At 46.5% G+C, this 65,774-nt stretch overlaps 9 protein-coding genes across 13 annotated transcripts in view; 4 read left to right on the forward strand and 5 right to left on the reverse strand.

The window, feature by feature from the left end:
• Positions 1 to 9,214, forward strand: part of LOC134007426 (SH3 and cysteine-rich domain-containing protein 2-like) — a 16,686-nt gene extending 7,472 nt beyond the window's left edge. The window contains exons 2-11 of the mRNA XM_062446882.1: positions 314 to 671; positions 2,227 to 2,321; positions 3,186 to 3,270; positions 4,261 to 4,376; positions 4,730 to 4,799; positions 4,933 to 5,030; positions 5,129 to 5,217; positions 6,304 to 6,355; positions 6,907 to 7,044; positions 7,220 to 9,214. Of these exons, the coding sequence (XP_062302866.1) occupies positions 314 to 671; positions 2,227 to 2,321; positions 3,186 to 3,270; positions 4,261 to 4,376; positions 4,730 to 4,799; positions 4,933 to 5,030; positions 5,129 to 5,217; positions 6,304 to 6,355; positions 6,907 to 7,044; positions 7,220 to 7,318 (1,200 nt within the window). The 3' untranslated portion in view covers positions 7,319 to 9,214. The remainder of the gene's footprint in view (positions 1 to 313; positions 672 to 2,226; positions 2,322 to 3,185; positions 3,271 to 4,260; positions 4,377 to 4,729; positions 4,800 to 4,932; positions 5,031 to 5,128; positions 5,218 to 6,303; positions 6,356 to 6,906; positions 7,045 to 7,219) is intronic.
• An 11,810-nt stretch (positions 9,215 to 21,024) lies between these two features.
• 42sp43 (P43 5S RNA-binding protein) lies at positions 21,025 to 25,010 on the reverse strand. Of its 2 annotated transcripts, none has more exons than XM_062446400.1 (9): positions 24,774 to 25,010; positions 24,553 to 24,653; positions 24,374 to 24,470; positions 24,166 to 24,254; positions 23,723 to 23,796; positions 23,479 to 23,559; positions 22,553 to 22,782; positions 21,832 to 21,885; positions 21,025 to 21,497 (listed from the first exon to the last, which is right to left on the reverse strand). In XM_062446400.1, exons 1-9 carry the CDS (start codon positions 24,903 to 24,905, stop codon positions 21,237 to 21,239), a joined length of 1,119 nt encoding a protein of 372 aa, XP_062302384.1. In that variant the 5' UTR covers positions 24,906 to 25,010; the 3' UTR covers positions 21,025 to 21,236. The 2 variants fall into 2 exon arrangements, with proteins under 2 accessions (XP_062302384.1, XP_062302375.1); XM_062446391.1 differs by having other exon boundaries at positions 21,025 to 21,500; positions 24,774 to 25,008.
• Positions 25,011 to 26,528: 1,518 nt separating this feature from the next.
• LOC134006918 (disintegrin and metalloproteinase domain-containing protein 11-like) lies at positions 26,529 to 42,442 on the forward strand. 4 transcript variants are annotated; one of them, XM_062446041.1, is made up of 26 exons: positions 26,529 to 26,990; positions 27,426 to 27,622; positions 29,555 to 29,631; positions 30,317 to 30,383; positions 32,110 to 32,192; positions 32,333 to 32,396; positions 32,530 to 32,590; positions 32,849 to 33,033; positions 33,113 to 33,184; positions 33,360 to 33,526; positions 33,661 to 33,745; positions 33,843 to 33,933; positions 34,195 to 34,246; positions 34,902 to 35,001; positions 35,315 to 35,386; positions 35,506 to 35,598; positions 35,779 to 35,859; positions 35,953 to 36,003; positions 36,119 to 36,182; positions 36,337 to 36,442; positions 36,535 to 36,654; positions 36,797 to 36,965; positions 37,070 to 37,181; positions 38,231 to 38,321; positions 39,989 to 40,006; positions 40,328 to 40,468. In XM_062446041.1, the coding sequence occupies exons 1-26, from the start codon at positions 26,933 to 26,935 to the stop codon at positions 40,341 to 40,343; spliced, it is 2,352 nt and encodes a 783-aa protein (XP_062302025.1). In that variant the 5' UTR covers positions 26,529 to 26,932; the 3' UTR covers positions 40,344 to 40,468. The 4 variants fall into 4 exon arrangements, 3 of the variants coding, with proteins under 3 accessions (XP_062302025.1, XP_062302036.1, XP_062302020.1); XR_009927984.1 differs by lacking the exon at positions 40,328 to 40,468 and having other exon boundaries at positions 37,070 to 37,734; XM_062446036.1 differs by lacking the exon at positions 38,231 to 38,321 and having other exon boundaries at positions 26,533 to 26,990; positions 40,328 to 42,442.
• Positions 42,443 to 42,778: 336 nt separating this feature from the next.
• Positions 42,779 to 47,627, reverse strand: p3h4 (prolyl 3-hydroxylase family member 4 (inactive)). The gene is made up of 7 exons (XM_062446362.1): positions 47,016 to 47,627; positions 45,658 to 45,807; positions 45,329 to 45,500; positions 45,089 to 45,217; positions 44,553 to 44,698; positions 44,109 to 44,192; positions 42,779 to 43,495 (listed from the first exon to the last, which is right to left on the reverse strand). The coding sequence occupies exons 1-7, from the start codon at positions 47,481 to 47,483 to the stop codon at positions 43,346 to 43,348; spliced, it is 1,299 nt and encodes a 432-aa protein (XP_062302346.1). The 5' UTR covers positions 47,484 to 47,627; the 3' UTR covers positions 42,779 to 43,345.
• Positions 47,628 to 48,336: 709 nt separating this feature from the next.
• On the forward strand, positions 48,337 to 52,501 carry fkbp10a (FKBP prolyl isomerase 10a). The gene is made up of 10 exons (XM_062446244.1): positions 48,337 to 48,655; positions 49,228 to 49,373; positions 49,537 to 49,726; positions 49,829 to 49,974; positions 50,135 to 50,324; positions 50,466 to 50,611; positions 50,957 to 51,146; positions 51,620 to 51,762; positions 51,873 to 52,036; positions 52,182 to 52,501. Exons 1-10 carry the CDS (start codon positions 48,468 to 48,470, stop codon positions 52,368 to 52,370), a joined length of 1,692 nt encoding a protein of 563 aa, XP_062302228.1. The 5' UTR covers positions 48,337 to 48,467; the 3' UTR covers positions 52,371 to 52,501.
• A 1,124-nt stretch (positions 52,502 to 53,625) lies between these two features.
• On the reverse strand, positions 53,626 to 56,569 carry LOC134007221 (cytosolic 5'-nucleotidase 3-like). The gene is made up of 9 exons (XM_062446492.1): positions 56,411 to 56,569; positions 55,961 to 56,059; positions 55,767 to 55,836; positions 55,642 to 55,688; positions 55,406 to 55,491; positions 55,209 to 55,298; positions 54,675 to 54,837; positions 54,327 to 54,527; positions 53,626 to 54,216 (listed from the first exon to the last, which is right to left on the reverse strand). The coding sequence occupies exons 1-9, from the start codon at positions 56,411 to 56,413 to the stop codon at positions 54,106 to 54,108; spliced, it is 870 nt and encodes a 289-aa protein (XP_062302476.1). The 5' UTR covers positions 56,414 to 56,569; the 3' UTR covers positions 53,626 to 54,105.
• An 873-nt stretch (positions 56,570 to 57,442) lies between these two features.
• On the forward strand, positions 57,443 to 59,821 carry LOC134007064 (kelch-like protein 10). The gene is made up of 5 exons (XM_062446231.1): positions 57,443 to 57,659; positions 57,886 to 58,375; positions 58,465 to 59,082; positions 59,184 to 59,333; positions 59,435 to 59,821. Exons 1-5 carry the CDS (start codon positions 57,463 to 57,465, stop codon positions 59,801 to 59,803), a joined length of 1,824 nt encoding a protein of 607 aa, XP_062302215.1. The 5' UTR covers positions 57,443 to 57,462; the 3' UTR covers positions 59,804 to 59,821.
• A 1,962-nt stretch (positions 59,822 to 61,783) lies between these two features.
• LOC134006998 (kelch-like protein 11) lies at positions 61,784 to 64,218 on the reverse strand. The gene is made up of 2 exons (XM_062446114.1): positions 63,611 to 64,218; positions 61,784 to 63,454 (listed from the first exon to the last, which is right to left on the reverse strand). The coding sequence occupies exons 1-2, from the start codon at positions 64,138 to 64,140 to the stop codon at positions 61,870 to 61,872; spliced, it is 2,115 nt and encodes a 704-aa protein (XP_062302098.1). The 5' UTR covers positions 64,141 to 64,218; the 3' UTR covers positions 61,784 to 61,869.
• Positions 64,219 to 65,114: 896 nt separating this feature from the next.
• aclya (ATP citrate lyase a) overlaps positions 65,115 to 65,774 on the reverse strand; it is a 16,824-nt gene continuing 16,164 nt past the window's right edge. Inside the window, 1 exon segment of the mRNA XM_062478578.1 lies at positions 65,115 to 65,153. Coding sequence (XP_062334562.1) covers positions 65,115 to 65,153 — 39 coding nt within the window.

Raw genomic sequence — 65,774 nt, forward strand, 5'->3', positions numbered from 1 at the left:
GCTCTGTGCTGTCAGGGAGGGGCTTACCATGTTTTACAGCTCGTCCTCTCGTGTCGCCCGCCGTGCTTTCACAAGTCTTGTCTCTCCTCCTGTGAGAGAGCCCTTTCTTTTTCTTAAGTGTTGTTTTCTCCTAAGGTCTTATTACTTGAGATAAGCCTTGGTCAACAGCTTATCCGAGACCGCATCTCTTTCGGGTTGAAGATGCTGGTGTCGATCAATTTCTGTTTCCTCCCATGTGTTTTTTTTCTCCATCTGAATTCTGTTTCCCTCTTCTCCTTTCCTCTCACCCCTCCACCCCTCTCTGTTTCTGCAGCTCCAGCGTCTGAAGCGCTCCCTCTCCTTTAAGACGTTGATGCGCAGTAAGAGCGTGGAGAACTTCTTCCAGCGCTCGTACAGCGACGCCCGTCTCCCCCCGGACTTCCTCAACGACCCCGCGCCCCCCTCTCCACCCCTGTCACATGGTTCCCCACTCACCAACGACCGCTCGCCTTCCATCTCTCCATCCCTCAGCCCCAACCCCTCCCTCTGCTCCCGCTCCCCCTCTCTATGCCCCTCCCCCTCGCTGCCCGCCAAGCCCACTCTCTCACCACGCCCCCAGGTGAACCATTGCTTCCAGGACCACGTGTTTCGCAGGCCAACCAACTGCCAACACTGCAAGCACATGATTGTCGGTAAGATGACATCTGTACCTCGGTCACACTCCACCCTCTGGAGTATCTGCGGCTATTATCAGAAATCCTTTTGTACAGCTTTCTCGGTGAAAGCAATGTAATACTGTTATTACTGAAGGACGAGCAGAGGAAAATAAGAGGAAGTCATTCCGTTGAAAAGGAACAGCCTTGGCCGAGGTCTGCTCTCTGACGTAGAGCGTGTGATTGAATTGGCCAGCTGAGGACCAGTCTGGCCTTTTTATTTCCTTCACTTGATGCGCTGTGTGCACGAGGGTTACTTATAGTGTCGTACTACTTCCCTCTTTGCTTACTTCCTGTCACTGTGATTGATTGCATCGTCTATTCAGCTCCAGGTTTTTTTTGCTCCCCAGCTTGCTTGCGTTTGCATACATCATCGTTTTCCTTCTGCATAGCATCAGCCGATTTCAGCTGTACTCCCAGTTGCCCCCCACTGCCTTCCACCTTCCTCCCCCATCGGGCTCTCCAGAGTCTCATTGTTAAGCTTTGAGTGGAACAGCTCCTTTTAAAACAACACAATTAGTTGAACCATACTGTATGTTCCAACTGGCTTGTGAGCTGTGACAAAAAGAGTTTGCACTTGGAGTATGGGATACCAAAAAGCGTGAATGATTTACTCGGCTAAAGGCTTAACAGAAAGTACTAAACATGCAAATCAAGAGCATCTGGAGTGAATGAGGGGGTTATATGAGTGTCGGATGTTGTAAGGTGTGAAAACAAATATCAAATATCACCTAAAGCAACAACAAAAAAAGGAGACCCAGGGAGGTAAAACAGGTGCTCTCGTTACCCTGAACCTCCGCCCCGCCCACCACAAACCTGCAAAGGTAAACACACTAAATCTGGCAGGTGGAGCGATGGCTGGCTCATTACTTCACATATATTTTTGTCTCTATTGTCATGCACGGGCTTTGCCACAGGCAGGTAAGCACAATACGACTATAAATCTAAAGACTACATGTCTAAATCTCCCAATTGGGATAGATTAAAACAAACTCAAAACAATGACGCCAACCACCGTGAAAGAGGATCTGTTCCAGAGAAATCTGTGAAAAACAAATTAGATAGAAAAAAAGGGGGAAAACACCCCCCCTCCCCCAAAGTTTTAGGGTATTTCATTGAGACAAAGCCTGACGATAAATTGGACATGATGCCAAATCGATTAGATCTGGAAAAGTGTCCAGCTGGTTTCCAGAATTTGCAAAGGTTTTGGGAGGGACGGTCGATTATTCTGCAGTTAGTTGTAACTCTGGCAGACCTGCCAGCTCAGAGTAAGTGGGGCAGAGCTGATCAACGCTCCCTGGGTACAGACACTAGCTTGACGTCAGAGAGGAACCTGCTTTGATTAGAAGCCAACTTGTTTATTAGCTCCTCCTGCCTCCATCTCCCAGGTGTGTAGTTCTGTTTTAACTTGCTCTCTTTCTCTCTCTGACTCTGGACTTCTCCCACTGTCTGTTTGTCTCTCTCTCTTTCTCCTTCTCTCTATCACATCAGTTTTTTAACTGCTGTTTATGTTTCTCTGATTTTCCTCCTCCAGGAAACTCAAAACAAGGCCTTCGCTGTAAAACCTGCAAGATAGGAGCTCATCTGTGGTGTACCTCAGAGTTGTCCCAGCAACCATGCTATGGCAAGGTGTGTCTCTTTTTCGTGTGTGTGTGTGTGTGTGTGTGTGTGTGTGTGTGTGTGTGTGATGGCTGAGTAAGTGCTTATCAAGGTGTTGTCCATGTGTGCAGTAAAGTTGAAGTGCTTTCAGAACCTAGCCACACACAGGACATTGAGTACATGCAGAGATAGTGCTGATGTTGGAGATTGAGTTTCATTAATCAGTGGCTCGAACTCTCTCAGGCAAAGACAGTAAACTGGGTATTTGTCTCCAAGCAGATCCGATCTCTTTGTTTATCCTTTCCAAGAGGGCAAAGGACCATGGCAGACAAAGGCACTCAAGATAACTCCAAATATAAAATAGATGGTTTTGAAATTTTCAAGGTTGGCTGAGAACGTCACACGTTTGAGGGAGGACATTTTTTAAAGAACTAGCAGCATCCACCTTTCATCTACAGTATGGCCCACCCTCCACCCCCTTTCTCCAATATTATGGCTGTACAAAGGACTCATCTCCAAGTCAGTGCAAGAAGAGAAAATCAATAGCGCTGTTGAAAGCATCACTGTGGCTTAATTCACTGTGAAATTCTGTGTGTGTGTCATTGTATGTGAGTTTGTGTGCATCTTAATATGCTCTGTGAAACTGGCTGTCAGAAATTGGAAAATACAGATTATCTAAGCAGATAAACAGTCATGCTTTCAAATATCCCTTTTTTAGTTAACTCATTATTGACTTCCTTGGGTTTCTAAAAAACCTCCCTTCCCTTCCTCTCTCTCCCATCCATTTCTTTTAAAGCAACTCCATGAGGGGCTAGATAAAAGCAGACAGCCAAGCCTATAAACAGGAAATATTGGAAACAGTAAATCGTGACGTCTCTTTTTTTCCTCCGGCAGTCGGGAGCTTTCAAGCGTAACTTCAGTTCGCCAATGCTTATCAACGACCAACTTACAGTTGTCAAGGAGGTCCAGCCTACCCAAGGTAACTGTGTGTGTGTATGTGTGTGTGTGTGTGTGTGTGTGTGTGTGTGTGTGTGTGCAACCTGCCCAAAGAGGGTATACGTGTGCTTACTGACCTTCACCCTGCAGATCCTTAAAAATACAGGTCAATACTTGTCCATCCCACAATCCTCCCTTCCACCACTCATCAGTAGAATCTCAGTTAGGCTGCACCTCTCCTCTGGAGCCCTGCCCTGCCCACATGAGGCCCGCCTCGGTCTGGGTCTCTGCCAGGGGACCAGGCACCATCACCTGTCAGCCACATACTGCACCCTGTCACACAGAAAGACCCATCTGCCCTCGGTTCAGCCCTCGGAGAGAAGGAAAATAGCCTGATTCAAATCCTGATGGAAACTGACAGTGGCTGTACGTGAGAGGAAGCAGCTCCAAGCTCATCAGCTTCTGAATCACCCAGCTATCATACCACACAGACACACAGCTATCATACCACACAGACACCCAGCTATCATACCACACAGACACACAGCTATCATACCACACAGACACACAGCTATCATACCACACAGACACACAGCTATCATACCACACAGACACACAGCTATCATACCACACAGACACACAGCTATCATACCACACAGACACACAGCGGTGGGCTAAAATGAGCCGTCCGCATTTAACTTTGCCTTTTGAATCCTCGAGACCGAATTACTTTCTCTGTGCATCCCATCTGACTTTTTTTTAACCATCACAATTACCCAAGAACTGCTGCATTGCAAATGTCTCCAATAATCTCACAACCTGTGCGAATTGAGTTATTTTTATGAAAAACCCTCTTGCAGGGTTACAGAGGCTCTGCCTACCTTCATGTGTGATTTCTACAGCAGCCTCCTTTAAGATATAAAGTGGGTCACCCTGACATGGCACTGTGTCATTAGAGCTACTTTGTAGTGTACGGTCTCAATTCACTGCCTCTAAGGTGTGTAAGGTGTGTCTGTGTGTGTGTGTGTTTTAGAAGCTGGAAGAGCTTGTTTAGACCCTGTGTATGCCACCCTGCGCTTTGGGACCTCCCTGGCACAGATGAGCCGTTCCAGTTTTGGGAGTGTGTCAGAGTCACCCACCAAAAGCCTGGTAAGATACCCTCTGGTACAGTGGGCACGAGGATGTCAAGGCCTGTTAGACGCAGCACAACACCTAGTCTAATGCACAAGCTTCCTTCACCTGCAGATGACCCCCCCCCCCCATGCCTTGGGGTTTGTTTTTGTTTTATAGGTGTGACTAGTACAGGAGACAGTGTTAGATACAATATATGCTGTTAATATAGCCTGGCACTTTATGAGTGGGAAAAACGGAACCGCACACTTGCTGTGCTGAATAATTGAAAGACCCGGGTTTTTAAGTTTAATACCCAAAGTGCATCTTCTCCTTCTCTGTCATCGTGTTGTGGTGCCATGGTTTGTTTTGTGTTGTGTCTCTTGGACCAGGGGGAGGGAGGGGAGGAGAGGGAGCAGAGACAGAACAGCATGGAGGAGGAGCTATCTCAGGAGGCAGGAGGTAGGAACCATGTCTGTCTGTCTTGGTCTAGGTCTGTGTCTGGATCTGTGTCCGTGTTCATGTCTGTCTGTGTCTGTGTTCATGTCTGTGTTCATGTCTGGGTCTGTGTTGACAGTGGGACCTGATTTCTCAGTTCTATCAGATATTCATCCTCCAGAGGAGGAGAAGGCAGAGCTGGAGGATGGGAGCGGTGTGTCTGTCCATCCTCCTGCCGACGAGAACACTGTCAAGGTACTGTGAAGGCCTTCATCCTTCCTTCTGTCTCCTCCTGTGTTCCGCTCATATAAACAGCCTCTATATTTAGTATGCATTCGTCTGACTCTCTCTAGGTGCCTAAGCGAATCGAGGTTCATTCTATCCACACTTATGTAGCACTCTACAAGTTTCTGCCGCAGGAGCATAATGACCTGGAACTACAGTGAGTGAACCAAGGAGACGACATACTTTCTGTGTGTGTGTGTGTCTGGTGGTGTGTGTTTTTTGTGAGTAGCCTTTTCTTTTTTTTTGTGCATTTGCACGTGTGAAGGATAGAGAGGATGCGAAGGTGGGTGTGCGGCTGTAGGTGTGTGTGTGTGTTTTATTACGCCTGTCATGTCGGGGATGAAGATGTCCGCACCATCTGCAGAGGACGGGGAGGAGAAGACGCCCGTAAGGATGTCTAATTATATACAGAGCGGCCATTACTGTTCCACACAGCTTACGCAACAAATGTGTTCACAGTGGGGGGGGGGGGGGACCGAATAATACAACGAATTTGGGGGATGAAAGGATGAAGAGAAGGGGAAACTCGACAGAGGAGCGAACAGCTTGAGACGGGCGTGGGCACAGAGGGAGGGACAGGAGCCGGGCTGGTGGGGGAGGGAGAGACAAAAGGGATTCTGAACACAGAGTGAGAAGGGGCCAAGATGGGGTGGAGGAGAGGACAGGAAGGAAGACAGGAAGTAGGCAGAGAAGACGGGGATGGTCAAATGAGGACGCCGCCCGTTTCAGGCAGGAGTGGGCGGGGCTGTTCAGGTGTATCACCACAGGGTTCGTTCTCAGCCATCTGCTGTCACCCCTGGGTATTGGCCTGTAGGAGAACGCGTGTATAGTAAGGTGTGTGTGTGGCAGTTCAGTGTTCTGTGGTCATATATCTTGAAGTGTGTGAGAGGAATGGTACTATCATGTAGGGCAGCAGACTCCCCGGAGATTATCATAGTCCACATTCAGAAACTCTTAGACCACATACAGAACTAGTGCAGTGGGGACACAAGCTCAACTCTGTATATAGGACAGATGTGTGTGTGTGTGTGTGTGTGTGTGTGTGTGAGAGAGAGACTGAAAGCAAAGAGTCTTCACGAGCAAGCATCCTCTCTAGGAGAGCCATAACAAATAACACACATACACTTCTGAATATTGGTTGTCTTTGGTGTTTCTGTGGTTTGTTAATGCTGGCTGCTATTTCTGTTATATTTCTATCCTTTCCTCTTTCTGCCCTCCCTCCCTTCCTTCTAATCTCTTCTAGACCTGGTGATCGAGTGCTGGTCACAGATGACTCTAATGAGGAGTGGTGGAAGGTGTGTAATGAATCACTTGTGTATGTGTTTCTGTGGGTGTGTGTGGGTGTGAATGCAGCCTTGTACCTGGGCTTTTGTGTCTCCATAGTGTACGTGTGTAGCCAACACAAACACGGTTGTGAACTGCATAAATGCGTGATGTTTTACCACCTGCCCACCATCTTCCCATAATACACATCTAGGCAGTCAGAGATAAAAGTAGGTAATCGTTTTCTCGGAAAATCACTTAAAGACTTAACGCATAATAAATTGAACTAGCGTTGCGACCTGAAAGAGCTTTTCATTGAGTCTGTAATGAAATGGAAATAATCAGGATGTGCCTCGTCACTCTCAGGAAAGAAAATCGTAGAATCTTTCTATCCAATATCCAACTGCAGCATGGAAATTGTCCATGTAAATCCAGCTGGCCTGGGCCCCAACTTATTTATGTTAATATAACAGACAGTTTTAAACAAACACTTTTCCTCAATGCGATGCCCAACCCCCAACAGGCACGTAATCTGAACTGTCACCATGGTTACAGGATGATGTCTGTGTTGATCTGTGTGCAGGGGAAAAGTGGAGACAGAGTGGGCTTCTTCCCAGCCAACTTTGTCCAAAGGGTGCGGCCAGGAGAGAGGGTGTGGCGCGTCACCCAGGGTGCCCATGGCAACAGGGAGATAGGTCACTTGGCTGTGAAGGAGGATCAGGTGAGCGCCGACCCTTGATCTCGCCTTCCCTTTTCTCCTTGCTTCTCAAGAGGTCATTCCACAATGCCAATCCTATTTTTCCTTCTCCCTCCCTCGCTCTCTCTCTGTCTCTCTCTCTCTCCCTGCCCCCCTCTGCGTCTCCCCCTCTCCCCCCCCCCTGCCTGTCTCCGAGCAGATCTGTGTGGGGAAGAGTGAGGACAGCGAGGGCTTCCTGCGGCTGAGCAGCGGCAAGAAGCGAGGTCTGGTCCCGGCCGAGTCTATCGAGGAGATCTGAGCCTCTGCGTCCTGACCCGCCCTGCGTGTCCAGGAACACACTCACACACCCTGAGAGATGTCAGGGACCCCCGCACTCCTCCACTGGAAATGGACAATGGGAGCTCTCATCACCCTGTGTTTTCCTGCTGTACTTGTGTTTCAGAGTAGATTTAGCTTCTCCTGTGTTCTTCTCCTATAGGTTAGATGATTAGTGTCGGCAGGTATGGAGTCCCACTAATGCTCTCATGATGGACTGTTGGTTTTAAAAGCACGGGCTTAATTACACCGGAGCCAAGGGCTCCATGTCCAGCAGAAGTGACTGATGTGAGGAGTGGTGCAGGGGGTGACACACACTGTAATGTAGGGGTAGGTTGTTGCTAACAGGTTGACTCCCATTGGTCTGTACTTGGCTCCGCCCACACTGGCTCTACTCTGCCATGCTCTCTCTCCTTCGCTCTGGTCTCAGTCCCTCGGGTGAGACTTGGTTTCATCCTAATTTAGACTGGCAGACAACTCTGGCGGCAGCGTGAGGACTGGGAGCTCCAGGACACTGCGGTCAGACTGGAAGGAAGGACACACACTCTCCCCTGACCTCAACACTGACGGATAGACCTTCAGCCCTCAAGCTCTGCACAGTCACCTGAATGAACACTTATACACCCGCTGTGCAGACAGGAATATATGATTCAATGTAGATAATGTACGTTTCAAACTGGCAAATATAAAAGAAATGATCTGTTTTGCTATTTTCACTTTATAGAACCTACAAGGGAATATGACAGTGGTGATGAGTTTATGTATACACGTTTTGGCTGTGTCAGTGGAAAGTCAACAGCAAAAATTGTAGTATAATAACAGGGCTATACTGATAGACTTGAATGATTTGTCAAGATGGCCTGGTAGATTTAGCAGAGAACCACTCAGTGCTGTGGCAGTGCTGGAGTGGGGAGGTGTTGGAATGGTTTTGGCTGGTCTCTGTTGCACCTCAGGAAAACGAACATGTGACAGCCATGTGGAAGACGACGTGGACCGATCCAGTGACAAGTCAGTCCCCTTCGTGGCTTGAGGAGAAGCGAGGGAGAGAGAAGGAAAGACAGGAGAGATGCAGTGTATCTGAAGGGGGGGGTAACTCTAATGTTGGACCATCGTATGTGTGCGTGTGGAACCAAGATGTTTGGCTCATTGGTATTTAATTCACCATGAGATTATGCCACTTTGTCATCACCTCTCTTTTCTGGTGGTCTGTTTGGGTGAAAGAAGCTAGTTTAATTTTGTCGGCATGTGTAAGTGATTATGACTGAATATGGGTTATGAGTCGGTTAGAAATGTTTCAAACTGAACTCACTAACACAGGGATAATAGAGGCCCTTCTAACTATTAAGAAATAACTTAAAATCAAGTTGTTGCCAAACAAAAATATAAAAATGAAGTATATGGTAATTAAACTACAGTGAAGGTCTTGTTTGTTTATATCTAATGTGCATGGTTAATGAGGTAGTGGTTAAGTATCTTCTATCAGTAATAAAAAAAATCTCTGAACAATAACTCACATGATATAGCTAACACACGTTTAGAGGATGAGATATTAACAGTTGAATAAAGTGTTAACTATCAAACCTCATGATGACCTGCTTCTCATGAAAAGACTACAGCTTGTTTTTCTGTCTCACTGATTCTGACTCCGACCGGCAGGGAAACCAGCGAGAGATAGATAACTGAGAGAGATAACTGCAAAACTGGATGGTTAGAGAATGTGTTCATACAGAATCTGTCACCCTCTAACAAGCCTGTATTATTACCTAGTTATGTAGCATCCAATTGTGTACTTGTCTCATAGAAAGGGCCTGGTGTTTATGTGTGAATGTAGCTTTAGTTCCGAGTCACCCAAAGACCCTATGATCAATAAAGGTCTATACCTAACAGCCCTGGGCTATGGAGTCCATGCTTATGTTTCCTGTAACGACAGTTCTATTCTTGGTCACAGCTGAGTCTGGTGAATATGAAGAGCAAAATGATGTGTTTACACATCAATGCGTCATCAATGCGTCATCAAATTGTGTGTGTGAGAGAGAGAGAAATAGAGGGTAAGGTAGAGAAATAGATAGAGAGAAATAGAGGGTAAGGGAGAGAGAGAGAGAGAGAAAGAGACAGATAAAGAGAAATAGAGGGTAAGGGAGAGAAATAGATAGAGAGAGAGAGAGAGAGACAGATAAAGAGAAATAGAGGGTAAGGGAGAGAGAGAGAGATAAAGAGAAATAGAGGGTAAGGGAGAGAGAGAGAGAGAAAGAGACAGATAAAGAGAAATAGAGGGTAAGGGAGAGAAATAGATATAGAGAGAGAGAGACAGATAAAGAGAAATAGAGGGTAAGGGAGAGAGAGAGAGAGAGAGAGAGAGAGAGAGAGAGAGAGAGAAAGAGAAATAGAGGGTAAGGGAGAGAGAGAGAGAGAGAGAGAGAGAGAGAAATAGAGGGTAAGGGAGAGAGAGAGAGATAAAGAGAAATAGAGGGTAAGGGAGAGAGAGAGTACCCGGGTAAGGGTCTCTTACAGCAGAAGGGGACTTTTGTTCCCTTTGTGTTTGTCTGGAAGTATCGTCTGCTTAATTAGTCCCGGGAGAGATACAAGGGGGCGGCCTGCTGGGCACAACAGCTTAACACACACACATACGCACACACACATACGCACACACACGCACACACACATACGCACACACACATACGCACACACACGCACACACACACACGCACACACACACACGCACACACACGCACACACACACACGCACACACACGTACGCACACACACGTACGCACACACACGTACGCACACACGCACACACACATACGCACACACACACACACACAGAGATGTGGACTATTTCTATTTTCACGCACAGGATCATCTATGGGAACCATAATTCTGAAGCTGCTAATTGGGGACATCTAATGAAATAGAGAGAGCGCTGTCTACACAGCATGGGCTCTGAAGAAATGAGCTGTTAGGAAGAGAGCCAGAAGAGGACATCCTGTCACCTCTGACTCTGCTCGAGAACCAAAACCCTGCTTCTTTATGGTAATCCACAAACATCCCCTGATTAACCAGAACAGCATCTCTGCCAGTCTATTATCAAAGGGAAAAGATCATGTGTCTAGAGTGAGACACACGCTAGATACATGTGTCTCACTGGATTAGGAGGCTCCCTATTTCGACGGGATCTTTTGTGAAGGACTGAAGCCAATTTCAGAGTAAGACAATCCCCATCGTGGATCTTTTCTGATCGAACAGGCCCCCAGATCAGAGTGCAGACTGTTTGGGCTCTGCCATTCCATCACGACGCACAGCCCTCTCTCCTGGTGATTAACACTGCTGTGGCACCTTCCTGGAGCTGAAGAAACTGCTGTCCAATGATGTCAGCAATCTCCTCTTCTGGTCTTCTCATCTGTCTGTCCCTGATGTCCAAAGCATCCTTCCACCTCTGTCTCAGTCACACTGATACGACACTTACTGGACCAACTCCCCTGTTCCTCTCCCACACTCAATCAGTCTGTGTCTTCCTCTCTCTCGCACACACACTTTCAGTCTCTCTATCCCTTTTCTCTCTCTCTCTCTCTCTCTCTCTCTCAATTCAATTCAATTTAGCTTTATTAGCATGACAGTCATTACAACCGTAATGCCAAAGCAAGAGGCACAACAACAGACAACCATACATCAACAACACAAGGAACGACAGCCAGTATTGTCCGGAACATGTGGCAACAACAAAGCATCAAGAACATAAAAACAACAATTTGCAAGACACAGTGACAACAAAACCGAGAATCTAAATCAAAACCCAATCAAAATAAAAACAACCAAAGTGAATAGCTACAATGAAATGGACAACACATATCACAAATAGAAGGCAACACTTCAAGGCTGGTCACACTACACTCAGGTTTTCCCTCATTTCATGGCACTCTTCTTGTGTTATCTTCGGGTCATTCTGACCCATCAGTCATTGTGACCCACCGTCGTATTGCGACAACTTTACCGCATACAAAAACAAATTGAAGCATTTTCTTTTAACGGTCTGAGACATCCCGTTGGGATGTCTCAGACCCCCCACATTGCAAAGGTTAAAATAAAATTATTTGTATTTGTTTTTGTATAGGGTAAAATTGGATAAAAACAACGATGGTTCGTTATCATGTGACCCGAAGGCAGCACAAGGGTTAAGAAATCGTCCAGATAGGGGGGCTGTGTGGCCCTCCCCTAAGAGTACTTTCATCTTTTCATCATCAGACAGTGTGGTGAACGATGGTCTAAGGGTTTCAAATTTATTAAAGAAATGCTGTCTGGTATTTCTGTATTGTTGGCAGTGTAGTAGAAAGTGCATCTCTGTCTCTACCTCACCTGTTGTACAGTGACCACATACTCTGGATTCTTTTGGTAACCAGGTTTTTTGTGTCTGCCTTTTTCAATGGCTAGACTGTGGTCACAGATCCTGTACTTGGTCAGGATCTGTCTCTGTATCTTTGACAGTATAAAGATATTTAGCCAATTCATAATTTCTATTTAGGGCCCGATAGCAACTTAATTTGTTTTGAGGTATGGTTTGGTTGTTCCAATGTTCCAGGGCCCCGTTCGTCGTAAGGGTTGAAGCTAAGTTAATCAATTGTCCCTTTAGCCCGTTAACATTAGCGAGATGAGTGAGAACAGCAAATATCGGTTCGTCAATGGCTGATCCGCATCCAAATCATGTGGTTAATTTCAATCATGCTAAACTTATCAGGGAAATTGCACGTGCACGTCCTACTTCAAAAGGCAGGAAAGGTCGATCACCAAAACCGTGATTTTCTAACGGTATGATGGCGGAAAAGACGAAAGAGAGAGCGGTGATAGGCTATTCTCGCCATCCGAGCAAACTATTATAATGAGTATCTAAGAAGACAATAAGCATATTATCATGGCTAAGTCAAACATCGCCACCGCTGCCAGAGCAAGACAAGCAGCTTGGCAAAAAATTGCCGATAAGCTAAATGCGAAAGTTTTGGGGAAATGTATCATCTTAAGTGCCTCATTACCCCAATCAATCAGATCACATTTCTTTAAATGTGCCTGCTGGTATAGGCTTAATGGAAATTAATAATCGAATGAGATCTTGCTAGTGAAAATAATTATCTCAACTCTTTCAGAATAAGTAGGCTAGATAAAAACAAGGCCAAAGAGTATCAAATTGATACGAATTCATAGACAATTATGAGGATATATGTAGGCTACTGCGCTTATATCATGTACTATATATGTGTATACGCATGTAGGCCTATGTGTAAATCCCTCTTTGATTTCATTGACTGGGACATGGCCAGGGAATATGATTAATTGATTCATCAGCTGGTTAAGCGCCAAGTACACTTTTCTTACAGCAACGCATGCTACGGCTTTGCCAATGTTTTCTGCATCGCCTATACTGTATAAAAATGTAGCCTATAGCCTACCTGACGCAAAAAACCTCAAGGCTATGCAGTCTGAAACACAGTTAAAGTTTCAAGTAGCTTTATTGTCAATTTCTTCACATGTCAAGACATAAAAATGAATCGATATGACGTTTCCCACTCTCCCACAGTGAAACATATAAAAAGCACAGGCACAACAGATAAGACAAGACATTTCGTAAAACATAGCGTTACATATTCACATACAGCAGCATAAGCTCATAATAAAGCATAAAGCTTGCTGCGGCGTGTGATATTTGCAATGTACGGCCGAGAAGGTCTTGCAAATAAATGAGTCCTTGTCGGTTGAATCGATATCGCTCAAACAAGAACTCATCCGTGTGAAATAAAGGATCTTGGCAATCGCGAAGAACTCTATTGGTATGGAAAGCTAATCGAACTAAAGCTCCTTGGTCAACTGGGTCTGGGTTTTATGGAATTTTCTTCTAATTGCAAAAAAGTCTCTACAGGCCTTCTCCTTTAGCGCATTCACTGCCAGTCCACATTTTCCAGAGGCAGTGATTTTGATCCCCAGGTAATCATAGGACAGGGTGTGCTCTAGTGCGGTGTTTCCTAGAGTGAACACAGTCCACTATCTGGAACTATGTCAATCTAAGTCAATCTCTCACTCAATCCTCTCAGTCTCTATGTTCCTCCCCCTCTCTCTTACATGATGAATCATTGAGGGCCAGATGACTAACTCGCTCTTTGTTGTTCAGCCTCTTAACCCTTGTGTTATCTTCGGGTCATTCTGACCCATCAGTCATTGTGACCCACCGTCGTATTGCGACAGATTTACCGCATACAAAGACAAAGTGAAGCATTTTCTTTTAACCGTTGGGCTGTCTCAGACCCCCCACATTGCAAAGGTTAAAAGAAAATTATTTTAATTTGTTTTTGTATTGGGTAAAATTGGGTAAACACAACGATGGTTCGTTATGAACCTTTGGGTCATGTGACCCGAAGGCAGCACGAGGGTTAACTTCACCCTCTTAACTTCAGCCTCTGTCTTGATTGGAGTTTTGATTGGAGTTATTGTAAGGAGGTCTTCATCTATATTCACCCTGGCACATGAGGTAGAGGGGGGGGGGGGGGGGGGGAGTTAAGAGGCAGTGTGCGAGAGCAGGAAGCGAGAGGATGCTGACTGTGAAATAAACCATTAACAACGCTAGTCTCTTACTGCCTGCTCTGCCATAGGCTCAAGCAACTCTTCAGATACTAAATAGAGAGTGGGGGGCAATAATGGCTTTTGTGAAAGTCGTTATGGTTGAAGCTTCGCACTGTGCTCTGCCCAGCTCCTACACAGACCCCACAGTGTGTTTTTTTTCTTTTCAAAAGAAATGTCATTATCATTATTCATGTGCTACTATCGCTGACTACTCTCTGGGATGCCTTAGAGCATACAGAAGTACTGGCAGGCCTTGTGCCTCCTATTATGGTGCTCCTGATGCAGAGAAAGAAGAAGCGGGTGTCTGGACAGGGAAAGGAGATATGGTGTGGAGTGCAACAATGTCTCTCTGCACGTCTCAGCTGTGTGCGTCTTTGATGCCTCCCATTCCCAGCCTCCACGCTGGCCCCTGTGCTCCTGTGACAGGTCCTTGACAAAATTAAGGAGTGTAGGACTGGTTAAAAGGCCTACGCCTGTTTGCAGAAACGTTTTGTCACGACAGAAAGGGTCACTGGAAGAAAAGAACAGGGGAAAGGAGATCAAGGTTAGAGGACAAAATAAGAACGTAAAGAAAGGGAGCTTGACATCGTGAAGGCGGAAAGCTGGAATCAAGAGACAGAATGTGAAAGCAACCCTCCTTGCTTAGATTTCAGTCACGTGTCACAGATTTAATCCTCAGTTTAGAAAACATTTCCTCTGTCCCTGTCAGATACTTACATTTACATTTTACATTTAGTCATTTAGCAGACGCTCTTATCCAGAGCGACTTACAGTAAGTACAGGGACATTCTCCCCGAGGCAAGCCCGATTCTCTCACCGCTCAGCCACCTGACTCCCTACTTCATTATGGTGGAAGATTACAGAGCTCAAACATAAAGTGCCTTGCGTCTCTCCCTGTCATCTGTGAAATGGAATTGCCATTGTCGGATTGGCTATTGTCTATAGTTTACACTTCAGTAGCATTCCAAATCAAGCCCACCTGCACCCTCTAACCACCAGTCCACAACGCAAGTGTTTAAATCTAACCACAGTCAAACCAAAATAGGACTATAATTGTCTCTATTTCCATCTCTGAAAGGAAGGAAGTACAATCAATAAACACAGTAAACAATGGAGACAGTAACTGTCTGAGATTTCAAGCTCAGAAAAAGAAGCTCTGGTTGAACAAATATCTGCTCTATGCAAAGCGGGTAATCACAGGTTACACGCGCGCACACACACACACACGGACATTTAGCCACACAAGCATATCTTGCTGCCATTTGTTGACAGGGGCATAATATATTCTTCCTGCAGCAGAAAGTAGAACATACCATTACCCCAGTCCTCCCACGAAAACAGATATGATGTAGTTTCCTTCCTTCCTTCCAACCCCACCCCCCTTCACACACACACACACACAGGAGAGGAGAAATGCGGAAGGAATGGAGGAAGAGGAGCAGGTACTAAGCCGTGACTGGGTCATGTAATAAGGTTCCATCAGAGAGGAATCACCCCTGGGTGTGACAGAAACTGGACAGCTCCAGTCTAGCTAAGCTCTAGAGACAGTCACGTAAACTCTTATTGTTAGAGACCCCAACAGCACTAGTAGCCAAGGCGGAAGTCTCAGTACTGATATCAACTATCAGTTACCACCCATATCCTGATCAAACAATTATTATAAACTTTTATCATGTATAACTAATTAGAAACAATTATATTCATGCTGCTGTATCACAATTGCTGCAACTTTTTCACAGCCTCCTGCATAGACAGAAACAAACAGAAATAACCTAACATCCTGTCCTTTTTATATCTTACACAGGGTTCTCATTAATCTGTCTTTTGGAGAACATTCTGAACTGTGCTTTGATTAAGTGTCACATTGGACCCTTTATGGGTCACTGCATGAGTCTAACACAAAGAAAGAACACCAAAGTAATTCTGAGAACTGAAATATTTGAAGTTGTCAGAGGAACAAATTGATGTGAAATGGACATGGAGGTATGTATGATTCTTCTACTGATTGCAATAACGGACTCTGTGTGACAGCACCGGCCCCTGCCAGTCTCCTCTCCTTACCATCACCTTGGTGATCCTTCCAGACACACACCCTGCAGTTTATCGTTTCACACCAGCCTTGCAGACACCAGATAACACATACAGAAACACACAAGCAGATTTAGAGTGTATGGTTAGGTCAGAGTTGTGTCAAAGATAAATGTATTGGTAACTATTATTTGTTTTAAAACATACTGTACGTGGTCACTGTCTCAACTGCAATCCTTTAACAAACCTGTGTGGTTGGTGGCCTAAGTATTCTGACGTATTTTATGATTGGGTAGAGGTTATTTTTGCTTCAACCAACCCCTGTGAGCAATAATTGCAAATGACAGTCTGGGTGCCAGGAAATCAAAATGTAATCAAGCCTGAATTGTAACTTCTAGTAATCAGCACATAAGCACAATCAAAACAAAATAAATTGGATACTGTACACTCTGATTAAAGAAAATATTCTAATGCCCAGCAATAATAAATCCCGTCAATATTACATTTTTAGGAAATCTTGTTTCACATTCATGACTACATTATGCAAATCTCATACCATGGAGAGGGTGAGGGGCTTCTTGCACTGTACACCATCAATCGACTGTGAGCGAACGCTCGTTGCAACACAGAGCTTACCTGTGAGGTTCACTGCTATAGGGAATGGACGGCACCTTTTGATATATAACACATGGATACAGGAGGGAGTTAGGTGGCTGAGCGGTTAGGGAATCGGGCTAGTAATCAGAAGGTTGCTGGTTCGATTCCCTGGCAGTGAAAAATTACGTTGTGTCCTTGGGCAAGGCACTTCACCCTACTTGCCTCGGGGGAATGTCCCTGTACTTACTGTAAGTCGCTCTGGATAAGAGCGTCTGCTAAAATGACTAAATGTAAAATGGATACATAAGTACACCTTCAATAGCCTGAGCAGTAGCTCAGTGATACCAATAGCAATATCTCCGTGATGCTTCTCAAAAGAGGATGAAACCGAGCCTGTTTGCAGAAGACTTGAGACAAAGAGGCAGTTCGATGGTCTGTGCCCTTTTCATGTATTCATGGAACATTTGTACAGTATGTGAAAAGGGCGTTCGGGGAGGTATAATGAGTGCGGCCCACAGAGAGCTCTATACACAACATTGGTAGAGGCTGGGAGCAATGTGGGAAAGAAAGAAGATCCTTAATAGCACGGAAAAGACAACCACAAATGCCACCAAGAGCAAAAGAAGGTGCAGTGAAGTAAACAGGATGGGCAGAGGACATGGTATGGTTATGATCTGATGTGATTTAATGAGGGGGGGAGATGAGATGAGAGGCAGGTCAGCCTATTTGTTGTGACCTTCTAGAGGATGTGAAGATTTGTGGTCAGAGAGACACACAAGAGATACACACAAACAAATTCAGTGGCATTTTAACAGTTCGGTTAAGATGGGTTGACGGACAGAGAAAAAGGACTGTAGTCGAAGTTTTTTTTTTTAATGTAAAAGTATACAAAGAAGATCAATAAGACAGCAACATGAAAACAAACACATTAGAATGGTCAATAAGAAAGAGAGGTTGAAAACGAAGAAAATAACCAAATGATCAGTACAATTTGTCAGGTAGTAGGGGTTTCACTGTTTACCACACCATAGGGACATTCAAACCACTATCACTCTCCACTGGTGACTTTCAATGTCCTGACCACTGCTGTGCCTGCTCCAGTTACCTAGGAACCAGGCCCTCCTGCTTAGACAACCAATCAAAAAAGCCAAAACCACAAACAGGAAGGAAGTTAGAGTTCACTGGCTCCTAGCCATGAAGAGGTTAATGTTCCCCTCCCTCGATGCTTGTATCAATTGCCATTGGTCTTTGACCTTTCACCTTTGATCAATTAACTCTTGACGTCAAATGCCAGAGACCTATTACACTTGAACAGCGGTAATAAAGGACTTAAAGGCACCCTGCCAAATCTCACCTGCACAGATGTTTAGATCGTGTTAGCAGGTTGACGTACCTCAGCTCCAGAGAGCAGCAGATGTATTTTCAAACAGGGCTGGGCATGAAGGGAGAAAGGGAGGGGAGAAAAGGTTTTGGGTCATCTATTCTGGAGATGGGAGAGCTAAATGTGGGTTTGGAGGCCTGGCAGATAACCTACTTCACTTTATATCCCCAATCCAGTTAATGTTCTGTAGTGGTCGTACACTGTATATGATTGTCTGCCTTTCTCCTTTAAAGCGGTGCACCTTGAAGAGAGATGGACTTTCAAAGATTCCAATCAGCCAACCCATGTGAGTATCACTGTTATTCCTGGAGGCCAGAACTCTTTCAGGCCTCCATAACAACATCAGGCCTGTACCAGGGCCACAACAATCCCCAACCCAGCAGTTAACCCATTTGTCAATCCACAACCCATTCCATCAGGGGTAATTACATGTGCGTATTGTACATCCAGCATATTCTGTAACGGTTACGGCATGTCTCTGCTGTCCACCCACACATCCCCTCACCAATCTAGTGAAGCTACGAGAAGAATATGAAGCAGGCTCTGCTAATGCACATGTCCCGATTCATCATAACACATCAGTCTCCTTCCCTCACCATCTCATCTGTGTCATTCTATCTACGTACATCCTTGAACAAAGATACAACTATGAGATACAAAGATACAAATATGGTTTATTCTCCTCATAGGAATGCAAAACTATACTTTCCCAGTCGTTGTATTGACAACAAAAGCAACAAAAGGCAATCCATGAATTGGCCTCAAAGCAATTGCCAGGGAGGCAATCAAGGGATATGTGATGAATGTGAAATCATTCTCTCTCAGTCTCCCACTGTGCCCCTGTCCGTCCTGGTTGTGAAAGAGACAGAGAGCACAAGACTACTCTTTTCTACATCTCTTTGATACAAGCGCTTTAGAACCAAGCCGAGCATGTTATCTCAAAGGTCATGACTGGTTGTAAATAATTAGTGTGGCATTTCAGGCTTGTCCAGAGGGAGACAGGGTATGGTCAAACAGCATCTGGGACTCAGTTCTTGGTTGTTGTTGTTTGTGTCACAGCGATAAACCAAGCCAGTTCAATACCTGTGTCTTGAAGAAGCTGCTGTAATCAAGGCAGAGGCGTTGGTGGAAAATAGCAGCTGTACCAGATTAGCCAGCAGCAACTAGCTACCTGGATGTTAAACAGAACAGCTTGGTCTTTGAAGAATTCATATGAGGCATGCCTCAATTGCCTAAGCATGTTCACAAATATTTACTTCAATGAGACACAAAGGCTTTTAAAATGGTTCAGGTATGGTCAAAGACATACCGGTAATTCAATTTATGCCATTCAAGGGGAATTTAGATTGCAGATAGATCCATTAAAACCACAGATTCCCAGACAAAAACCCATTCTACAAAGCACCCCCAGCACACCAAAAATAAAATGTCTTAAAAAGAAACAACAAATCTACGCGTGTGAGAATGCCTATGTGTGTCGGAGTGTGCGCTGAGCAGACACACAACAGGTTTATGTTGAAGATTTAGGGATGTGATGGCCCGAGGCGGTCGACCCTGGAGAGCGAGCACAACAGCAGCCGCAGAAAAAAAACCCACATCAAAAGTAATGACACCAATAGAGCGCAAACTGACAGGTTGGAAAGGGGCTTAAAAGAGGCTTCGAAATGTCAAACTTCCCCCGGTCTCATTAGGGACACATAGGCAGCAGCCAGCCAACTAACATGTGTACTGCTCTGTGTGTGTGTGCTGCTCTCTATCACACTTTCTAAGTGCATTGCAACAAATATTCTGCTTAGCCCCCGGAAATGATAAGTCTGTAGAAAATATAAGGACGGCCTGCTCTTTAAATGTCAGACTGACCAGGTATTATTTCTCGCTGATTTTATGTATTAAATCCAGTTTGATCAGCTGAAATGGATGAGCCTGGTTAAAGTAGGATTTTTTTGGTGTGAGACCAAAACACTGTAGAACTGTGCACTTATGAGCCTTGATGTTCCACTATACTTTCTAAATGCACCATTTGTATGTCATTTTGGATAAAAACATCTGCCTAATGAATACAAATAAATATATCTAATATAAAATGAGATAAGGTGTGTGCATATAGGGTTTAATAAAGTGTGCAAGTGCCTGGCAGACAGTGCTTTGGTGGTTGACCCAACTGTCAATGTCCAGTGTGATAGTCTCAAGGCTTAACCAAACAATCCTTTCATATTAACTGGCTGAAGTGGATTTAACAGGTGAAATCAATAAGGCATCCAAGTTTCCACTGGGTCAGTCTATTTCATAAAACCAATATTCATTCTGTGGTGGACAAGTAAGCCTCATGTCTGAGGTCCCCTAAATCATTTAACCCATTGGTCTACAACCCTGGTCCTCAGGGGACTGTCCTGTATGTTGCCCTGCCCCAACACACCTGATTCAAGTGAATTGGTCGTTATCAGAGCTTGATAACCCTTCTGAAACAGGGATTTCCAATCCTGCAGTCTGTTGGTTTTTGCGTCAACCCCACAACCAGCTAATTAGAATCAGGTGTGCTAGATGTGTTGGAGCTTAGACCTACAGGCAGGTAGCTCCCCAGGAACAAGGCTGGAGACCCCTGATCTAGAACAAGCATGACTGTGGAACCTAAAGAACACTGATTTCTTTCCCGTCTTCCATGCTGTGTAGTGTCTTGCACCATAGGGATGAGTAGAAAGCAATACGGACAATGAAAAGGGAACAAATTGCAGGGATCTGATTACATTGAAATCAATCATTGTAGAAATACTATGGAAGTGAGGGTGAGATTTTAAGGGTACTTGGCCATCAACTCACACCAGCTGATGTGGAGGATGACCTTTCAGGGTGACCACAGGGACAAAGCTGGACCCAGTCATTCACTTCCAAGTATCTTAACAACATGCCCTGCTGGTTGACAGCTTCTGTTGCTCATCTGTTCTGAGTCTAGGAAAATCTCAATACTACAAACTACACCTCAGGAAAACAGTGGATTGACTCGATAAGGAGTGCAAGTTGCTTTACAAATCCCCTGGCCAACCCTCTTCCACATCTCCCCTTGATTAACAAAACCAGAAGGCATGAAATTCCCCGACATTTTTATTGGGTCTGATCAAGTCAGGCAGTGAAAAAAACTTAAATTGCTCTTCATACAACACAATATGACCCAATACATTGCTTTAGATACCATAAACAATATGCTTAATTACAATATGCTTAAATATAAACTTAAATTAAAACGCAACTAAAATGGCAACAATTCTTCTAGATCGTAACTAGGAAACTTTGACCTTTAACCCTTGAGCGGAGCAACAGGGGGTCCCCCAAGTCGAGGGGATTTAATGCTGAAGAGGTCCCGCAGATTGACCTCTGGGTCTACGTAGTGTGGGATCTTGCGTTCGCTGAAGAGGCCCGAGAGGTCGGCCTCCACCTTGGCCCGTCTGGAGATGTGCATGTGCTGGGTGAAAAGACGCCGTAGGTCCTCCGTCACCAGGGGGAGCTGGTGGTGGCCTTCCAGACGCTTCTGCCAGCCCTTCTTGGAGCGCTGGCTCTTCTGCTGCTCAGAAAACCCACATTACAATTTGTCTTAATTGCGCAACAATTTATCTGCATTGCCATCGATGTTATGACCTGCTAAGGTCAAAGTAATGCTACTGCTCATTTTTATGATGGGCACATCTCCACCCTCACCCAGAAGGGCGTTTGAGGGCATTGTAGTCCCTTCAAACCACCAAACAGATCTGAAAAAGCCAGCTTCAAAGAACGGTTCAAGGGACCGATCAAAATCAATATTCCCCTGGACAGATACCGTTGAGCACCCAACAGGTAGGCTCAAGATTGGCAGAGACACGCGTCACTTCGCCATGGGAGCGACAGAAACCCCTCACCTTCAGTCGGCTGGCGTCTGGGTCGTGGAGGATCATGTGCCTGCACATGCTCTCCTGGGAAGGAGAACAGAAGGAAACATGACCATGTGCATGCTTCACATTTAAAGATGGCTAGCCGAGACCCACGGGTTGTACACACAAGTTTAAAAAATGCATCTGAACACAGGAACAAGGATTTAAACGAACTGAACCATTTGAACATAGATTTTGATTGATTAGAAAGTCAGGAGCCTCCCGTCCCATGCAAGGATGCCATTATGAAAGACCTTGTTCAAATGGGTTTCCTAATAAGGAAGCTTTTAAAAGCACAAGCAGCCTGGAGTTTGTTGAAGCCATTAGAGCATGATCCTTCAACAGCGTAGGGCCCCACACTACAGCAGAAACTGGCATAGTGCAATTGAAAGCACTCCATCCTGCACTTGCTGTGTTCACTACACAGTGTGACAATTACTAGAATATTTGATGTCCAACATGAACAACTGCAAACACTTGATCGAAAAGCAGAAAATGGCCAAATTACATTCAATTAAGTTAAATCAAACACCTTTATCCTGTCAATAACAACAATTGGAAACAAATCAAAAAAACAATTTTCAACGTGTTCCGAGGGAGCCGGAGTGGGTAGCCTAGAGGATAACGTGCAAAGGGAACAGCATGTCTTTCAGGGCAGGGGGAGGTGTACCACACCTCCAGAGGCAGGTACAGAGGCACGTAAACATACCCGCATGGCAAAGGTGCGCGGGCAGTCTGGGAAGGAGCAGTGGTACTTGAGGAGCTGTAGGTGCACCTTGCGGATGTGGTGCTGCAGGTTGAAGGTGGTGGAGAAATAGGCCTTGCAGCCTGGGCTTGGACACAGCAGCACAGGCTTCTGCAGGGCGTGAGTTCGCTTGTGTCTCCTCAGGCCATCCTGCTTGTTGAATACCTTCTGACACCGTTTACAGGTGTATGTGGCTGTGGGGGAGGACAATGAGAAGGTCACTAGTGGAGTGGTTCTAATGGTTCAGTCAAGGTGGGAGTACATTTACATGTCGTCCTTTAGCAGACGCTTTTATCCAGAGCGACACAGTAAGTACAGGGACATTCCCCCCGAGGCAAGTAGGGTGAAGTGCCTTGCCCAAGGACACAACGTGATTCTGCATGGCTGGGAATCGAACCGGCAACCTTCTGATTATTATCCAGATTCCCTAACCGCTCAGCCATCTGACCCCCAGTAATAGACCCCCTGAGTAATAGGATCAAACATGCCTATAACCTACAGTTTTGAAGTTCCTAAACCTAAAATTCCTCCATTAGTGAATGAGGAACAGAGCCCTTAGTAGTAAATTCATCCATACTACAGGTTATCAATACAGGACGGCAGATTTGAGATCAAACCGACAGTTCAGCTACAGAAACGTGTCAGTGACTCAGTTTGGATGGTAGAGAAACCATCTGAGATGAATAAGAGGAGAAATAAATCACCCTAGATTTGCTCATGTGAAACCACACTGACGTCCTAACAGCCTTTTCCTGGGAGAGAGAAGTTGGCCCAGAAATGCGACACAGTAATAAGTACTTGTGAAACCGTCATCGTGTCAATTTCTGCAACTCCTCCAGAGTTCTCTGCCTGTGCAGTGTGCCTTGAGATAACTGGAGGGGATGATTTACCTGGGTGTTTAGCCATGTGCTTCTGCAGTTTCCCCCAGGTGTTTACAATCATCTGACAGTTCTCTTGTGGGCAGCGGTAACCTGCATAGACTCACAGTCGTTCTGTCAATTCAATGCTGTTCACCAATAGCAAACAATTAAAATTATGGACTGAAATTTTAATACGGATTATAAATTCAAGATTACTACAAAGCCCTAAACGGATACATACATTGAGGAAAATTGGAAGAACTCATGGACTAACCTGCGTGGGTCTTCTCGTGGGCTTTGCGAGTAACATGGGAGTCAAATCTGAACATGCAGCCCTCTTTTGAGCATCTGAGGAACAAAACCAATCAGCGTCAAGATTAGCCATTCCAACTAGCTCGCAAGCGTCTCCCAACTAATCAGTTTCAGGCTTAAAACATTAGGCTAAATCGTGGCGGGTGCTTACAATGGGCCTTGCACTATATGCAATCATGAAATGGTAGTGTGAGGACTAAAAAAAAGCAACAAAAAAAGAGGAAAAAGCATGGTTAAACAGTAATCCAGGGACGGCCCTTTCCTCATTTGACCATTCCTCTACGTCCAGAAAAGGATTACTGCACTCTAAAGTAATGTGTTGCACAGTGTATACTAATACCAGTAGAAAGCCTCACCAATGCCATATTAAATGTAGTACGGAAACCGTGAAAAGCAAAATCTCACTTGAAATTATGGGATGTGCCGTGCACGTTCAAGTGTAGTTTGTACGCCCTCCGTTTCTTGAACGACAACGAGCAGTTTCCAAATTTACACTGAGGATAAAATATTCGATACAAATGCACAATTGGATTAATACATGGAAAAACTCAAAGGATACAGAAAAATTATGTTAAAGCAACACTAGCTGTTGGGCACCATCTTGTGGACGAACCCTAAAATATTTATCCTTTTCTCCGTGGGCATAACGAACGTGCCTCTTCAGATTGTCAGCATTGAAGAAACTCTTCGTACAACTCACGAAAGTACACCTATCAGAAAGAAAGATTTGTTAGATATGCACAACACTAACTACAGTTGAGATTGTTCTTATGCACCCCTACTATAGGTTACCTGAATTGCTTGACCCCGGGGTGCCTGAGAGCGTGGCGGCTCAGGTGAGATTTCCTTGAGAATCGACGCCCGCAACCTTCCACCTTACATTGAACGGGTTTCTGAGACAATAAGGGTGTTGTACATAAGGCTCACCAAACTACAACCAAAACCACAACGCAACCACAGTATATTGCTAAACGCAACAGCCCAAACTCAGATAAGCAAATTGCAAACAATACCGCTCCCGTGTGAACTGTTTGATGCTCTTCAAGGCGCCATTCCCGAGTGAACGTGGCGCCACAGTCGGCATGTGTACAATTGAAAAGCTGTAGAGGAGCAACGTCCAGTTTTTCAGCGCACAACCCGTTCATACTATCGATTTTAATGCTGGAGTTAATTAACTGGTGTGTATTCCTTCAAATGCACTGTTTAAGCAGGCTGCCCCACATAATAACTGTTTTTATGGCCTCTGAGGGTTAATTAGGTGATTTATTGACCACCACCTGTGTATAATTGAGGTAGGCGTGACCAAATGTTTTAGTCGAATTGAACTCTAAAAAGCTGTAGTTCATTCATTTTCACGATAGAGGGTGGTGTGCCTCTCTATTACAGCTTATAGCCTACGTGTGCAACTGTGACAATAATATTAGTGAAGTGACAAGTGAAAATATATTATAAACATAGAATCCACTGATTCAAGAGCTAAATAGCAGAAACATTAACAGCAATCAATGTGAACATTAATACATTAGTAGTCTACATGAATAGGCAGAATTTGATTGGTTCCTCTATTTCATTTGTGTTAGCAAGTGACCCTCAAAATGACTGACTTTGCCTTCCCTTAAGGATGAGACCCATGTTTCAGTTTTATCTGTTCTATCTGTTTTCAAGATTTTTAGAACGCTTTTCTCAGAAGGAGAGTGAAATAACGACTTCACACACAGGTGCTCAGACAGTGAGGTTTCTTGGCACAGAGATAAATGAGTTTCTGGGAGAAAGCTCTTTGCTTCTCGGAGGGGTATGAAAAATTCATTGAGGGCCGTCAGACTGCCCCTCCATTATGGAAGTGCGGTAGCCAGCCTCCGTGTCCACGGTTCACACTGGCTTCAACGGAGCAGAGGAAACCAGAGACCACTCTTCTGTCCAAGGCAGACCCCACACATCTATGCCTGGTCTCTGCTAATGCTCCTGGACTATAGTATTTTATGACCACGTCTTGGAGTCATTGAATCTCAGTCAATCTCTTGTGTGGGAAAGCCATGGGTAAGCATCTCCAGTCATCGGTTATATTATAACAGAGGAAGGGGAAGAGGGAGAGAGCCTGCCCAGTTTACATTTACTGAACATGAGAACTTGGACCTTAAGGTTACACTTTACTGTCCAGTTCCCATATATGGCCTCCACATGGCTTCTTGTTATTGTGGTTCCGTAACAGCAGTGGTAGAAACAAGACTGGATTAATCACATTCAACTCTTAAGGTATATAGGGTAGCCAATGCTGCACGTTGACAATTTCTAAGGAGCATATTGATTTCTTGTGTGGTCTAGGTTTAAGTCTGGTGCATTATGGTGCATTACCACCAACCGTCTCTGGAGGAGGGGATCCCTCTCTGAATTGCTCCTCCCAAGGTTTCTTCAATTTTTTTTCTCCTGTTGAGAGTTTTTGGGGAGTTTTTCCTTGTCTTCCTTGAGGATTTAGGTTGGTTGAGGGGCAGTTCTATGGGCATATGTGAAGCCCTCTGTGACATGCTTGCGTGTAAAAAGGGCTATACAAATACATTTGATTTGATTTGATTATGGAAAATTCATGAACACAGTTTTGTGTGATTCTTGTTCTGATTCTTGATCCAGGTTGTCGCATTATCGCGCTTCCAACCTGTGCAGAGAACTGCATGGCAACGGGAGGATGCTTGGCAATAGCTAGGGGAGGGTTCCACTGTCCCACGTGCCCTCCTCACCGCATACCCTGTTCAATTTCTATCCACTGTTTCCGCATACCGCAGATTCGCACAGACTCACATACACGTTGAGACAGACTAACACACGTACAATGCTACAGGAATCATGCGTACGTGCACACATTTCCCCATTCAAACAATTATGCGCATTCCATCGGCTGATCAATAGTTTATTGATTGGCTCAGCTAATAGTTTTTTGTTGTTGTTGTTGTTGTAGATTTTGATATCCAATTCAAATGTTGAGAGGCTGCCTGACTACCATTGACGAGACAGATCTAGGCTAATTCCGAGAAGGAAGATGAGAGGACGCTACTCAGATGTGTAACAGGCTCGGGCGATGTTTTTTTTTGCTACAATCTGCTCCTCGTCGATTTTCAATCGTCTGCAATTTTGACATTAAAACGCTCTCGATGTTAATCCGAAGGAATATGTGAAGATCATGCTGGCGGTGTGGTGCTTGGTCTTTGCTGCAGTGGGCGAGAGGCTGGTCGTTTCAGGTAAGAGAAGGGATGGGTAATGCCAACATTAGCCGAGTGTAGAAACGGAACGCCTTTTTATATCCAACTTCACCCAGAAGGCTGTGCTGTAGTTTAGACCTATGTCGTCAAATTGTGCACCTGCAATCACTTTTTATTCTGTGGTCTACACTTACAATGTAGGTGCTGGGTGCCAAGCCCGTAGACTGTGCCCCTTACCCGTCAGCACAACCGATGCAGCAGATTTGCTGCATCAACACATTTTAACCGCAGCGCCTACTGCCATCCAGACTATATGCATGTTTCTCTATGCCCGTACACGTCTTTTCCAATACCTTTATAAGTCACTAATCGTATATCGCTCACAAATAAATCATAGTTCAGTTTGTAAGCTAATGAGTTAAAGACTTGAGTCGCTAGAGTAGACCTAACTCCTCTAACTGACGTGCGTTACAGGCGGCGTAAGGGATTTTGCGCGGGATGCAGGTGTGTGGGATTGGTTCCCGCTTGTGGAACGGGGAGACGGCAGCGACAGTGCGGCCGAAGTTACCTATCCAAAGCGGCTGCTGCAGCAGATGAAGTCGGGGAAGGAAATGGCCCACGGCTATTTGAGTACCAGAGCGAAGAACAGCAGCGGAGGAGGAGACACGTCGGTAAGTTTCATCAATCATATATCCCCAGTTACAGATCATTTTCAAAGAAAACGGTTTTGTTTTAATTTCAATGTTTCTTTCAGACCCAGTTAAGACCCACTTATTTGCAACTTTGTTGCACCCCTTGTGGATTAGACTCAGGGCCTATTCCCTATTTTCAGTTATCAAACCTTGATGTGAGACACTGCCTTTCCTTTGAGAAGTCTACACTATCTAAGACTTGAATCCCTCTGACCTGCTTTCTACACTCACAAAGCTGCATGCACCATTGCAACACATTGGAGAGCTGAAACAGAGTGTGTGTGTGTTTAGCTGTGTTCACTGCCTCATGATAAAACAAGGCCCTGAATGAAATATTCACGTATCACGTCCGATGATCCTCCTTCCTTGTGAAGCTACGGACTCCTCCATTATTCAATGGTGTGTTGAAGTATGTCCCCATTAATATATAAACAGGCCTGTGTGAGAAGTGTAGTATGGGCCAGAACTCCTGAGCACGTTTCCCATTCTCTCTCTCTCTCTCTCTCTCTCTCTCTCTCTCTCTCTCTCTCTCTCTCTCTCTCTCTCTCTCTCTCTCTCTCTCTCTCTCTCTCTCTCTCTCTCTCTCTCTCTCTCTCTCTCTCTCTCTCTCTCTCTCTCTCTGTCTGTCTGTCTGTCTGTCTGTCTGTGTCTCTCTCTCTCTCTCTGTCTCAGTTTTTCTCTCTCACTGTCACACTCTCTCTCTGTCTCTCTGTCTCAGTTTTTCTCTCTCACTGTCACTCTCTCACTGTCTCTCTCTCTCTCTCTCTCTCTCTCTCTCTCTCTCTCTCCTCTCTCTCTCTCTCTGTGTCTGTCTCTCTCTCTGTCTCAGTTTGTCCCTCTCACTGTCACTCTATGTCCTCTCGTTGCTGACTGGGTTGTGGAGGGAGAGTGTGTGCTGGGTGAGAGCAGGTGCTGCTGGAGTTAAAAAACCAGCACAGACGGTTTCCTCTGGTTTGAGGAAGCCAAGCTTCTCACTTGAAAAACAGGCATGCTCTGATTAGGCTGCTTGAATCAACCTGCTGTGTGATTTCATTGAAATATTAAAATCTCTCAACGTAGAGTGACTTATGACAGGAGCGACACTTGTCCATTCAAATTGTAATATGTTATTATTATGACTATAACCTACACTGGGAGAACTGCCACACGCCAGCATCTCCAGTGTATCCCAGGCAAGCCAAACAAGCTGTGTTGTGTAACTGCAACTGAGCCGAGTAGTGTGGAGTCACTGGAGGAGATTATTGGTCAGAATGGTCCGTTGGTCTTGTCTAACAGGAGACCCAGTGATGCAGCCCCTGCGGTCAGACTCAGGGAGGGGCGAGGCTGGCCCAGTGCTGCCACTGTGTGCTGATGGAGACAGTGTTTGGTGTGCAGTAGATCTGTACCTGACTGGAAAGCCTCTCTGTGCTCCTCGAACTTGTCAGGGGTTTGGCTGTCACCCAGGCAGGACTTCACACCAGCTCATCTATACGGTTTTCCAAATTTTTAACATCCCTCTGTCAACCCGTCATTCTCTATCCATCTCTATCGGAGAAATCACACTCAGTCCTTATAGAGCATCAAGTAGGCCTGCAGAAATGATCTCAATCGATAGACATTTATCATTCGCTCCCTTTCGTTTGTTAAACTGCTTTTGGAAATAATTCCATTGCATTTTGTTTGATTATCTTATGTAAGCAGGAGTCAATATAAGCTGCAGAATGCTAGTTGAATATGCATTTGAACGTCTCCTTGGATAAAAGTCTGCTAAATGGATCCGAGGTCAAATCTGCATGCAGAAGCCATGACTTCCTTCCTCCTTTTACGGGTCCTGTAGGAACCTTTCTCCTGTGCCGCCCTTCCTGAAGGAATGCCCCATCCGGCATAATTGGATTGGTCTAATCAAGATATTGATCCGTCTTCCTGTTTCAGACCGTCCATGTGGCCCACAGCAGTTTCCAGGTGGCAGCCTTCGGACTCACCTTCACACTGGACCTCGAGCTAAACCAGTCAGTACCATCGCTATGACTCTAACTAGTCACTAGATGAGATTAGATAGACTGTGTCATCGTGTTTTTTTGCCTTGTTCCTCAGGATAGATAAAAAAGAAAAGAAAATGGTGTTCAGTATCTATTTGCTTAATCACCATACACGTCCACATTAGCCTGTCCTTAACTGCTTCCATTAGAGAGCACTCGTATCCCCTTGATTATGCTGCATGAGCAGATGTGTACAGTACTAGGGCAATAGGCACACACTCGCCGCCACACACACATTTACAAACATACCCACGCAGTGCAGCCAACGCAGGAGAGTGGAATGAGAGTGGCCTGGATGATTAGGATTTCACTATTCATGAGCTTCCAGAGCTGAACCACTTCCCCTCAGCGAGTCAACAGAACAATCATCCTTTATACACTGCATGTATTACAGATGCACAGGGACTGTATTCTCGTATTGTAGCCTGACAGTATGTGGGTTCCCAACACATGCGTTTGTGTTAATACTGTACTATATTTACACAAAAATGCCTTTTATGGGAGTGATTTATAAAGGTTCACTAGAGTCAGGGTTTGACTGTGTTGTGTTTCACCCTTAATATAAGACCTTGATGTTGCGTGTGCCTGCCGATTGTGTGTGGAAAGTTGTTTTTAAAGATGTTTGTCTCACAGTATCTCTTTGTTGTCGCTCCAGTCAGTTCTTGTCTTCAGAATATGTGGAGCGACACTTTGACCACGACGGCAGGCCCTCCCAGTCTCTGGTAAGTTGTGTCTGTTGTGTGTGTGTGATTGTGTATGTACAGTATGTGAGTGTGTGTGTGTACAGTATGTGAGTGTGTGTGTGTACAGGATGTGAGTGTGTGTGTGTACAGGATGTCAGTGTGTGTATGTACAGGATGTCAGTGTGTGTGTACAGGATGTCAGTGTGTGTGTGTACAGGATGTCAGTGTGTGTGTACAGGATGTCAGTGTGTGTGTGTACAGGATGTCAGTGTGTGTGTACAGGATGTCAGTGTGTGTGTGTACAGGATGTCAGTGTGTGTGTACAGGATGTCAGTGTGTGTGTGTACAGGATGTCAGTGTGTGTGTACAGGATGTCAGTGTGTGTGTGTACAGGATGTCAGTGTGTGTGATGTGATGCACACTGTGCAGTACATCACACAGTAGATGTCCAGTAAATAGATTTCTCCTGCCTCTGTAAAATCCAAGTGGTCCATTCTGTTCCGTGCAGTTATCACATGAGAATATAATTAGTCGACAGGTTGTGTAGATGCCCCTAGCTTGAAGAAAATGGAACTTCCATGCCTAGTTTGATTTTGACGATAGACTGGAGGAGTGTCACTGCCTGCTCGACCTAGAGCTAGTGGGGAAGACAGTGTTTTATCTTCTCTCATTGAAATAAACGTGCTACTAGCTTCCCCCACCCCCCCACCCAACTCTTCGTACTCCCCATCCCCACCCACGCATTCCCTGCCATGCCTCAGCCCTCAGAGCCAATCAGAAGCTTGTTCCCATGGCAACGAGTCCGCTCTGTGGTGTCATTAAGTTCTTGGCAGAGTAGAGAATGAAAGAAGACATAGAGGGGGAGAGATAGCAGGAGGGAGGGAGAGGGAGAGGGAGAGGGAGAGGGAGAGGGAGAGGGAGAGAGAGAGAGAGAGAGAGAGAGAGAGAGAGAGAGAGAGAGAGAGAGAATGGTAACCGGGACTGAAATGAAATGCCGGTCAACTCCAAGACTAGAGTTGGCATCTCTGTCTGTGTGTGTCTGTATGTGTGTGTGTCTATTTGTATGTGTGTGTGTCTGTGCCTCCACATCAGGGTGCATCCCTGTAAGTGTGTGCAGGCTTGCAGACAGTTGGTCTCTTCCAGGAGCCGTGAATGGGAGGACTGGCCGGCAGGCTGGTGAAGCAGCCATCAGGCTAGATCCTGTCGCCTCTAGTCTCTCAGACATACCAGGGCCTCTGCTGGCTCAGCTGGCTGCTCATTCCACGCCTCACAAGCCCTCCATTTACAGCTAGGCAAGGTTCCAGTCTGTTCATTTCATTTTTGGTTCAGAATCAAACTCTTAAGAAGGGAACATCAGTGCACCATAATGGGAGTTGCCCAGGGTCTTGTGTCTATCTCCTTATGTGCATGGTTAGTGTGCAAGGTTAGTGTGCAATTCCATGGTATGCGCGCTGAGATGGCATCTCACATGTTCACTTATTTAAAAGCTTCCTGTGCCGTGAAGCCATTGTCAGTGAAGCACACTAGAGTATAGCTGAGCACAGGACAAGTAGGTCAGACTGCAATAGCAGCCGTAATGGAGAGAGTGAAAGAGAGAGAGACATATCGAAAAGAAAACGAGGAAACGAAGTTAACAGAGCCTGTATGAGCCCGATCACCGTGTGGGTCAACCTCCTCCCCCCCCCCCCCCCCCCTCCCCCTCCCCCGTGGCAAGGAGGAGGTGTTGGTTAGAGTGTGGCGTAGTATGTGATGTGTGTATCCACAGGGAGGGGAGCACTGCTACTACCAGGGGAGGCTGCGAGGTCTGCCCGAGTCCTGGGCTGCCCTCTCCACCTGCCATGGCCTGCGGTGAGTCTGCTCGCCGGACCCACCCTGACAGGGCACCAGCTAGACCTTTCACAAGCCCTGTTTGGTTCCTTGACCAAACTGTATCAGACTGGTCTACTTGTTGACATGCTGGTTGTTTGATTGGGACTCTCTGCCCTCAGTGGGATGTTCTCAGATGGGATGTTCTCCTATGGGATTGAGCCTGTTCTCAACGGGAGCAGTCAGGTGAGTGATTGGTTTAGCCAGCCATGGAGGATCCATACCTCTTTGTCATCAGTCACAGTATCAATCGGCTTTGAAGACGAGCTGTGTTTCCCTACCGACGTCTCATCTCCTTCCTGGGTTTGCTCTACCGTAGGACGATGGAGCTCACCTCATCCACAGGATGCCTGATGTGAGACTGTCTCCTGACTGTCCAGGTGGGCCACGACAGCCAGCACACCTCCCCATACCTGCTCTCTCTCTGTCTGTCTCTGTCTGTCTCTGTCTGTCTCTCTCTCTCTCCCCCTCTCTCTCTCTCTCTCTCTCTCTCTCTCTCTCTCTCTCTCTCTCTCTCTGTCTGTCTGTCTGTCTGTCTGTCTGTCTCTCTCTCTGAGCAGAAACTACCGACTCTCTTACCCGTTAGCCGAAGCAGGCTAACCCTCACCCGTTCTGTGTGTGTGTTATTGTTTCTTCAGATTGCACAGAGGGCAGTGAGGGGGTTAGTGTGGGGGGTGAGGATGGTGCTGGTGATGAAGCAGGCCAGGTGGAGCAGCGGGGGGGCCCGGGGGCCCTGAAGCGCTCTAAGAGGCAGGTGCGCAGGCCCACCGTGCAGACGGAGACCAAATACATAGAGCTGATGGTGGTCAACGACTATGAAATGGTGAGTTGCCGCTCTCATACCCGCTGCTTGCTTGCGTGCGTGTGTGTGCCTCGTGTCATTGTTTACCATGTGTCTGCAGTTTGGGCAGCTGCGCCGGTCCACCACCCAGACCAGGAACTTTGCCAAAGCAGTGGTCAACATGGCGGACGCGGTAAGATAATACTCACCTTCTCCCCTCAGGATTAACCCTGGGGTCAGTGTTTCAAGCCGCAAAGAAAGTCTCCTACTAGTCACCGTTAAATCCTTTTTGGTTCAAACCAGCATGTCCGTGGCTGTAAGATGTGCGGCTGTCATGGTTTGCTAGTGGGCGTATTTTCGGATTCCAGATCTACAAGGAGCAGCTCAACACTCGCATTGTCCTGGTTGCCATGGAGACCTGGTCCTCTGCAAACATGGTGTCCGTGGTGGCGGACCCCTTGACGACGCTGCAGAACTTCATGAAGTACAGGAGGGAGAGCATCAAGGAGCAGAGCGACGCCGTGCACCTCTTCTCGTAAGGGCGTGCTTCCTCTCCTCGTGGCCTCTTACAGGCAGAGTAATACACGTTCGCGCCGGCCGCCAGCAGATTTGACTGTGGGCGCTCGGGTGTGCAACAGGGCCCATTGTCGTTCCTTTTGTGCCCTCCAGGGGGCGTACGTTCCAGAGCAGCCGCAGTGGCACTGCCTACACCGGCGGGGTGTGCTCTCCGGCCAGGGGAGGGGGCATCAACGAGGTGAGGACAGCCACCATGAACTAGCCACGTCTTCCATTTCCATTCGCCAGGGTGTGTTTGGTTCCTGATGCCGTGCGTAACTCTGTGTGACTTCCAGTACGGGAACGTGGGCTCCATGGCCATAACTCTGTGCCAGAGTCTGGGCCAGAACATCGGGATGAGGTGGAACAACGCACGCAACTCTGCAGGTGAGGACCGGGTGGAGAGGAGAGAGAGGTGGATGGAGGAGGGTGAGCGACAAGAGAGTCGTTCACACCATTGCCCTCCACACTGCTAACCTCTCCGCGGAATAGAGTCGAGGTTTCATCACAAGACATCGTCTTGTTCCTAAATTGAGAAAAAAAACGAAATTAGATAACAACCAGCCATCTTACGCTAAGCTCTACAAACACCCCTCCCCACTCCTCTCTGTTTCTCTTCCACCCCCCTACCTCTCTCTCCTCTCCCAGGCGACTGCAGGTGCCCTGATGCTTGGCTGGGCTGTATCATGGAAGACACGGGGTGAGGCTTGAGAAAGACACGGCCGTCCCTGCCGAAGCGCACTGCTGCCTTCACACTGACATTCACACTGTGCACCCAGTGGACCTGGGAACTCCACCAGCTCACTCTCACCTCAGTGTTGTTTGTGCCATTCAGTTCGCTCAATTAGATACTCTAAAAGCAGCAACACATCGACTCACCAAAGACTAGTGCCGCCTAGGTTGTTTTGACGGGTAGTCAGCACTTTATTTGCCAAGGAAATCTGGATAATTGGAGTCATCAGTTATTCTTTTGCTGAAACACCATACAGCACTCAGCTGGAGTCGAGATGATTTTGTGTTTGACCATTAAGACATTTGGGGTGGGGGAAAGAAAAGGAGCAGTAAGCATCATGACAGCTTTTAGTTGGCTTTGACTGTGTGCCAGATGGTGCAATACTTCAGTTTTAGTCATGTGCTAGCAGAGACTATGTTCTGATTCTTCAGCTGCCAGATGGGAAAATTACATCTCAAATCTTGTCATATATATTTTGAATTCTCTGTGTGTGTGTCTCTCTCTCTCTCTCTCTCTCTCTCTCTCTCTCTCTCTCTCTCTCTCTCTCTCTCTCTCTCTCTCTCTTGTCTCGTTCTCTTTTCTTCCTCTCTGTGTCGTCGTGCGTGTGGATGTGCACCTACAGTTACTACCTACCCCGCAAGTTCTCTCGCTGTAGTGTCGATGAGTACACCCAGTTCCTACTGCAGGGGGGCGGTAGCTGCCTCTTCAACAAGCCCAGCAAGGTGAGCCTGACATGGGGGTGTGGGAGGCAGCAAGGCCCCCGGCTGCTCTAGTGGGGAGACGAGGAGGCTGAATCCCTCTTGAGTGCTGTTATTTATAGCCGAATTAATTATCCCAATGTCCTAATTTCTCTCAGATCACGTATTTACTCACCGTTCTCTGCCCATCCCCATAATTTCCTTCCTCCGGCTTCCTCTGTATGTTTAATCATTTCTTGTACTCCACCCTCTCCATCTCCTTTGCCTCACGTTCACATCCTCTCATCTCTCCCCCTGTCCTGCAACACTCTGTACCCCCCCCCCCCCCCTCCTCCAGCTGTTGGACCCTCCGGAGTGCGGGAATGGCTTTGTGGAGCCGGGGGAGGAGTGTGACTGTGGATCTCAGCTGGTGAGTGTCTGTCATGGGGGAAATCTCTTCAAGAGATAACCTGCGATCAATCCCCAGGCTCCGACAGGGTGGCCTTAGCAGGGAAAATGCTCATTTGTAATCTGTATTTGGGCTTCCAGGAGTGCGCCCGCAGCGGAGGGCCGTGCTGTAAGAAGTGCACGCTGACCCATGATGCCATGTGCAGTAATGGACTGTGCTGTAGTGGGTGCAGGGTAAGTACCCACCCGTTCACATAGACATATTCACCTCCTCGGTTCAGGCATGGCAGGGTGTTCCTTAAACTCTGGAGCTGGTCGTCTCCACGTGATAAAACGTCTGACTGCCGTCAATCGGTTGGCTCCTGTCTGATGGCTTCTCTAATAATTGTTGTCGTTGTGTCTTATTGTCCCCAGTATGAATTTAGAGGGGCGGTGTGTCGTGAGGCTGTCAACGACTGTGACATCCCAGAGACCTGCACCGGAGACTCTAGTCAGGTGCTGCACCCCTACTCACAACCGGTTCTAGTGCTTTCTACGAGTGTGTTGTATGTCAGAGGCTAACGTCATTTATCACGCCCCTCTCTGCAGTGTCCACATAATGTGCATAAACTGGACGGATACATGTGTGACAGCACTCAGGTATTGGTTTGATTTCATGGGTCTGTGTTCTGTTTCACGGAACACAGGATGCTTAGAAGTGTGTCGTGTTCCTTTTGTCCTATATTTTGATCTTTTGTATCCATCTCTTTGTCAGGGTCGTTGTTATGGAGGTCGATGCAGAACTCGTGATGGCCAGTGCAGAGGACTGTGGGGATACAGTGAGTTCATTTAAGTTCAGTTTAATAAGAAACGCCACACCCTCGCTGGTGAGGATAGAGGATAGGACTTTGGCTGCTGCAGTCCTCTGCCCTCTGCTGGTCGGTTGCAGAAGTGCAGGGGGCCATTCCTAACAAGTCGCCGTGTGTTTCTCAGATTCAGCCGACCGCTTCTGTTACGAGAAGCTGAATGCTGAGGGCACAGACAAGGGCAACTGTGGTCTCGGCCCTGAGGGACGGGGGTGGCTGCAGTGCAACAAGCCGTGAGTGTCCCCAGGTCGTACTGTCCCACTGCACTATGAGCTCTGCTCTGGAAACGATCACCCAGTACATCCCCATGTCCCTCCTCCTGCAGGGATGTGCTGTGCGGCTTCCTGTTCTGCGCCAACATGACGGTGAAGCCAAAGTTTGGGGATTTGCAAGGAGAGGTGACCAGCCTGACTATATATCACCAGAACAAGTACCTGGACTGCCGGTGGGTGGCTATGCAGACATGCCTGGACATGAAATCCTTACTGTTGAGTCTTGCATAGGACTAAATCATCATGGCATCTGCTATGTGTGGGTCATTATCTGCTCTTATCTACTCTTCTTCTGTGGTGTGTGTGTGTGTTCAGAGGCGGCCACGCGCTGCTGGAAGACGGGTCGGACCTGGGCTACGTGGAGGACGGGACGCCCTGCGGCCCCAACATGATGTGTCTGGAGCGCCGCTGCCTGGCCGTGGGCGCCTTCAACCTGAGCACCTGCTCAGGATCCGCCTTCGGACACACCTGCTCCGACCACGGGGTGAGACGAGCCCCCCGCGCTGACAGGAGCTTTCTGCTCCATACACACACATACACACATACACACTCGTAACTATTATCTGTGTGGTTCTCTCCCTCCCTCAGACCTGCAGTAACGAGGTGAAGTGTATCTGTGACAGGGACTACACGGGGAAGGACTGCAGTGTGTTTGACCCCATCCCTGACCCCACCGTCTCTTCCGGCCCAGAGAAGAAAGGTCCATACCATCCTACCCCCCACTGTCTGTCTGTCAGCCTGGTCTGTCTGTCTGTCTGTCTGTCAGTCTGGTCTGTCTATCTGTCTGCCCTCTCTCAAACCCTCTCATAGTCTGTTCTCCATGGTGTGATATCTTTGTGTTGACAGTGAGTGTAGTAGATCGCACACTGGGTCATGCTCCTTCAAGAGCCTGGTTCAGTTTCTCAGTTATGTCCCGAGGCAAGCAACAACAAGACAGAAAAGAGAGAAAGTTAATCAATAGTTGCATTTCATGATATTTTCTCTGGTCATGGTTTCATGTGGGAGGATCTTAAGGGGGTTGCTGAATGTGTAAGCCATTCAATAGAAGTGTGTGTGTGTACGTGTGCCCACGTGGTTGTGTGTGTAAGTGTGTCTGAGTTGCTGAGACCCGGCTGCAATCTTCAAATGTCTTCCTTACTTTCTTGCAGTCGGCCAATGACAGAGCAGTTTGACAGTTGCTCTCATAGGGCAAACCCCCCTCGAGCACGAGGGGGGTTCCGCTGAAAGAGCAAGAGTGGGGGAATGAGAAAGAAGTAATAAAACCCCTCCTTTTTTCCTGTCGTCTCCCTGACCTCCTGTCGTCTCCCTGACTTCCTGTCGTCTCCCTGACTTCCTGTCGTCTCCCTGACTTCCTGTCATCTCCCTGACTACCTGTCATCTCCCTGACTTCCTGTCATCTCCCTGACTTCCTGTCGTCTCCCTGACTTCCTGTCGTCTCCCTGACTTCCCTCCGCTCTCCCGCCCGTTCTCCCTCCTCACCCCCATGTGCTGGAACTTCTCCTTTCTTACTCTCTCTCTCTCTCTCTCTCTCTCTCTCTCTCTCTCTCTCTCTCTCTCTCTCTCTCTCTGTGTCTTCAGGTATCTTGTTGGCCTCTCTCTTTCTTCCTGTCTCTGGTTGACGTGGTGGATGTACAGTGTTGACGCTGTCCTCTGATGTGTGTTCTTGGTGGTGTTTGTTTCTTCCCCCCTTCCCTCCTCCTCCTCCTCTGCACCTCTATCCCCCCCCCCCCCCCTCCTTCCTCTGCGCAGGTCCCAGTGGCACCAATATCATAATAGGGTCCATCGCAGGTGCTATTCTCCTGGCAGCTATAGTCCTAGGGGGAACAGGATGGGGATTTAAGTAAGAGTTCTGGCATGCCTCTGTGTACCTGTTTGCTTCTCCCCAAGGCCCCCATTCACACCTCTCCTGAAATACGCCTGCAACTCATCAGCCTGCTGGGGGAGAGAGGAGGGGATGTATCGAACATGCGAACGCTTTAAACGGTGTCGCGTTTTCTAGGATCGGGCCGCATCACTTGACCCCCCCTGGACGCAATGTGACCATGAGAGGCGGGGGCCTGATAGGGAAGAACCTGTAGCTTTACCCTGTCTCTCAGTCTGCCTCCCAGTCCCCTAGCTCTTAGGGGAACCGGAAATGACCGCATTGGTACCCTGCCAGGAAACAACTCCAGCTCTGTCTGTAGTTGCTCATCTGAAGCCATACATGTTTCAGATCTGTTCAGTGAACTGATCATGTGAACTGGTGCCTCCTCTGGAGTGGAGTCTATAGTTCCTCTGTTTATAGTCCAGCCTTACCGACCTCTAGACTACCTCACTACCTTCTCAGTCGTGCTCTAGCTGTGCATGCCTGCTCTCTTCTCAGACTCTGACCTAAAAGGATGACCTCCATTTCACCATTCCACCTACTTAAGAGACATAACAAGACATATTAAAGCTACCCAAACTATCTATACCTCTTGAAGCGATGTTGCTTTTCTAGAGGAGGTCTAAATGGGGGTCTTTGCCTTTGCAAAGCCCTGTTAATAACCTCTACTCTGGAACTGATTTGGCCATCACTTCTGACAGCGTGGAATCCTTTCAGGGACAGGGGTATGTGTGTGTGCATGTGTGCATGAGCTGTGATCCCCAGGCAGAGAGCCCTGGGGGAAGGCTGGATGTACCGTAGCAGGGGTCAGGGTTGATGGACGGACCCACTAGACACAAGGTGGCTGTATGGGAGGGGCCATCCCGGAGGGAGATGGTTGGTGCCATGATAACAATTTGACCAGCAGCATGTTATGCTATTACACTATATTTTGTTGAATGGAGTATGGTGGCCAGCTGAAATGATGAGATAGAGGGATACCATGAATGAACGCTTGATTGATTGATTCATTGATCGATTGATTAATGCCTTTTCTTTTTTTAACTTGATGTGGCTGTGGTATAAGTGCATCAAAGAGGAAAGAAAAGATTATTAACGCTGACCCTACTTCATTTCAGGTCAAAAATAAAGCCCATCAGTTTCTGCACTCAAACTATCAACTCTGGACGTTAGGTTGTTTTGGTGTGAACAGTGCTAGAACACTGGCAACAGTGCTAGAACACTGGCTACAGTGCTAGAACACTGGCAACAGTGCTAGAACACTGGCTACAGTGCTAGAACACTGGCTACAGTGCTAGAACACTGGCAACAGTGCTAGAACACTGGCTACAGTGCTAGAACACTGGCTACAGTGCTAGAACACTGGCAACAGTGCTAGAACACTGGCTACAGTGCTAGAACACTGGCTACAGTGCTAGAACACTGGCTACAGTGCTAGAACACTGGCTACAGTGATGGGCTTTATAAAATGACTTCTACTCAAGTCAGTCGCCACAGCCTCTGTTATGAACATGCCACTGATGCTGCTGCTGTTATTGTCTCTCCTCTCCTCATGTCTCTCCTCATGTCTCTCCTCATGTCTCTCCTCATGTCTCTCCTTGTGTCTCTCCTGCTAACGCTCTCCTGGCTCTCCCTGGACACAGGAACATCCGGAGAGGAAGGTATGAACAAGCTGGGTGCTAACACTGGATGATACCCTACGACCCCCAACCAGACAGACCTCATCCATCCATGGCAACTGACTGACCTCATCCATCCATATCCTCATCCATAGTGTTATTTCCCTGAGGGCAATGTCCCACTGCACGAGTCCATTAACAACTAAGGCTCAGTCTTACCTTACCTTCTAACCTGTCTTATGACCGTTACCTGAAATCCCATCTATCATTCTACATTCTTCCGACATTGCCAGTATCTACAGAATGTCTCTTTTTAATTGAACTTAAAGACCATCTCTCACGCTGCGCTGTATTTCCCAACAGATCTGGCGGCGGATAAGATGCCAGCTCGTCTTTCCCTCTTCATGTTTGTCCCGCCTGTCTTCCTCTCACTGTGTCTTTTCCACATCGGAGAAAAGGGGATCAAGAAGTCTTCCACTCCTGTCCTGAAACTGTCAAACCCTCTCCGGATGATAACATACCTTCTCCTGTCCACTTCCTGTCTACTTCCTTTTTTCCCGTCTCTCCAAACCCACCCCCTTCTGAGCGTCTGTAGCTCCTCCCAGACACCGCGGTACCAGCCAATCATATCTCAGCCCAGTGGCAGCTGCCAGCGGACCACACACCAGTGCGACTGTGTCTTCACTTCCCTTTCGTTCCGACAGTCTCAAGAAGAACATATCAGTGGTGGACCGATTCAACCAGAGACCTGTCCTTCCAATGTCAGCCTGCCTGCCTGAAAACAAAAATCACAGGTGGGATTGACCGGCCGTGGGATGGGCTATAATCCAGTCCTAAGTAAACAGAGCCAGCTGCTCTGTCTCTGTGAAGAGGACCTGAGGCCAGAGTGGTGGACTGGCCCTGTCAGGGGGCACCACGGATGGCTGATCAGCTGCTAAGCGAAGAGACTGTTCAAACAACAAGGACGGAATTGAAAGGGTGTAGAGTACAGGCCCGGTACAGGCCTTTTTCCAAAGATACAATGGAGCTTGGACAATAAATCATTCTTAGCTGATATCAGAATGATTTTGACAGAGAATGAATATACCCGTATATGGTACCTGGGCTGACATGGGTATGTATTTGTTTATTGTAAGTTAAGTGTTTGGGGGCATTTACCCCTCTCCCCCACACACTAACACACACATCCTTTTAATGTGTTAGAACAGGGCCAGGTATTATGGTTTTGGGATCATGTTAAGAGTCTGAACTTAGCACTGGGGGTCAGATGGCTGAGCGGTTAGGGAATCGGGCTACCAATCAGAAGGTTGCCGATTCGATTTCAGGCCGTGCCAAATGACGTTGTGTCCTTGGGCAAGGCACTTCACCCTACTTGCCTCAGGGGGAATGTCCCTGTACTTACTGTAAGTCGCTCTGGATAAGAGCGTCTGATAAATGACTAAGTATAATATAGCAGCAGAGACCGCAACTTAGTGTTTTCAGCCGCAGACCTGTCAACGTAGTACATTCCACACCTAGTGTTAACAATGCCTGTTAGTGTCTGTAGCCTACTCACCACCTCTCCAGGCCCCAAGTGTGAATGTTAGCGGAGGTTCAGTGTGTCTGTGTGAATGTATGGTGTTTTTAGAGCTAGGAAGAACGGATGAATGTTCACCTTGACACTCCTGCCAACACGTGGAGGTTTTTACATCTAGACATGTTTTCTGTGACCTGTGCTCTGCCACCATGACAACACATGAACAAAAAATATGTTTTATGTCCTGTAACATCGTAAAAACGAGCACTAGCCTACGTATGTGTGTTCACGTACGTACGCACACCTATTTGTACATACTTGCAAAATAGTGACGTTGATACACTGTATGTTAATGAAATCGATGATTTAAATGCAACGTTATAATTCATTAATTTGATCTGTTTTCGACGAGCATTGATCTGTGTCTTGACTTGCATCTGTAAATCTCTAATATGGTTCCACTCATACCTCGTCACTGTACGTGTAAATGTGGCTGATAAAATAGCCACCTGGCCATGTCGCCCTGCCATTCCAGCTAGCGCCTAGATCTTAAGACTTGTCTATTTGTTACCAGCCCATGAGCCCTCAGTGGCTGCTTCCCCAGACCCCTTGTATTGATCCCCAGGGTTACACTGTAAATGAGATTATAGGGTTCTAGATAAGGGTTTAGGAGAAAGCCAGAATGACATGGGTGGATATTTCGAGGTCCGTTTGATTCTGTTGAGCTTTGCACTATGACAGATGCACTATTGTCCCTACAATATGTACTGAGCTGGTATTAAATACAGTCTGTGGAAATTATGGTTGTTTTGCTTTCATTTTGGATATGGAAAGCTGTGAAAAAAGAGACCTAGCCCATATTTTTAAACACTGTCTTTTTGAATGAATACAAATAAATTATGAACAAAGCCCTGTAGATGAATGGAAGTATGAAGGAAATAAAAAAATCTCAAAGTTAAAACCACTTTTATGACTTTTGTCCTTCTTCATTTCCCTTATTTCCAACGGAGGGTGCTATTTGGGACTTAACATAGGGACACCAGCCGGCTTGTCCTCAGCCCTCCTTAGGATGACTCGGGTGACACAGATAGAAGTTGATTATGCTAGTCCGAATATGAACTGTCCCCTCGAGTGAAAGGACATAACTTGTTCCCTAGACAACAAAGGTGAAAGAGCCATTTATATTTAGATCTAGTTCGTATCTTGAATGTCATATTTTGACAAATGTCTTCCATGTCTGACCACCAAGAGAACAAAGAAGTTTAAAATGTCTGAACATGTAGATAAAGAAATACAAATCTTTCTTAAAAGAATAGTGTCACTTTATTCCACATTTTTGTGCAGTTGTTTGCTTGGCGTTAAGTATGTGGACATTTGAACTTGCTGTACCAAATACTTTTGATGAGTCACCATTCACAGATCTCTTTCCTATTAGGCTAAGGCACACAAAAGGTATCTCATTTCATTAAATTAGAAATGTAACAGACAAAAATATAAGCCATATCAACAAGTATAATACATTGTTCCTTATTTAAAGATTACACAAATGCTTGAATATATATTTGAACAATCCTTCCTGGTTGGATAGCTGTCATTTCCACCAGCAGTCTGAGAGTGGGTTCTCTGAGAGTTGCTTCTCTGAGAGTGGCTTCTCTGAGAGTGGGCTCTCTAAGCTTGGGTTCCGCAGAGGTTTCTATCTGTTTACGTATGTTCTCCCTAAATGGCCCACCAGGCATGTGTGTAAGTGGATTGTTGATAGGAAGTGTCTTCAGGCTGGCTACTTTATTGGGTATGTTGCCATGTAGAGAGGGGGGATGCAGCAATGCTTTCCTGTGGGGTGATCACGGGTGGGGGGAGGGGGGGAGTCAGACTGCAGGATCACCGATGTCTCCCTTGGTCTTGGGCTCCTGCCACCATTCTGCTACGAAGGCCTCCTCATAGTCTCCTACCCCCTCAAACTCAGCGTCAGGGGGGGTGGAGGGACCCAGGGACACCTCCTCTGGACTCACCACATCCTGTCAGGGGGAGACCCCCCCACAGATGAACTTACAGTGCTACGAAAAAAAGATTTATTGACGCTTCCCTGATGGTCTTTGTTGCTTGGTTTTTCTGTCACTCCTACTTCCCTGTTTGCTTTGCATCCCATTAAATCTTTTGAGCAGTAAGTCATCTTTGTCTCTCTCGCTATCTTTGCTTTTCTTGAAACCCTCCCGAGTCCTCCTCCCCCTCCTAGGTCAGGGCTACGTGGTTAGCTGGGAGGGGCTGGCTAGAGTTAAATGCATGTGGCAGGTCCTCAATGGCCAACACCTCCCAGCTACATACCACACTCACCCGGAGGAAAACAGTCCGCCCTCCTTCTCCCTGTGTCTCCATCTCTCCTTCTCATAGTTACTGACACTTTCCATTTCTCCTCCCTAAATCCTCTCAGGCCTTTTACCAGGTTTGTTTTTCACCTGAGTAAACACTGAGAGTGAGTAGACGTGGTTATTTTGGACAGCACCAAAAAGGTTTTTTGGTTGTAAAATGTATTTACATGACATGACGCTCATTATATCATCATATTATTTATGACAGACCGGTTTAATGGTTCTGTCCAGAAACTCCTCCTGTGTGACACCAGCACCTTACCTCATCATCTGTTTGTAGGTAATTTAGTGCAAACTCCAGCATCTCCCTCTGCTTGGTGGTCTGGTTGTGGTACATCAGAGCTTCCTGGGAAACAAACACAGCATGGCCGGTCTGGGGTGAGTGACATGGCACGAAAGAAAACCAAACAGTGCCTATGTTTACGGCCTGTATTGTTTCCCTTTTGTTTTACTGCCCTTCAGCCTTGTAATGACAATATTATTATTTACTACACAATATAAGGCGACAGTAGCAGCAAAAGCAGTGTGTGTCAGGGAACTGTGGCTTTGTTTAATTGGATGCTTCAAAGCAGCCCGTAGCAAGCGTGAAACGCTTGTAAAAGAAGCGAGGAATTTAAGAATTTGACAAGAATCCATGGGTTTTGAATTGCTACCCTGGTATGGCGTATGTGTTCACACCAAGGCGGTAGTTGTCACGGTCACTCACTGGTCGGGGCAGGAAGTGGTGCTCCTCCAGACCCCACTGCTCTCGGTAGAAGCGGTAGTACACCACGTTCTGCTGCATCACCTGGTCGCTGGCGTCAAACAGCATGTAGCTGGCCGCACACGGGGCAGCGTTCTTCACGTCGTTCACTGAACAGGGAGGGATGGGGGCTTAGCTGCAGTATAAAACCGGACATGTCACGCCGTCATGTCATGTCATTGCTATGTCATTTACTAATTGTTATGATCAGGTCTGGACTGGGACTGAAAAACGGACCGGGACTTTGAAGCGCAGACCGGCCCACGACCGTGTATTATTATTATATAATTTATTTTTTTGCATTATGCCCCGGCCGTTTGACCGGACGTTTCGGGAAATCTCCCGACTCTCCCGATGGCCAGTCCAGCCCTGGTTATGATGTTGAAACAGGCCTTGGGAAGCGCTGATATGAAACAGTCTGTAGCCTATCTGTCTGAGCTGTTGAGGTAGATCTGTGAGATCTATCTATCCCATGGATGGTGGTCTTACATGCTCCTTACATTTGTAGTAGGCAAACTGGAGGTAGTGGTACATGGTGGCCACAAACTTCTCCACAAAGAAACCCCCGACGTTGGGCATCAAGTTCTCCTCACATTTCACCTTACACCTCAACACCTCAGTGTAGAGGTCTACATGGAGAGGGAGAGAGAGAGAGGAAGGAGACATATTAAACACAGATGATGTTGTTTGTCATTAGCTTTGTCGGTCATGTAAATGAAATGATTGAAAAGCCCATTCACCTGCTAATGTAGGGTAGAAGTCTTTGAACTCGGTGATCTCATATGAGCCCTCACATCCTGCTAGACAGAAGTCATACACTTTGAAGTACTCAGTGGTGGCCTGCTCCATGTTTCTAGCACTGCTGCTGAAGTCCCCAGAGTTGTACAGTTTGACAGCTTTCAGGAAGACGCCCTGGAGGACAGAATGGACAGTACAGTACTGTCACATGTTGAGGCTAATTGTTACAAATAGTAACACTAAGAGGTCAATTATTAACACAGCTGCAGAACAACAACATTGAAGTTGTCAACAAGAGTCAGATTGTGACACCAAGGTGTTAATACTGGACCTCATATGGACGCTCCTCAAGGTCGATGAGGTATTCATCCACTTCAAAAAGCGTTTTGTAGTAGTTCATGTTCTTGGTTAAGTAAGGGTCCTCTGGGTTCTTCTGGAGGAACGTGTAGGCTGCAGACACAGCCCTCTCCAAATTGTTTAACTGCAAAAGACACAAATATATCTAATTTAAAACAGCTACTGCAATTGTATGAGTCTTGAAGGAAAAGCTCTTGTTATTTGAAGTGTTCTTTTCTCTCCTGTTAACTGGTTTATATTTAAAACACCATCCTATGCCTTAACCAAAATGCTTCATTGAAACAAATGGTGCTCCATTTTGGCAGAATTCTTCACCTTACGATATGACCTATAGCCCGGTCCCTGATTAACATCACAGGCTTGTTGTCAAGTCAATGTGAGCAAGGTAACAGTAGGATGTAACTACTCTCATCCAACCAGAAGGTATTGTAAAAAGGCAAGTTTTCTGATTTCGTTATGAAAGACAAAGAATGCCAGTGATAAGGAGTATAACTCTAGGGTGTCCTTGGGTCATCCGTGGTGTATTCTGGAGGTTTCGGTATAGAAGTAAGCGAAGAAACAGATGCACTAAACTGAGCCATGAGATCACCACCCACCTATGGGAATGTCTCACTGTGACAGAGGACAAATCATCTAGTCAGAGCAACCACAAACTTCCAGGACGGACACATGGGGCATGGAGAAAATACAATTCATGTTTGGCACATTGGTACGCTTATGGTGCACTTGGACAACTAAAAATGAGTCATCTCCAGCAAAACATGGCTTTAAAAGCCGAGTTGTAGTCAGATTTGCATGCCTTGTGTTTAATACTGAAGAATGAGCCGATTGTTTGGGCTGGAGGGCTGAAGTGTTTAATAGGGCGCAGGTCGGGTGAGAGACGTGGCATATGTTCAACTGCTGAGTTCGCTACTTTCTCAACAGGAGGGCTAAGTAGAGTAATACTTTGATCTTGTAGCGTAAAGAATCAGCCTGGAGGTATGGACGCAGTGATGGGAACGTGTGGAAAGTGCTAGGATTGGCTACTTCCTCACCGAGAATGCCATTGCACACAAATATGCAGCCTTTCACTCTAAAATTCCATGTCAAGAACTATTAATTATCCTTATCCTAACAACCTCAGGGCTATTCGTTGAGGACTTGTCCATCTTAATGACAGGTATTAGTTACGTTTAACTGCGTAAGCTAATTATTAGTCTAATGAGCTACACATAGAATAAAGGTCAAAAGTAGAAATAATTAGTAGATCACCAACATTAATTTCTGTGGTTTGGAACTTCTCTGCTAAAATCTAAAATATTTTCTTATCTCGACGCTTTATTTTGATCTCACCTGGTAGTAGGCATATTGTATGTACCGGTATGGTACCCTTTTTTCGAAAGCTTCCAGAACATCTTGCCTTGGGTAGGCTACTGCAAACACTGGAAAGGATGCCTTACACTTTTTTAGACACGATGCCCGGAGTAAGAAATGTCGCATAATTCGGAGGCTGCTGTCGGCGAATAAAGTATCATTTTTCCGACTGACATTAGTACAGTTCTGGCTGCAAAACGCTTCGCTGTCCTTCAGGAGCCGATGGAGGCGCAAACAAAGTTCCAGGTATTTTATGCTCTCTTTCCAACTCTGAGCGGAGTACTGGTCAATGGCATGCCCGTAAGCAGAATCCAGTGGCATAATGTCGTTCTGGGGGAAACTTGTGAAGCTATATTTCTCGTACTGGGCTTCGACCAGAACCGTGGTGATAAAAAATAGGCAGATAAAAAATAGAGACCAGCTCTTCCTTTTTTCATGTAGGAACATGATCTCACTCTTTCATTTGTCGCATCCACATCGAACATCTGTGTAGTTTAAATTAACCTGGCTTTTCTTTACCAGTAGACGGTCATGTCTGTCTGCACGTACATAGCATTGTCCCGGTTCTCAAAGTTTAGGAGGAGGGAACAGAAGTCTGGGTTTAGTCCTACAGGAGTCAGACGCAAGAGGATATGATCCTGGCATTTATTCCCCGGGTCATAATGCCCTTAATTTTCAGACTGAGGGGAAAACGTCAGTTTCCTTGAAGTTTCATATGAATGAAAAGAACTGATTTGAAACACAAATAGATCAGCTCTATTAACATATCAAAACAATCTGAAATTAGTTAAACTATACTATGTCACTAGTTTATGGTCTTAGTACCTTGCCAATAGCTGTTGTGTTGTAGTAGGTTCATGGTTATAAACATTTAGATTTACCAGCATTCCAACATAAACGAGAAAATTACTGACATGTTGAAACCTATTATTTGCCCTCTTTAGGTACGCATATATTGGCCTACTGATGACGTCCTGAGCACTATAGGCTACTCCTCTAATTGCCTAAATCAGGAATAGCCTACTGACATGTTATTTCATATTTAGGGAGTATATCAATACATATAAATATAGCCTGTGACACAAAGTAAATTAGGTAAAAGTAAACGAAATATATGACTTTCCAGAATGACACATTATCTATCATCCTATGAATCTTTTCACTCGTGCTTAAAGCCCTGGGTTCCTGTTTCGGACCCAGTGGCCGTGGTTTTTTTTTCTTTACACGTTTACAGAATTCCTTTAAAAAAAGGAGGGGGAGATGGGGGCCACACCTCCCCCAACTCCTAAAGGAGCTACGTCCGCTCTGCAGGCTGCACTCTTCTCCGTACATCACTAGCGGAACTATCACGGTAGCTAGTTACCTCTGCTGTCTCATGTTTCAGATTGATTTATAAAACGCTAAACCGTTGACACCCTTTTAGGCTTGATAATGAAATTGACTGTTGTTCTAGTTTTGCTGTCCGCGGTTTATATTAACTGCAGCCCGGGCCCGTTAGATGATGTTGTTATCGATCGATATGACATTCCAAGAGTTTGTCCCCGAGAAGTACAAACAGGAGATTTTGTCCGATACCACTATAATGGCACCTTCTTAGACGGAAAGAAGTTTGACTCGAGGTAAGTTATTTATGATTACGCTATATTGGATTAGACTACTCCTCCAGAGCGCAGGCCTTGTCTTTAAATGGATTGAGCGAAACATTTTCTGATTTTTATCCTGCGCCAGTAGGCGGACATTTTTTTTTAAATGGACTTTTACACATCATTGTTCTCATAATTAAGGCTTGAAGACGTGTCGGTCCGTGGCCTCAGACCCTTTATAACCAACTTTGCCGTTTTTTGTGACGCTCTAGGCAGATGCATTTAATGTGTAGGATTGCAAAGATGTGCCACTACTTGGCTGTGATGTTTCTGCACAATATCTGCGTAGACAACTCAATGGTGCTTGAGGCTGCAACATGCCACGCACGCTGAACGCGAGAGCGGCGGCGCACAGAAGTTCATGTGCAGATATTATATCTTGTCTGAGCAAATAGTCCAATATTTTGGAGAATCAACTTTAACTTTAGTATCGCTTTGACGTCGCCTTGAAATAGAACGATATACTTATTAGGATCATACTTATGTATGAGAATTTTTGAAAATTATTTAATCATGCTGTGTTCTTCCTCTATCCTTCCCCCCCACAGTCTTGAGCGTGGAAACCCTTTCATTGGCCAGGTAGGACTGGGCAGGCTCATCACAGGAATGGACAGGGGAGTGCAAGGCATGTGCGTCAATGAGCGTAGAAAGGTCACCGTGCCCCCACACCTGGCCTATGGAAGTCTCGGAGCAGGTATTCATCTATGTACACATTTATCAAACACAATTGTTAAGACCAATCAAAAATGAGCTCTTATTAGAAGAAGATAAGCATCTTCTGTTAGCTAAACAAAGTGGTGTCGTGGGTGAACAAGAGTGGGATGAGTTTCAAGTCCTTGTCCTTCCTCTTGTCTCAGGTGGTGTCATCCCTCCAGACACGGTTCTGGTGTTTGACGTGGTGCTTCTAGACATCTGGAACACGGACGACAAGGTCCAGATTCGCACCCTCAGCAAACCAGAGAGCTGCAAGCGTACTGTTGTGGTCTCTGACTTCATCCGCTACCACTACAACGGCACACTGCTGAACGGCATCCCCTTCGACTCCAGGTCAGTGACGACAAACAACTGTGGATTCAGATTTTGTTTTGGTGTGTGTGCGTGCAGGTGAGTTTGTTTTGAACTGGGTCTTTTTGTATGTGTGCAACTCAGCTACAGTAGAAACTCCACCTACGACACCTATGTGGGACAGGGTTACTTAATCAAAGGCATGGATGAGGGTCTTCTGGGCATGTGCCTGGGAGAGAGACGAACCATCATCATCCCTCCCTTCCTGGCCTATGAGGAAAAGGGCTATGGTAACAACCACTATAATAATAATAATTGTGTTTGTAATGCACTTTATATTGAGCTAAATCTAAATGTAAACTCCTCCAGCCCAGACATCTACCACTGAGACTGATGCAGGTGACTGTATATCACAGATCCCTCTAAACCTCACACCTTCCCTCTCAACAGGCACCCAGATCCCCTCCCAGGCCACCCTGGTGTTTGAAGTGCTCCTGGTGGATCTGTTCAACCCTGAGGACGACCTGATCGTGGAAGTCAAGGAGGTGCCCAAGCCCTGCCCCCGGAAGACTGTGGTGGGAGACTACATCCGCTACCACTACAACGGCACCTTCCAGGACGGCTCTTCCTTCGACTCCAGGTACACACGCCTATAAACACACGCCACACATCCATAGAACCGTATGTGGGCCAGTTATGGTGAGAGAAATATCCAGTATCAACTCATAAGTTGGCGTGCTGAATAAGTTGTAAATATTTGCTCATATCTGCTCCTCTACAGCTACCAGCGTAACAGCACCTACAACACCTACATTGGCATGGGCTACGTGATCGCCGGCATGGACAAGGCTCTCCAGGGGCTGTGTGTTGGAGAGAAGAGGAGGGTCATTCTCCCACCTCACATGGCCTATGGAGAGAAGGGGACCGGTGAGTCTGGCATGGGGTCTGTCTCCTACAGCCTATGACAATGCGCCGGGGTAAAGGGAGTCAGATGGCTGAGCGGTTAGGGAGTCGGGCTAGTAATCTGAAGGTTACCGGTTCGATTCCGGCTGTGCAAAATGACGTTGTGTCCTTGGGCAAGGCACTTCACCCTACTTGCCTCGGGGGGGAATGTCCCTGTACTTACTGTAAGTCGCTCTGGATAAGAGTCTGCTAAATGACTAAATGTAAATGTAATGTAAAGGGCATTGCACGTTTTGCGTGAGGGGGAAAAGTCCAGTTTGCAAATATCTCAGTCCTATGTCTCCTCCTGGTAAAAGCGGTTCTCCACAGGGGACATCATCCCTGGCTCGGCTGTGCTCGTCTTCGACATCCACGTCATCGACTTCCACAACCCCAAGGACGCGGTGGAGATCAAGGTCACCTACAAGCCCGAGGAGTGCAACGTCACCAGTGAAATAGACGACCTGATCAAGTACCGCTACAACTGCTCCCTGATGGACGGAACTCTGCTCTACTCCTCGTGAGCACCTCCTGTTCCCCGCACCGCCACACTGCATGTAATCACCGCTGGCTCCTCCTTGTCTGACTGGTTTCAGCAGCAGCACCTAGGAAGGCAGACTCAGCCCCAGCTACACAGGGCTGTTGGTGCAGTTTAGAGAATAAATGATATAATATAATAAAAAATAATAATTACATGCTAGAGCAGTGGTTCTCAACCTTGGTCCTCAAGTACCCCCTGTCCTGCATGTTTGAGATGTTTCATTGTTCCAACACAACTGATTCAAATGAATGGTCGTTAGCAGGCTTCTGCATAACTAGATAACGACCCATTCATTTGAATCGGGTGTGTTGGAGCAGGGAAACATCTAAAACATGCAGGACAGGGGTTGAGAACCACTGTGCTAGAGGATATATAGCTGCATACAGTGCAACACATATCAAATGTAGCGAGAGCAGTAGGACTGGTAACAACCTTCTTCTCTCCTCTTGCAGAGACCACTTTGATAGTCCGCCCGTCACCACACTGGGGGCCAATAAAGTGATCGAGGGCCTGGACGAGGGTCTGAGAGGGATGTGCGTGGGCGAGAAGAGGCAGGTGGTCGTCCCGCCCCACCTCGGGCACGGCGAGAACGGAGGTGAGGCGTCTCAACCAGCCTGCTCAGACCCTCCAGTAGCTGGTTATCGCATCCCGTCAGGATGGTGTGGCTCTCATACTTCCTCCTTCTCGCCCCGTGTGCCCCTACAGCCAGGGGTGTGCCCAGCAGCGCCGTGTTGTACTTTGAGCTGGAGCTGCTGGACCTGCAGAAGGGTGTGCCTGATGGCTACATGTTTGTGTGGCTGGGAGACAGTCCGGACCCCCTGTTCCCCGCCATGGACCTGAACAAGGACGGAGAGGTTCCTCTAGAGGAGGTAAACTTCACAGGCGATATACGCCGTCTAGCGACATTTGATCCTTTTTAGCCCCTTTTTAGTGTAACCAGGGCAGATTATTAAAGGTTAGCAACACTGGTGTAATGCATATATTTTCTCATTCTTACCCCTCTGCTTTCTCCAGTTCTCAGAATTCCTTATGCTGCAGGTTAAAGACGGCAAAGGCCGACTGAGGCCAGCAATGGATGCTGACCAAATCATAAAGGACATGTTCAAGAACCAGGACCGCAATGGTGATGGGAAGATTGTGCCCGATGAGCTGAAGCTGAAGGTGGAGGAGGACTCAGAAAAAGCAAAACATGAGGAACTGTAGGGGGGACATATTTAAAGGGGACAGGGGGGACACTGGCACATGGATATGGTCAAACTAGTATCTATGCATCCAAATGGCTTTTAACTTTTGGAGAAGAGCAGGATGAAAATATAATACAGGTCAAAAATGATTTATCAGTTCTATTTGGTACTTTTTCTTCAGTAACAGTTAATAAATCACTTTTGTTACTACCTTTTCTGCCATTTGGGCTAGCCTATACTCCCATGATGCACTGCAGGTGGGTTCAAAATGGCTGATTGGACGGATGGCTGTGCCCCAAACCCCGCCCCCAGATGTGAAAGTGATGTCAAGACTGGGTTGTATATTTCAGAGTGGCTATTTTGTGCAATACAAGATTTTTTTTAAGTAAAGTGCCTTGCATTGTGTATCATATCACAGAAAGCAACTGATGGTTTTATAATAAAAAAATATAAATATATAACCTTTGGAAGTTATGTCATGAAAGATAAACATTCCCTTTGCTGTTAACATTGAATCAAATTACATAAGTCCAGTTCGCTGGTCAGAAGACAATAGAATGAAATGGCAAATGCCAAGATACGGAAGCAAAAAATTAAATGATAGAAGGGAGCCTGTTTTAAACACTTCAGAGACAAGGACCAGTTTATTCCAAATGGAATGCAATGTTTTCAGCCACACAGTACATCCTCCATATTGTAATATACTTGTCAGGTATCAAAGATGATGTATTACAACTTGGTATAAAATCTGCAATACAGCATGCACAATTTAACCACACAGCTCCTACACCAACATGCTATATGATTTACAAACACCTTTACTGTAACATTTCACCTTCTGTTGCACTTCTGAAATTACAGCTCAAATACTTAGCGCCACCAGAACCAAACATCTCTTTTGTTGGGCAGCACCATATGCATGAAAACTGTTTCACCGTAACACTTACATACTGGTGACAGAATTATATATTAGGAAATCACAAATGGTATTTATGCCAGTGTCACAAGAGATAGCATATGGAGTCTAGGTTGAGATAGCGATGGCTCCATGTCCTGCTTTCAGCAATGGCGGTGGCAATGTGCAAGCCATGAGTAGGCCTTTTCCACATGTGACCACTTGGTGGTGCTTTAAACACAACTCAAGTCTGTTGTGTCGGAGACTAGAACTACAATTACAATTTGGAGAAAATAAACAGTGCTTATGTGAAGAGGCCATGACAATCCAATCATGTGAAAGGGAGGAGGGAGAAAGCAGAGCAACACAAAAAAAAATGTATCCTATGCCACAAACAATATTGTTTCCCTTTATCATTGCAACACATTAAGAATACAAATCCCGAATAATGAGCCACGTATGGCAAAGTTATACTTCCTTCAAGTTTCACCCACATGGAAAAAAAACAACTGAAAACAATACAAACCAATACCACACAAGCCAGCACATGCATGTTCAAGGCCATGCATTCCATTAGTAGCATTACTGACACTGGAATAAGCCCCAGCTTTTAGTCCAATCAGTTGAGGCTTTGATATTTCCTAACCTTAACTGTATAACAAGAAGGTAAAACTCTGAGATGATTCTGTTACATTAAAATGGTCTTCAACAAGACTAGCATAGGAATCATTTAGAAAATCCTCCGGTATTTGTACCCAGAGATACATACAAAAAAGTATGTACCTTATATAAAATGACAACCCCATCCCTGTGGCGGTTTAGTGCCACTTACTGATTGGCCAGTAACATAATCCACAGTTCACTTCTTCCCTGTGATGTAAAGCAGTATGGCGTTGGCCACCTCCAGGGTCTCGTCCTTCAACAGGACGATGTCAAAAGCGTTCAGGTATGACTGCTTCCTCTCCTCCACCTGAGGGAAACCAGAGTATGAACAACAGAAGTCTACGCCGAAAACAAACCCAACCGCAAAGAAAAGCATCTGTTGAACACATCACGGTGTGTCGGGGGGGTGGGGGGTACCTTGTCGTTGAGGTATCCTATCTTGAGGATGTTCTCGGTGTTGTGAACGCCGTCAGCCATGTTCAGATCCCCCAGAGAGTCGCCCAGAAGCAGAATGTTGTGGCGGTGGCTCAGCTCCTGGAAGTGGTCCGAGTTGAGCAGAGCGCCTTCCCTCTTGTTGTAGATGTGGATGAGCTCTCCTTTGAAAGCCCTCAGGATACCCTGAGAAGAACAAAACCAGGGGGTGAAATCCTCACCGAAGATGATCGGCATTCCCTGCTCATAGACCGTGTCTCTCAAACTCAACGGCACAGAGGCCGTGAGTGTCGGGGGGTTTACAGGTTTTCAGTGTCAGTCGGTGATACTCACAGCCTCATCAAAGTCCATGTAGTTGGAGAAGACCTTGACGTTGGGGTGGAAGACCCCCGCCTGGCGGATCACCTCCTCCAGGACGTCCCCGATCCCAGCAGAGAAGATGAGCAGGGGGACGCTGTGCTCCTGCAGGTGGTCGAAGAACAGCTGAAAGCCATCCCTGTGGAGACACGCAGCACACACAGCACCGGGCTTAAAACCAACCTGATGAACGTCACCGTATTCATCCCCACCAGACCACCATCAAGGAGATCTGCGGACTGTGGTGGGTTAAAAGAATCCTGATCATTATGTATTCTTTGGCTATGAAGGAGGAGTCAGGTGGCTGAGCGGTTAGGGAATCGGGCTAGTAATCTGAAGGTTGTCAGTTCGATTCCCGGCCGTGCCAAATGACGTTGTGTCCTTGGGCAAGGCACTTCACCCTACTTGCCTCGGGGAGAATGTCCCTGTACTTACTGTAAGTCGCTCTGGATAAGAGCGTCTGCTAAATGACTAAATGTAAATGTCTAAATGAAGGACAGCTCCTCTTACCTCAGCTTAGCTTCAGACTCCTGGACCACTTGGGCCAGCCAGTCTTTCCTTATCCGCTGCTCTATCAGCAGGGTATGGGCTTTGGTCCACCTGAGGAACGCACATCAACAACGGTGGTTGGTTTGTGATCTAACAGTAGGTTGGTAGGTTGAGGGCGCTTCCTGGTAATGGAGAAATCTACTAAAGGCCTGTCTCACCATTCCACCATGAGGGGCAACTTCTGTTCTGCTGACAGAGTTGAGTCAATCTCGATGGGGTAGTATGTGTGAAGCAGCTCCTTCAGCTGACGGAGTATTGACAACATTCAGAAAGCACACACTGGCTAGACTACATCCAGTAGAGACATTGTTTTGTTATGTTGGGTTCCGCAGTGACATGCTTATGGTGAATTATCAAAGTAGAATCCTACAAAGATATATGTTCAAGAGTATACCTTTTCTTTGCAATCTTCACTGATAAGCTTGCTGTTGTCAAGGATATCTGTAAGGTAATACCGTGAAGTAAAGAAACATGTCTGTTTTGGATTTGTGAAATCCATGTGAGATCAATGAGTCTTACTGTGGCAGGTGGGGCAGCGTTTCCCATTGTAAGCAAACCTTGTAAGGGTCATGTCAAAATCTGAAATCACCTGGATAACAATCCAAAGACAATTGTTGGTCTGACATCTAACAAAACAACTTGTTAACTACAAATGTAAAGTAAAAATAATCAAACATAAGAATAACAAAGCACTCTAGCACTAAAAACTATACCTGCAGAGTGTTGGAGCCAGCTTTCTGCATGGCCAAGAGGATCTCCTCTACCCGCTGAGGGTCCTTCATACACACAGAGGGATTGGATAGCTCTGGGATCTGAGGTGATAGTGGGAGATAGAGGGTCAGAAAAGCACGAAGAAGAAAAACGGAAAAGCTAACTGACACAACTACTGGGAATTGTATGATAATGTAATATTGTCAATCTCTCAAGTGTCTAAATTATTATTCTGCCCACCTACCTAGCTATATTGATGCTAGGTTACATTCACAGAACATGTTTTGAATTAACTCTGTAAAAGCATAGTTGCTATCGCACCGTTTTGGCTAGGTAGCTCTAGCTAGATAGCTACAATCTACTCAGTTGGCGTTGTATCTTAAGGCTTGTCAGTACTGCGTTCATGAGTTTGAGGGTTCATCGGGCATTGAATGGCAGAGAAAAACACTTACCATTGTGGATAAAGGTGTGGTTTTGTTCAGGGAAAGTATCTAAACTTGGTAGCAACGGTTAGTTTCGCACCCAAACCGTAGTGTTAACTTGCAATGAAGCGACTTGTCTTGTATTAGTTGTGGAGAAAGAGACACGGATCCGCGCAAAAGGTTCCCCAGTGCCACTAGAGGAGTATACAGACGTTCCTACCTTTTCCTTCTAGGTACTTTGAGTTCTGGTTGTATCGAACTACTGTTATTTCTTTTAATAAATCATTTTATATTTGTCAGAGAGTTTTCAACGAGAATATTGTAGACCTCTGGAACAAACATGTATTTTTTCGATATTTGGGTGGGGGTAACCAAGCCGTTGGAACAGCGACCCCTAGGCACATTTTTCGATAGGTCACCGATTTCGGTAGCCTTACACCGGATCGCACTTTACTACATAATGATAAGACTGACATAATAGAGGATGTGTCTAATTCTGTTTTGCGTCTTTTAAACTTTTGGTAAATGTTTACTAGATTTTATATTTATCGGTATTTTAACGAAACGTTGGTACCATTGGAAAAAAGTTTACTGGCAATGGCTACAGAATATCAAATTACTAATTGGATAATCTGTACCGTTTACTGGTGAGAATCATACATCACAGAATTTTTTTATTTCGGTTTATGTGCTGTGCTCGTAACGGATCGACATTTTCACCTGGAGTGGCAAGGGGGTGGCAGGAGGTAGTTGTGGCATTAATGCCAATAATAATAATATTTGTAAATTACATTTACTATGATGTACAAAAGTATATATTTTAGCATGGGGGGATTGGGGTGGAAAGTCTTTTTTGCAGCTGCCACCTCTTGGATTCACAAGTGGCTGTCATGCTGGCCTCTGCTGAATCTCTTACATTGTGATGTAATAATGAGCAATTCTAGAACATCATCTTGTAAAAGCAAGTGAGAGGGTTCACAATTCTCAGATGAAGTTTATGTGCCACCTAGATGTCTTGGCCAAAAATATAGCATAGTAACATTTTTGGTAATAGTTTTTATTATAAAATTTATGAAACAAGAATGAATGAACTGGAGGAGGCATCCACTTCCACAAAATTACAAAGATGCAACATGGAAAGGAAGATGAGTTCCATGACATGTACAATCTTTAATGAGTTAAGACTGGAAGGAAAACTCTGTGATGTGGTAGTTATAGTCAATGGTACTGAGTTCAATGCTCATAAAAACATCCTTTGTGGTTGCAGCTCATACTTCAGGTGAGTGGCTTGACTTGGATGTTAATTTAAAACATGAAACTGCTTACAAAGGCTAACAAACAAGATCTTAGTACAGGGATTAAACATTTATATTATGAGGATACACTCCAGAAGGCTGTTGCCTATTAATAATATCTGACAAGAGCTGTTAAACACAAAACTACTTTGTATCTGGCATGTAATGGGAAGATTATTCATGAAGTTTACTGTTCATATGAAACCACAGGGCTTTGTTTACAAGTGGCTGGAACAACTCAGAGAAGAAAGTCTACACAATTCCTGGTGTCACTCCAGACATGATGCGCCTCATCGTCGAGTATGCATACACACGCTCTGTGCCTGTCACTGCAGAGAATGTCGAGCAGCTTTTGGCGACAGCAGACCAGTTTTCCGTCCTGGGAATAGTGCGGGCATGCTGTGAGTTTCTGGAGTCCCAGCTGTGCCTGGAGAACTGCATCGGCATCTGCAAGTTTGCAGAGTTTTACTCGTGCCCCGAGTTGAAGCACCGGGCCTATCTCTTCATCCTGCATCACTTCGAGGAGATGGTCCGCTCTTCAGAGGAGTTTCTGGAGCTCTCGCTGCCCCAGCTATGTGACATCATTGAGAAAGATGACCTGAATGTAAAGCAGGAGGATGTGGTGTTTGAGGCTATCCTCCACTGGATTGGCCATGCATCCCAGCAACGCAAAGGATTCATACCCGTGCTGTTGCCCAAGGTGACCTACACTGTTGATGTTAGGGTATGTTCTGTAGGTAACACGTGTTTCTGTTTACTGACGGTTCTGTCCATAATATCTGCTTGCAGGTACGCATGGCCTTGATGACAGCTGATTACTTCATGAACAATGTGAAGAACAATCCTCTAGTAAAGGACAATGACGACTGCAAGCCCATCATCATCAACGCCTTGAAGGCCATGTATGACCTGAACATGAATGGTCCCTCAAACTCGGATTTTCGCAACCCTCTGACCCGCCCTCGTCTGCCCTATGCCATCCTATTGGCTATCGGTGGCTGGAGTGGCGGTAGCCCCACCAATGCCATTGAGGCGTACGACGCACGGGCAGACCGTTGGGTCAACGTGACCAAGGAGGAAGAGAGTCCTCGGGCCTACCATGGCGCCGCTTACCTCAACGGCTTTGTGTACTGCGTGGGAGGCTTCGACAGCGTCGACTATTTTAACAGCGTGCGCAAGTTCAACCCGGTCACGTGCACATGGCATCAGGTGGCGCCCATGCACTCCAGGCGCTGTTACGTCAGCGTGGCCGTGCTGGGCGGCTGCATCTACGCCATGGGAGGCTTCGACGGCTACGTGCGCCTGAACACCGCCGAGTGCTACGAGCCCGACACCAACCAATGGACGATGATCGCGCCCATGCATGAGCAGAGGAGCGACGCCAGTGCCACCACTCTTCACGACAAGGTGAGAGAAAGACAACGGCACAATGTGGTTGCTAGGGACACCCTTCTTCTTCTCCGTCAGGTGAACAGAAATGACGAGTTTGTGCACTACTTACGCTCCAGGTGTACATGTGCGGCGGCTTCAACGGCAACGAGTGCCTGTTTACTGCCGAGTGCTACAGCCGCAGCACCAACCAGTGGACTCTGATCGCCCCCATGAGGAGCAGGCGTAGTGGAGTGGGGATCATCGCCTATGGGAAACAGGTCTATGCGGTGAGAAGCAGATGTTTTTTTTTTTTTTTAAGTCCTGCATTGATCAAGGATGACCGTCGCGTTTGAACAGTTCGAACTTGACTCTCGCCATCCTGTCCTAGGTGGGTGGCTTCGACGGAGCCAACCGTCTGCGCAATGCAGAGGCCTACAACCCCATGACTAACACCTGGCGCACGGTGCCCACCATGTTCAACCCTCGCAGCAACTTTGGCATCGAGGTCGTGGATGACTTGCTGTTTGTGGTGGGTGGCTTCAACGGCTTCACCACCACCTTCAACGTGGAGTGTTACGACGCCAAGACGGACGAGTGGTACGACGCCCACGACATGGGCGTCTTCCGGAGTGCCCTCAGCTGCTGCGTGGTGCACGGGCTGCCCAACGTCACTCACTACGCCGCCCCTAGAGACACCCTGCAGCTGATCAGAGAGGAGCTCAAACTGTCAGCCTCCAACAGCATCCTGTCTGTGTGAGGCCCCTCCTTCTGCCCAATGCAGACAAATACACTACAATTGGCCTTTAGCAAACCGAAAAATAAATCTTACTTACTACCTTTCAAATTCCTGTCAAATTGTCTTTCATGTAGGAAGTATTTTTTTGGGGGGGCTGGGTATCCTTAAGCCAATCAATAATTATACAAAGTAATGCAGTTGTATTTGGATTAGTATGGCATTCTCTTTTGAGTAGACAGTCATGCCTAAATGACAGCTGACCCCCAAGTTATTCCCAAATAAACTGCACAAGAACATGATTCAGCCAACATTATAAAAACAGCTTTTAATTGTAAGTGATGACATAAGCATTCCTTAAATCCAATCTATTGACACCTTGTCAGACCACCACATGTAAAACAATATATTTGTAACCAGTTCATTTTAATATTTTAAATGAACGTTCAACAGGATCAATGCTTAGGAACATATATTTTCATCTGAATTCTTAGTCGTAGTGCTCAAGGTCAATACATTAGCTGCAGGAAGGCATTCATAATTCTTGAATATCAATTCATCTGAGGACTGACATTCATTTTTGTTAAATAAATTTAGTTTATTCTATCGAGCAGCACTCTTTTCAATCTGACTATCTTTGGAAGGTGCAGAGAACATTATTCTGACACCTCTTACTGGGATGTCTAAGACATAGCATTTAATTTGGAAAACAAAGTGTTTCATGTTTGTTATAGGGGATTAACGGAACTGGTTAGTCACAAAAATAAACACATGAATAAACCATAATACCAAATAACCTCAAACCAAATTTGAACACTACTTAAGAGTCCTTGAAAGTGTTTTGTGTGTGCAAAAGTGCATGCTTTACTCAGCTTTGCAAAAATACTTCTTACATTGTGTGTGCATGTGTGCATCCACACACACAAACACACACAGTCCAGCATCTGAGCGGTGTCCTGTAGACATTTCCCTCGATAATGCAGACAGAGATATCCAGAAGAAAATACATTCATCAGCAACAAACTTCTGGATGGACGTCTACAGCCAGCAACTGGATGTACACAAGACAGAAGTTGGCAAAAATGTGGAATAGCTTATGCAATTATCAGTTTTGCACAACAATTAGTGCGTAAAGCTGCTTATAAGACTTGTTAATATTTCAGAAACACAACTGGCGGTTTGCCAGAGCACACTGAACACACTAAGACCAACAAGGCCAATCTAGAAGTCATTAACTTCTCTCACTAAGCCTTCGTAGCAAAGTCACATTCAACATAACTAATTGTGATAAATCACAAAAAATAAAGTGGTCATCTTGGGTTTGAAATGGTAAGAAAGACAAATAAGCCTGGTCTTTTCATTCACGCTGAGTAACCACAATAATAAGCAGAGCCGTTCAGTCGCTGCAATATAAAGCAGAGCTGGACCTTCAGCCTAGGGGGGGGGGGGGGGTCACACTGGGCCTCGTGTGATCATTTGCATGGAGAGATTGTCACAGTGTCAACATGGAATGTCAGAGAGCGACTTCATTGAGCTGATTAAAATGAAGGAATGTAAATTCTGCAACACGTAAGGGTCCCATGGCCAACATCATACAAGCTTAAAATAAAGGGACATAAAATATTAATATACATATACAACTATTTTTATGTGTACAAAAGATCAAGATAAACAGCACCAATATACATATTGTCGTGGGATGCTGGTCACTGTAAAACACTCTTATTCACATGGTTACATTCGGTCTGGACTAAGACCCACACCTGGTCAACACGCACCCCCACAATATGTCACAACCTACAACATCATTGTCACTATCACCTTAGACTACACCTGAGGACAACTGATGGCACAGAATTCAGTTCACAAACAACAAATATGAGAGAAACAGAAGAAGGTCGTGGGAGTAGGGAGGTGGGCTGCAGGTCGTGGGGCAGGGAGGTGGGCTGCAGGTCGTGGGGCAGGGAGGTGAGAAGGAGGTGGGCTGGAGGTCAGGGTGCAGGAGGACGGGGCGCAGGGAGGTGGGCTGCAGGTCAGGGGACAGGGAGGTGGGCTGGAAGTCGGGGGGGGCCAGAATATGGGAGGTGGGCTCAGCACTCTATCTGGGACTGCAGCTGCCTGCGAAGAGTGAGGGTGCGTCGGTGCAGCTGCTGCATCTGCTGCATGCGGTCCCTCTGCCTCGCCAGGTTCTGGGGCATGGGGTAGCGCTGGCAGCCGTACAGGAAGCGGTAGGGGATGCGGACGTGGCATGCGGTGGCCCGGCAGCGGGGCTGGGGCATGGGCGGCAGCAGCATCCAGCGCTTCCTCTCAGCGCAGTACCGGTAGGTCTCCTTCCGGTACTGCTTGTCCATGTCGTCGCTGTTCTTCCAGCCGCCGATGACGAACACGTCGTCGTCGAAGTGGCAGATGGCGGCGCCCTCGATGCTGGTCACCTCCGGCGGCAGGCTCTCCAGGATCTCGTCGGGGACGCGGCCGCTGATCTTCAGCTGGGCGGCGTCGTCGCGCACCGCGTAGCTCTTGGGGCAGCAGGAGGCCGTGTGGTAGAAGTTGGTGGCGGCCACGGCCATCTGGAAGACGCAGTAGTTGTCGATGAGGGGCAGGGAGTCCACGTCCTGCCACTGGCGGCCCTCCGTGTCGTAGCGCGTGGTCACCGTCTTCAGCCCGTCGTCGCTGTCCGTGTCCACGGGCGTGCGGGCCATCACGTAGACGTAGCGGTCCTCCACGCTAACCGCCTTCACGTCGCGCAGGATCTTGGGCGCCGACTCCAGGTTGAGCCACTTGTCCTGCTCGGGCTCGTACACGCTCACGTCCTTGAAGCCGGGGCTGAAGTTGCCGTGGCCCCCGATGCTGTAGAGGGTGTCCTTGATGCACGTGAGGCCGAACGAGTGCTTGCGGGTGGTCAGGTTGCTCACCTGCTCCCAGGTGTTGCGGTTGGGGTTGTAGCGTTCCACCGTCTTGGCAAAGCCCGGCTCCATGGAGCCCGCGACGTAAACGTGAGACTCCGTGGCCGCGATGGCGTGGCCGTCCAGGTGGTTGTGAATGTGCGGCAGGTTGACCCAGCGGTCCTCGTAGATGAAGTAGCCCACGCACTCGCTCAGGTAGTCTCCCCCCTCCGACACCCCCCCTACAACCATGATCACGTCCATGTTCTGGCCGAAGCGTGGCTGGAAAGTAGCCATGTAGGAGGACCAGAACTCCAGGTCGGCTGACTTGAGGTTCTCGAAGCGAATGGCGTGGCCCTCCACGGCCTCAGACACCAGACGGAGGCAGGCCTCGTTTGCTGACACCAGGACCTCGTTCTTCACCACCCTGGCCAGGTAGGTAGGCTTGATCTGAGGCAGCCTCAGGAGACGGAACAGATCCTCAAAGTATCGCCCTCGCTCCTCCGTGTTCCTCTGCACCCACTTCACCACAGCCTCAAACAGCACCTCCTCAGAGTCCACGGTGATCTCTGCATCCGACAGCCAATCGCGCACCAGGTGGAAGGGCAGGGTGTAGAACTCTTCATCCTGGATGACCTTGTGAAAGTTGCGACGGATCATGTCTGCAGCCCGCAGGGCTAGCTGGTCCAGAGTGTACATGTGGGCCAGGCTGTGTACTGCTACACAGTTAGCCAGGCTCAGCTTCTTCTTTAGAAACTCGCCACAGAATTCCTTCAGTTGCAGCAAAAGGAACCTGTAAACAGTGGCAATTCAGGGAAAAGAATCAGTCCAAGAATCAGTTCAAACTCATAAAACAGGTTTAACAAGTTAAAAGAGTGGGTCAATGCGCAGCGTATCAGGTTTGATTTTGAACCTACTGCCTGAACAACAGAGATATAGCATTACTAACCTGTCAGCGAGCTCCAATACTTCATGCACATTGCAGGTGCTAACCCGTATCTCTCCAGTGTACATGTACTGGATGACACTTTCCACCGTTTCTGCGTCTGGTCCCAATTCCGAACTCCATTCTTTCATTTCAACCCGCCCGGACAGCGACTCTGAGAACTGACCTCCCAGAAGCGGAGTAAAATAGTCCGTTGCCGCGGCCAGCACGGAACGGTGTGCGGTAAACTGACAGCTCTGAACATTACCAGTTGCCGCGCCACTGCTAAAGGCCAGTGTTACGTCGCAGAACAAACCCTGCTTTCTCTGTTCGTTCTGCCTGCGAGACAGCTCTGAGCAGTGGGAGGAAGATGTAAAATCCTCGGCCTCTTCCGCGTCCCCGTCTCCAGCAAGGGCGCTCGCTGTGCTGGTTCCGGTACTGCTTCGAGATGAATCTTCAGTGTTCGGGGCTGCAGCTGCCATTCTGTTCCGGGGAGTCAGAATTCGGAATTGCAGTAAACTTGTGTGCGAACGAACACACACGCAGACACACATACATGAACTCAAGAAGACAAATTTACAGTCATGCGCGCTGGGGGATGCTAGGGCGTTACCGTTGCTGTTCCGACATGTCCCGCCCACTCAACTTTGATGGACAAACTCGCCTTTTTTATACATCCGATTCAAAACCTACTCACAATTTTGTATTCATTCGAATGTGAATTCTAATTTAGCTTTTTTATTTTGAGGAACTGGCACAATTAAAATCTGTAGGCTATTGATGACTAACACACATTGATAAGACTAGAGAAGTAGGCTAACAAACATTATAGTGTTATGCGATTCCAACATGAGTGCCTAAATAAAAGGCAATCCACTGATATGAACTCCCTCATACATCCTCTTGATTCAAGGTTGACAGGACCACACTAAGTGGTCAAAAGTAGAATCGAGTATCTAGATAGTTACATTCAGTATCTAGTTGTGCTATGCTCTGCCATGTACTTCACAGCACAGCCAAGGAAGGAACACATGAAATATAAATACAATTAAAATAATTATATTTGGTGGAATAAACACAAAACAAACTTGCTATCTAATGAGTCATTTTTATTTTATTCCTTCACACAGCTCTGAAAAATATATGACATTTTAACAGAAGCACGTTGTACATCACATTGGCTTTTCAACAACATCAAAAATGAATGACAACACAGATGAACACAGAAAAATCCCATTCAAAACAAACTGGCCTACAGATTAGTGAAACTTCTAAGAATTGAAGGATGAGAAAACAACCGTGTTGCCCTTTGGGGCAGGCACTCTCCTGCACTGCTTGGTCTGAGGGAACACAAACGACCAACGTGACCAGATGTGCATGTACAGTACATCAAGACAATGATCTATTACATTCTTATAACGTTTACTTACACTGCAGTTAAAACATCTATACATTAATAAATGACGTAACCCAAATTATTAAGCACGAGCTAACGTTATTGCACTATGGCTCACCTCTAATAGCAAGCTTACGGTTTTGATATGGCACCGACAGACACACAAGAGAACTGCACAGACACACACATTAGTCTGTGAGACACAGACACATGCTCGGTAAACTGAGAGATGACGAGTGGGGCACATATTCAAATACTTCACGGGAATATTAACTTTGACAGCAGCGATGGGAGTAGTAGTGGCAGTGAGTACCAGAATAGGGAGGTTATGTTTCCCAACTGGTCATCTTAAGAGGATGATCTCCCTGATCTCCCCAGCACTGCAGGGTTAGTGTCAACCTGTGAATAAGCCATGTCTTCCTCGCCTCCCGTTACAACAGCTTTATCCTTAAATCTCGAGCAGTCTCAGATTATTACCCACCTGTCAAGAGCTTCACAGTTCTGCAAGCTTTGTTATTATCGGTAGGGTTACAGGATGGTCAATGAACTAGCTAGCTGTTTTTAAAGATTAAAATGGCACCCGGTTAATATGGTCAATTTCACTGTTGAAATGCATGTATTCTAATGATAGTAAAACATCTATGCTACTAATGATGGACTAATAACTCTCTCCCCACATCCTCACACAACATGAGGGTGACAGAGGCAGGGACACAGCAGAGCAGAGGATGAAGGCCGGGGAGAGGGGGCACAGGGGGGCACAAGGGGGCACGGTCTCTGGTGTTACATGGA

Source organism: Osmerus eperlanus, chromosome 2, assembly GCF_963692335.1.
Source record: "Osmerus eperlanus chromosome 2, fOsmEpe2.1, whole genome shotgun sequence".
NCBI classification, from domain to species: Eukaryota; Metazoa; Chordata; class Actinopteri; order Osmeriformes; family Osmeridae; genus Osmerus; species Osmerus eperlanus.

Bases quoted from the DNA above. Each gene is read 5' to 3' on its own strand.
- LOC134007221 (XM_062446492.1), bottom strand. The intron at 55,492-55,641 runs GTATACTCTTGA...ATACTCCGTCAG, and splicing joins GTGAAGATTGCAAAGAAAAG to CTGAAGGAGCTGCTTCACAC. The intron at 54,838-55,208 runs GTAAGAGGAGCT...GTGTCTCCACAG, and splicing joins GAGTCTGAAGCTAAGCTGAG to GGATGGCTTTCAGCTGTTCT.
- 42sp43 (XM_062446391.1), bottom strand. From the start codon at position 24,905: ATGAACGGGTTGTGCGCTGAAAAACTGGACGTTGCTCCTCTACAGCTT. The intron at 24,654-24,773 runs GTATTGTTTGCA...TTATTGTCTCAG, and splicing joins AAACAGTTCACACGGGAGCG to AAACCCGTTCAATGTAAGGT. The intron at 24,255-24,373 runs GTTCGTCCACAA...TTTTATCCTCAG, and splicing joins AAAAGGATAAATATTTTAGG to TGTAAATTTGGAAACTGCTC.
- p3h4 (XM_062446362.1), bottom strand. From the start codon at position 47,483: ATGTTCCTACATGAAAAAAGGAAGAGCTGGTCTCTATTTTTTATCTGC. The intron at 45,218-45,328 runs GTGAATGGGCTT...CTCTCCATGTAG, and splicing joins CTTCTACCCTACATTAGCAG to ACCTCTACACTGAGGTGTTG. The intron at 44,193-44,552 runs GTGAGTGACCGT...TTTGTTTCCCAG, and splicing joins ACCACTTCCTGCCCCGACCA to GAAGCTCTGATGTACCACAA.
- fkbp10a (XM_062446244.1), top strand. From the start codon at position 48,468: ATGAAATTGACTGTTGTTCTAGTTTTGCTGTCCGCGGTTTATATTAAC. The intron at 49,727-49,828 runs GTCAGTGACGAC...TGTGCAACTCAG, and splicing joins GGCATCCCCTTCGACTCCAG to CTACAGTAGAAACTCCACCT. The intron at 51,763-51,872 runs GTGAGGCGTCTC...GTGCCCCTACAG, and splicing joins CGGGCACGGCGAGAACGGAG to CCAGGGGTGTGCCCAGCAGC.
- LOC134007064 (XM_062446231.1), top strand. From the start codon at position 57,463: ATGAATGAACTGGAGGAGGCATCCACTTCCACAAAATTACAAAGATGC. The intron at 58,376-58,464 runs GTGACCTACACT...ATCTGCTTGCAG, and splicing joins TACCCGTGCTGTTGCCCAAG to GTACGCATGGCCTTGATGAC. The intron at 59,334-59,434 runs GTGAGAAGCAGA...ATCCTGTCCTAG, and splicing joins ATGGGAAACAGGTCTATGCG to GTGGGTGGCTTCGACGGAGC.
- LOC134006998 (XM_062446114.1), bottom strand. From the start codon at position 64,140: ATGTGTGTCTGCGTGTGTGTTCGTTCGCACACAAGTTTACTGCAATTC. The intron at 63,455-63,610 runs GTTAGTAATGCT...CACTGTTTACAG, and splicing joins GTATTGGAGCTCGCTGACAG to GTTCCTTTTGCTGCAACTGA.
- LOC134006918 (XM_062446036.1), top strand. From the start codon at position 26,933: ATGCTGGCGGTGTGGTGCTTGGTCTTTGCTGCAGTGGGCGAGAGGCTG. The intron at 33,746-33,842 runs GTGAGGACAGCC...TGTGACTTCCAG, and splicing joins GGGGAGGGGGCATCAACGAG to TACGGGAACGTGGGCTCCAT. The intron at 36,443-36,534 runs GTGAGTGTCCCC...CTCCTCCTGCAG, and splicing joins TGGCTGCAGTGCAACAAGCC to GGATGTGCTGTGCGGCTTCC.